A 69,234-nucleotide genomic window follows, 5' to 3' on the forward strand; every position below is an offset into this window, starting at 1 on the left:
AGTGTCCTGTCCCCTGGTAGGACCTTTAACATGTTGGTGGAATTTGGGGAGTACAGATTTCAAACATGCCTCATGAAAGTCCCCGACAACAACATGGACGCCCTCAGAGTGCTCTCGCTGCTGTTTGCTGATAATAAGTTGGAGGTGATTGAGTGTTGAGCTCACCTCAGCATCAGGAGTGATGTAAACAATGGTAAGTATGGCTACAGTGAGCTCGCAAGGTAGACAGAAGGACCTACACCTAATTGGAATGGCCTGTAAGTCCACTGAGCAGTTACTGTCTACAATCCTACTGTTATGGCACCAGGCCTGGAGCACAGACGACAGTATCATTGAATATCATTTCATTCCAGGGTTCTATGATTTTTGTGTTTGCATCAACTTTTCTTTTAGACTTTAGAGAGAAGTGATGGGACTAATTGGATCAGCCAATCAAATAGTTTTGTGCTTCCACAGCAGCTCTGTCTCTGTCTCTGATCTTTACTGCTTCAGTTCTCTGTTGTCTTTGTCATCAGTCCAATGACACAAGAATCAGAGGTTTAACAGTGTGTGGCTCCCTCTAGTGGATGTTGTGGAGTATTCTGTTGTCTTTGCTCCAAAGGTTTTTGTACAGAGTTTTGCTGTTTCCTGTCACTGTGGGCCTCACAGCACAGTAGTACACAGCAGAGTCAGACAGCTGAAGCTTCTGGATCTTCAGAGGAACTGATGTCTTGTTGAATTCAGCATCAAATCTGTTTTTTGGGAAGTCTTGATCGTTGTCCTCTGATGCTGTGTCACGTCTTAAAACATATTTTGGAAATTTGTTAACTTCTTGTTTGTACCAGAACAAATATGGAAATGCAGAAGTTGTTTCATATTTGCAGTGAAGTGTAACTGTGTCTCCTTCAGCAGCAATGACATCTCCTTGTTCCTGGATCACTTTGTCTTCTCCTTTACACTCTGAGGAAGAACAGAACATGCAGAGGAAGAGATGGATCAATAAACATGATTGAAGTTATTGAAAAGTTCCACAGTGTAAAATGATTAAATCTCCTCTTTCTGTCCTTGTTGTGAATCGTGTGCAGAGGAAACATGTTGATGTTTGTATCTCACCAAAGAAAAGAGCAGCAAGAATAATCCACAGCCAATGTTCCATCTGTACAACAAGGTTTAAATCAACAGGAGAAACTAGCTGATGTTCAACATTCAGTCTGAGAATTGTTCTCTTCACAGCAGCACTTATTATTGACACAATGGTTGAACACAGTGAGAAGGAGAGCACCGCCTACTGGATGATGTCGCCCTCTAGTGGAGCGTCTCTGTGGGTTTGCTGTCACTGTGGGCCTCACAGCAGAGTCGATTAGATTTACAGCTGGAACAGTGATGAGCTCCATCAAACGTATCTGAAGGAGAGCATCACTCAGCTGATGGGCTCGTGTGAGTTCCTGGTTATATTTATCACTTCATGTAACATTTTTGACCTTGAAGAGATAAACCTGCTAAAAAAAACAACAGATTTTATCCAATAAGCTTAATCTGATGAGTTTAAGTTTATGCATTTTGAATGACTTTATTTAATAACTGTTCTTGTTTCTTTGTGTTTAAACGTTCCTACAGTTGGTTTGTGGTTCATTTTGACATATTTGCTTTTCTTCCACTAATAAATGTTTTGTCCTGATAAGTTTCACGTGCGACTGTGAACATTTAACATTTTCAGACATAAGCTGTGGGAGGAGGCTGGTTGAGAGCTCGACCTTGAATGGAAACACATCTTTTAAGTCTTTAACTTTGAGTGTTTTTGTGTGTTTCACTTGATGTGCAGTAGTGGAGAGAAAGCTACAGTGAAGATGATGTTACTGAAATTGTTTTCAGCTGATTATTTTATGTACAGGTACTAATCAGTGTTTTCCCGCTAAAGATGGCACCGGGTGTCATGGCATGCTGTCTCTCGGTTCTGAAAAGTTTATGGGGGTGTCCAAATTCATGGGCTGCATCCTCCTGAGGCCACATTGGTAGACCGATTACGTCACAGCGACGCGGCAAAGGCTCCGAAAAATGCGTCCTCCTTTTCCCCGAATTTGAAGGATGGGTCAGGTGTGTCCTTCGTGGCCCACCATATCCCAGAATTCATAGCGCGGCCCAGCCAAACTCCAGTTTCCAACAATTGCGGCCGCTACTAAGTTTTTAATATTACTCTTATTAATCTTTCTGGGTCACAAAATAAACTTTTAACATATTTTCAGGCGAGAATGTAGCTGAGTAAACCTCAAATATCTGCTCAGTTTATCAAGATATCGCATATTTGCAAAAGTGCTTCGAGGTTTTCAGAGACGTCTGTTACCCACCCGCTCGAGAGCTAGCTGGGAGCTCGAGGGTCACTAGCAGTAGGGTAGGGTGGCTGTAGCTCAGGTGGCAGAGCAGGTCAGCCACTAATCAGAAGGTCGGTGGTTCGATCCCAGGCTGCCTCCTGGCTGCATGCCAAATATCCTTGGGCAAGATACTAACCCTATGTTTGCCTACTGGTGGTGGTCAGAGGGCCCGGTGGCGCCTGTGTCCGGCAGCCTCGCCTCTGTCAGTGCGCCCCAGGGCAGCTGTGGCTACAATGTAGCTGCCATCACCAGTGTGTGTGTGAATGGGTGAATGAGTGAATGCGCTTTGGGGTCCTATGGACTAGAAAAGCGCTATACAAATGCAGGCCATTTAGCAGAGTTGGGTAATCCGATTACTTTTTTCAAGTAACGAGCAAAGTAAGGGATTACTATTGCAAAAAAGGTAATTAGATTACCGTTACTTTCCCGTAGGAACGCTGCGTTACTGCGTTACTAAAACCGTGATTTTCTTGCGAGAATGTCTCATGACAGTGACGTAAGCGAGTGCGAAGTTCGTGACAACAGCTGTGTGCAGATCAACAATGGATCATATATCGAGTGCGGAGAGAGTATGAGCGTGCAGCGTTTAAAGCGTGGAAGTACTGACCTTACTTTGAGTTTGATTCCATAAAAAGTGACGAAAACATTAGTGTCCGTTGTGCGTGGGAAGAAAACTTCTTTTTACAGCGAAAAAAACCCCTAAACTTCCGAGCAAGCACCGAGTAGCTACGACGTAATGGGAAACTCACAGAGAAACTCGCGGATTCTTCCACTGACCGCTGCAGCACACCTGCACCAGGGTAAACCTCCGCCTGCCCCACTCCTTCTTTACAGGTGAAAATAGAGCAACAGGACCGCTGAGTCTTTGACTTTATTTATTTTCTGTTGTGTTTTACTTGCATCTATTTGAAAAACTGAGTGTAAACAAAAAAAAAATATTTTATTTTATGTGCTGGAATGTGCAGAAAATAGGTTTAAATGTTAAACTAATTTCTTCCAGTCAGACAATGTTGCATATAATTAAATTTTTGCTTGATGCATAAAGTTAAAAGGTTAAAACTAATAAAACAAGTTTTAAAAAGAGACTTTCCATTTCTTTTCCTTCACTGAAAACGGAGATTTTCAAAAACTCCGGCCAGGGTGGATATTTTTGAAAACTCAGTTTTTGCATTTATGTGGACGAGAAAAACGGAGAAAACGCAGCGTCAAAGGTGTGCGCCTTTTTTGACGTCACACTGTGCGCCACGTTATTGTTTCGGTGAAATGAATTTCTACAATACTGTTACTTGTCCTCTCTGCAGTGTTTAAATGCTCACATATACACACACAGTTACTGTCCCTCCACACATACGACTCGGTTCTGCTTCTATGCCCCAGCTTTGTTTACTTTTTCCCACCGAGGCTTCTAGACTTCTGGTTGGCCAACATTTCTGCACGGTGAGGAATATATCGCCACCTGCTGCTTTGGCATGCTCCTAGCAGCGTTTTCCTTCCTTTCTGCCTTTACGTGTGGACGGGATTATTTTTTAAAACGAAAACGGAAAATCTCAGTTTTCAAAAATACCCGTGTACGTGTGGACGTAGCCGCAGTGTGGACCCACGAAAACGCAGACCTTCTAAAATGATGACGTATTTTAGTCATGTGATGCAGTCACGTGACCAAATAAACAAAGATAGCGGAGTGCATCATACAGCGGTTGTTTTGATTGCTCTCAATTTTGACAGCCCTAAAAAAGATGAATATCAGTTTGTACGTGCTCCAGCTTTTCTTCAATTCTTTAATTCTCACTCGCTTTTGCGCAGGACTGGAACGTCAGCGTTTTCATCCGTTTCAGTGTGGACGCACGACTCTGTGGAAACGACTGAAAACGCTACTGTGGACGCGGAGCGTTTTCAGATGAAAACACCGTTTTCAAATCTATCCAGGTACGTGTGGATGGAGCCTTAGACAACCTAAAAATGTTATTGTTTGGCTTTTTTCGCTGTTTTATTTGTTCGTGAGCAAATCGGTTTGACTGAGATCAAAGTTATTAGATGAAATTGGATAAAATAAAACATTTTTAATCCATCGGGTGGGTTCCTCTGGGGTTTCCACACAGCTGAATAAACGTCAAACAGAAAACGGATTAAACAGAAGTGTGAGACGGTCGAGAATTTACATCAGCGTCCTGTTATATTTTAGATAGCAAGGAGCAGACGGCGAGTTTATTAAACTCCACCGAGACAGCGGTGACGCAGATCTGAAGGCGAGACCGTCCAATTTCACAGCCGCATGCTTCCAATCTACCCGACCTTCTGAGGACCAGGCCCACGTGGACCGAGAAGGCCGGGTCCTCAGGAGGATGCAGCACATGAATTTGGACACCCCTTATATATTGTGTTCATAGTGGTGTCCCTGCTAGCTTTAAAACCCCAATCCCTGTTAGTGTATGAGCGAAAGCTGCTTCTTAATATCCGTGAGTCACTGCTGATGCTGCTGACTGTGAACTTTAATAATGCACTTCTTCAACTATTAGACTCTGTTGCTCCTGTAAAGAAGTTCAAATGTCATAAAAGGAACCCTGTCCCTGGCTAGATGAGGAACTGATGAATTTGAGAAGAAATTGTAGAAAAGCCGAGCGTCACTGGTGATGTTCCAGATTAGAAGTGTTTCTACAGGCTTGGAAAGACTTTGTCTTTTTTTCAATCATCAACGTCTGCAGCAAAAATCTCGCTATGAGTCATCAGGATAACTCAAAACTTTTACTCAACACTGTGTCACAAAGTAATTCAACTCTCTGCTGTTCAAATTTGACAGCTCATGGCTTTCTTATGTTTTTCAGAGAGAGGGCTGAAACACTTAGAAATCAGATTACTCCCTCCTCGGGCAGTTGGTCAGACTACTCAGCTGATTTGTCCTTTGGCGTTGATCAAGTGTTCTCTGACTTCAAGGTTATTTCCCCGTCTGGATTCACTGCCTGTTTTAAATCAGCTGTGGGAGTCTTGAAAAAGCCTGGACTGGATGTTGACATGGTTGAAAACCATAGACTCATCTCACATCTGTCTTTTTTGTCGAAGGTCTTTGAAAAAGTTGTTTTTAAGCAGCTCACTGAGCATCTGTCAACAAAAAACCTGATAGGCTTGAACATTTCATCGGAGTCACAGGAATGTTTTCTCATGGCTGAGGTCCTGCCTGTCTGGGAGATCAGTCTGTTCGTTCTCTCTGAGACCTGTGCAGTGAGCCATGGGGGCCCTCAGGGCTCTGTACTCGGCCCGTCGCTATTTCTCTATATCTGCTGCCTCGTGTTCTTCTTCTACGTTCTTTTAATATAACCTTTCGTTGTTACGCTGACGACCTGCAGCTTTATGTTCCTCTAACCACTGGAAACTGTGCTGACTGTCTAAATTAGAAGCTTGTCTATCTGCAATTATGAGCTGGATATCTGATCATTTCCTGCTTATTAATACTGATAAGACAGATTTGATGGTCATTGGGCCAAAAAAATTTCAGTACCCAAAATTTCCCCGTGAAAATTGATGACTGTGTCATAAACTGCAGGAACAAGGTAATGAACTTGGGCGTGTGGTTTGACACGGTGCTCTCCTTTGAGTGTCATGTGAAAGAGACAACAAGGACCGCCTGTTATCACCTAAGGAAGCTAAAGTCAGACAGGTTTTATCACGTGACACCGCACAGGTTCTTATCCATGCATTTGTGTTGCATTGATTATTGTAACGCTCTTCTTTCTGGGTTACCAAGAAAAGTTTTAGAGGTTTACAGATGGTACAAAATGCAGCTGCTCACATTTTAACCAAAACTGGGAAATTTGAGCCCATTGCACCAGTACTGAAATCTCTTCACTGGGTCCTTGTCAGGATGGAGCTGATTTTAAGGTCCTGTTGCTCACCTACAAGGCTTTAAATGTTTTGGCGCCTTCATATCTCTCTGAGCTTTTGCACCTCTATGTTCCTTCCCGTGCTCTGATCTCAGGATACCGACCTTCTAAGAGTTCCTAAAGCCAGAAAAAAGATTATTGGGGAGCGAGCTTTTTCTTTTTGTGCCATATTTTTATGGAACAACGTCTGCTGTAAATGTCCAATCAGAACACAGAGGAGACACTGTATGTATGACATCACACAAAGAGGTGATTCTTACAAAAATAAGGAAAAGTTTAAACCATGCAGGAGAAAATGTGAGAATAACAAAGTAAATCTTTCAGCTGTAAAACATCATTAATGCACCAACAATGTTGGGAGTTTATTACTCGTTACTTTATTTGATTTCTGATGCTTTTTACACAAATTATCACTAAATAAGGAATAAAATGTCTTCATGTCTGAACGTTCCTGCAGTTGGTTTGTGGTTGATGTGGATTTGCTGCTCATGTGAATCCTCCCACAGTGTTTCATTAGCAGCTGTAACCACAGTGACTCTGATAAAACATCCTCTTGCTCCTCTCCAGAGTATAAACTGCGGAGCTTGAAGGTCAGAATGATGTTTGTACCAGTGAACATCAGGGGTGCCACTTATCTGATAGTCACATGTGAGTGTGACAGATTCTCCTTCTGTTTTAGTGACTTCAGGTTGTTGAGGAGTGATTGAGTCTCCAGCTGTTAGTCCTGGAAAAAGAAAGAAGAAAAGTAGTGAAATGCAGTCTGTATATCTGCTTAATGCAGCAGCTTCAACTAAACTTTAATCCCTGTTCTTAAACTCACCTATAATGTGAGATAGAAGCAAAAAGAGGTGCAGCAACATGTCTTTGGAGTTATTAAAGCCAGACAGACAGCACATGAACAATGTTCTCCCACTGCAGCACAATGACCAGCAAATAATGTCATTGGATGAGCTCAACTTCAGTGGGCGGGGCCAGTTTAGTAGCTCAACCAATAAAATAGTTTTGTGCTTCCACAGCAGCTCTGTCTCGGGCTGTATCCCAATTCAGGGTCTGCAGCCTTAAAGGCCGCATTTCAAGGCCGATTACGTCACAGCGGCGCGCCGAAGGCTGTCCCAATTCAAAGGCTGCTCGAAATGCGGCTCTGAAGTGCGTCCTTCATTTCCCTGAATTTTAAGGCTGTGGCGGTGTAGACTTCGTGGCCCAACATATCCCAGAATGCATAGCGCGGCGGTGGGTGTGGATAATTTTGCCGAAAAAAAACGGCGGATGAGGGGCGGCCGAAGAGTAAACTTTAAGTAAGTACTGAATATTATGTCACTTATTTATGTGCAAATGTTTAATAACGAAGAACATTAAACGTTACTGTTGGCCACACGTCGGCAAAGTTATGTGACATTAGTGACGTTTGTACTAACTTGGTTTTAAAGCCTTTACTTTAAAATACACGCCGTTCAATAGCTGAGCTTAATCTTACAGAGAATGATCAAAGCTCGTGTAGAAACAAACAAACAAATGAACAAAAGATTTTCTCCTTCATTTCTGTCAAACAAAGCTGTATGACACGTTTCCAGCTGTTAGTATCATGGTTGCTAGGCAACCTGGTCAGCGCAACGGAGGCTAGACCGCCCATTTCACAAGCCTCGCACTTCCGGCCTTAGCGGTCTTTGAGTACGCGGCCTTTGTGGACCGTTAAGGCTGCAGACCCTGAATCAGGATACAGCCTCTGTCTCTGATCTTTACTGCTTCATTTCTCTGTTGTCTTTGTCATCAGTCCAATGACACAAGAATCAGAGGTTTAACAGTGTGTGGCTCCCTCTAGTGGATGTTGTGGAGTATTCTGTTGTCTTTGCTCCAAAGGTTTTTGTACAGAGTTTTGCTGTTTCCTGTCACTGTGGGCTGCAGAGCACAGTAGTACACAGCAGAGTCAGACAGCTGAAGCTTCTGGATCTTCAGAGGAGCTGATCTGATGCTGGAATCCAGTGTGGAGGAAAATCTCTCCTTGAACTCGTCTGCTGTGTTTCCATCATCCCTGCTAACACGACTCAGGATGAATTTGGGGCTGTTGTTTCCATCCTGTTTGTACCAGAAGAGATAATTACTTGTTCCACTGCTCTCATACTGACAGCCAAGTGTTACTGTGCCTCCTTCAGCAGCAGTCTCTTCTCCTTTTGCTTGCAGCACGTTGTCTTTTTGTGCTCTGCATTCTGTAAAACACCAACAAACAGTATCAGTGTGCTGTTAAAGAATCACGTCAATGTTGATATCAAAGAAACAGAGTTGTGTTCATACCGAGGCACATAGCAGCCAGCAGCACTGAGATGAACAGAGGCGTCATATCTGCAGTGTAGAGTAACTGTGAGCTACAGCAAGTATAAAGAAGCTGTGATCTCTCTGTTTAGTCTTCATCAACACTAAGTTGGTGGATTAGAAGGAGGAGCCTGATCACAGTGACAGGACTCATTCACAGCCCTGTGTTATTCCCCCTGCTGACAGCTTTACACTCAGCACGTCTTTCTGCTGCTTTCAGTGGATATTTGCTCCTATTGCAGGAAGCAGGTTTAACAGAATTAATGTTCCAACTCAACAGCAGGTGATGATAAACAACTCAGCACCACTCTTTAGCCTTGTTAGTGTTTAACACAGGAAACATGGTGAAACAAAGAAATGGAAACATGAGCTTGACAATGCAGCGTGTAGACATGAAACACATGACAGGAACACAAGGAGAAGTAACTGGAAACAGATAAGTGGGGCGAAGGCACGGACATAACTCACACGTTAAAGACAACACAGAAGACAGGAAACAACTCATAAACACAGAGACCCACAAGAAACATAAACCAGACTCAGACTCAACTAAGACAAACTAATAGTAAAACTAGAACTTAACATTATCTCATAAGTAATCAAAAATACAAAATAACTGAAGTATAACCAAACTGACAACATCACGCAAACTAAACATTAACATAAGAAATCAAAAATATCACATAAACTAAAAACGCTGGGTCACAGACCCGCCCCCTGACACAACGGGCTGGGAGGTCAGTTTCTTGATCATTAATATGCAGATTGTGATGACCACTGATCAACAACCATTGATCAACAACCACTGATCAATGGCCATGAGTCCCATTCACAGAGAGTTGGGGAATGGCTGCAATCACAGCATTGTAAGATGGTGACAGACGTACCCTTAGGCCCCTCCTCCATTCAGAGATGGTCTTTCCCTCCTTGACTCCGCCCTCAAACCAGCGTCCCTCCCTGTCCAGGATGTTACATCCTCATCATTGAAAGAGTGTCCACTGGCCTGTAGGTGTGAACAGACTGCAGAGTCCTGGCCTGACGAGGTAGCTCTGCTGTGTTGTAGCCAGAGGTTGTTTGGTTTCCCCGATGTATAAATCCTGCCAATCCTCCTTAACAGCGTACACTATGTTACTCTGTTTGTGTCGGGGACCCGATCCTTGGGGTGGATCAGTTTTTGGCGCAGCGTGTTTTGGGGTTTAAAAGCCACAGAGACGCAGTGTTTAGAGAAAATGTGTCTCAGCTGCTCCGATACTCCTGAGACGTACGGGATCACTACAGGTTTTCTCTTGGGCAGCTGTTGTCCTTCTCTCCTGGATCGGCTGCAGCTTTCTTTTGGAGCCTTCCAGCTTTGACAAAAGTCCAGCTGGGGTAACCACATTTACTCAGGGCCTTCTTGATGTGCTGTTTATAAGATTGGGGAAACCTGCAGTCAGCTGAGACTGAAAAAGTCACCTGGATGAGTGACGAAATGTTTCCCACTGAAAACTCTTCCTCCAGATAAATTCAGAGGCAAAGCTGATGATCTGCTGGTCCCGGGTCATTTCTCCCAGTGTTTTGAGTTTTCTTGTGTTTTTTCATTATTATAATTTATGTCCTAACAAATCCACTTGGTTAGTCTGGAGTTTATACTATAGTGCCTGGGTTGTTGTTCAGGTTTTGATTATTAGATTCCCTCTGTGTGTCTGTGTGCTTGTATGAGTCCTTGTGTCTCGTTTCCCTCTTTGTGTTCCATCCTGTTTCCCCGTCATGGCGTCATGTCCCAATCCAGCGACCGCACGCTTCCTAGTCCGCGCAGTTTGCGTACTACGTACGGCGCCTACTAGGAAGTACGGAAAGTATTGAGAATGACAGAGAGAAACACAGGGAGGAAGTTTTTGAGTTCTAGAGATGAAGTATAACTAGTCTGCTTCTAACTCCGGTTTACTTGACTGCGGTCAAGACATAAAGGAGGTTCTTTTCAGGAAAAGCCTCAGAGCTCTCAAGTTGAACCGCTCACTCCGCCATCCTCCCAGAATCACCCCCAAATTTGAAGTGTGGTCCGGTGGACACTTCATGGTCCCATATATCCCACAATTCATAGCGCGGAGGCAGGTGTGGATAGTTTTGCCGAATAATACGGCTGAAGTGGGGCGGCCGAAGAGTAAACTTTTAAAAGTAAGTACTGAATATGATGTCACTTATTTATGTGCGAATGTTTAATAATGAAGAACATTAAAACATTACTGTTGACCACATGTCGGCAAAGTTGTGTGACATTACTGATGTTTGTAATAACTTGGTTTTAAAGCCTTTACTTTATACGCTGTTCGATAGTCGACCTTAATCTGACAGAGAATGTGATGATTTCATGGATAATTAAAGTCAGTCATATATCCACAAACACAACAAGCTGAAAGTCAGTGATGCTGCTCGGTTTGCAGTCCTGAATATCACGGCACAAGCAGGATTCACTGCACTGTTAATGTTAGCTGTGTTATATTGCTGCCTCTGTTCGGTGGTGTCGAGCCAAACGGACTTTAACGTGTGTTTGAACGAGCTGACGGTTCACTCGTTAAGCTGAAAGAAAGATGCTTTAATCACAGCAGTCACACATGTGTCCACTGGACCATCTGGAACTCTTCTTGTTTACACTCGTAATAACACAAACACTAAATCCTCCTTCTCTGTGCTGTTGTGTAGCAGTGTGTACACCTGAGACTGTCACCTGTCTGTCTGTCCTGCACTCTCTCTCTGTTTCTTTCTCTCTGATTGTGGAATAAAAGTATGAACATGTGTTTATAAGTTACACTTGTGTTTGAATCCTGCAGCTTATCACACATTTGATTTCCATGTGTGACGACTGCAAGTGTCCAGAGTGAGGACAGACTGAGGGACCCACTGCTGCACATCATCTGTGAGGCTTTGCAGCCCTGATGATCCACCAGGACAAACTCAGCAGTGTGTGAGGAAGAGGAGGAGGAAGAGCCAGCAGCAGCTGACAGATGGAGAGAATAGACAGACTGTTCCCTGTTTGTGAAGGACTGCTAGGAAAGTTTAACATAACTGTCTGTCCTGAATCAGTCTTATTAGGTAATGTTCAAATAATGTGATCATCCAGTGTTTTCAGTGTGGGAGAAAGTACTCAGGGCCTTCGAGTTACACACTATGAAAGGCAGCAACAAGTTTAATGTTCAGAAACCTAAAGTCTGTATCAGCAGCAGAATGGAGCTAAAAATAAATGTTGGTTTCAGTTCTATGAAGCTTTGAGTATTTTGGATCAGTAGCTGCTGTGTTTGTTGCATCATATTGCTGTAATTGTTTATATGCTTTATATATTCTGAGGTAAGTTGATCTATAGTGTTACATCATATTCTATAAGGATGTTATGTGTTTGTAGACTTTCTGCCCAGTTTGACCCATTTAGCAGAAGTCAGCCTGTTTAAGGCTCTGATATCTATTCTGTATGACTTAAAGCAGTTATGACATGGTCTGATTTTCTCACCCAATAAAGGAATATTTCATATATCAGTCGACTCTTCATTTTATCAGACACAGTTATCACAGCTCGTACATTTGCTTTTTACACATATATGTAAGCATTGAGCCAAATGTAATAATGCCAACATATTAAAAGAACAATATTTGTCTCTTATGTATAATACATATGTTTATACACTTTTGAGTGAAGATTTAAGGTGATAGGAAATATAAATAACTGCAACTTGAATCTTTCAAGTTCAGGTCACTGCTGTAATATACACACACACACACACACACACACACACACACACACATATATATATATTTATATATATATATATATATATATATATATATATATATATATATATATATATATATATATATATTTCCAGTCCCGTGGTCTCAGCCTCAGATACTCAGCTAATCAAAGTGATGTCATGACAAAAATGAATGACCAACAAAACATTTTTCTCCTTCATTTATGTCAAACAAAGCTGTATGAAACGTTTCTCGCGGTTAGTATCATGGTTGCTAGGCAACCTGAACAGCGCGACGCAGGCTAGACCGTCCCATTTCACAAGCCTCTCACTTCCGCACTTCTCGTACTTATAGTACGCACCGTACGTAGTACGCGTAGTGTGCGTACTTCAAGCGTGCGGTCTCTGAATTGGGACACAGCCCATGTTCGCCGTGTCGTGTTGTGTTTCTCCTGTGGCGTCATGTTAATAATTCACGTCAGCTGTTCCTCGTGTGTTCTCACGTCCTCGTTGTCCTTCTGTGTATTTGTGTCAGCGTCTCCGTCCTCCGTGTGTCCTGCAATCTGCCTGGTTTGTTTTGTAGTCCCGCATTAGTTAATGTTGTAATCCTTGTGTTCAGCAATAAAGCTGCTTTTGAGTTTACTTTTTGCCTGCCCGACGCGTCTGTGTTTGGGTCCAATCCTGCCTGCTTCACACACAGTTTAGTACATTTCCCTCCGTTGATAAGGCAGTCTGATATGGAGAGAACGTGTCCATAAGTGTGATTATCTTTTAAGCGAGGTTTGGACGCTCCAAATCTGGAACCAACCACCAGTCCGGGCCACGGCCTGAGTAACCCTCATCACTGGGATCACTCTCACACAAACTCAGACCACATAATGTACTAATATAATATATTCTCCTAGGCATTCCCATGATGCACTGAGTGTTTCTTCTTCGCTTTTTCGTCCTGTCTTCCTCCTCTCACATCAAACCCACTGTCACCAAAGTGCTTTCTCACAGTGGGTCATCTGATTGTTGAGTTTTCTCTGTATTATTGTCTTGACTTTACAATATAAAGTGCCTAAAAGCAACTGTTGTTGTGATTTGATGCTATAAATCAGATTAAGTTGACTGAACAGTTTGTGGTTGGCACAGATCACCACTCGGGTTCAGATTTGGCAGACTGTTTATAAGGCGACATTCAAAAGTTTATACTAAGTCTACATATAAGAAAAGCATTTCATGAGCTCAAATTACAAACATTTCTTCATCAATAACTTAATGAGAAAAACTCTGAGAAACTGGAAGTCGACACTGAATGTTGGAGACCTTCAGGGCCTCAAACAGATCAAACAAGTTTTATAGATTTCATGGTTGATCTTAAGTTTGATTAATAATAGTGGTAACAGATGAACTCCATCAAAACCATGTTTGTGTCAGGTTTGCTCAACTGTTAACATATTTTTCATTTATGTTATTACATAATAATGTTTTTTACTTTCTGTTTTGTTTCGGAATTGTTTCATGACTCTGTTCGTGTGTATTTCTGTATTTTGCTTATGAAGAACCCGTCCGATCTCAAATCTGCACGAGCAAGGAGCTGCAGAGGCGGAACAAAGCTCAGTGCGCTCTTCTGCCGGAACTTGACTGTGTGACACCAGGCGGAAGTATACAAAGAAGAGGCGGAAGCCCCGTTTTGTGAGCTGTGCAGTGTGTTGTTGTGTGTGAGCTGAGTGTGTGAGCTGCGGCAGTAACAATGCCTTCAGTTCAGCATCTGAGAGAGTTTATCAACGAGCGACTAACTGCTGCTGCTGAACAAATATTCTTGGAGTTTGAAAAAACGATCGTCCAGTACGAGGAAGAGATCGACCGTCAGCGCAGACTGCTGGATATCACCTGGAAACCCCAAATCAAGCTGCACACAGCAGGTGAGTCTGTGTCTTCATCTAAAACCTGCCTTTAAATCACGGAGTCCCTGTTTGACACAGTTATAACCTCCGCTGTGAGCAGCATGCAGCCGCTGTCCCAGCAGCTAACTGCTGTTTGACGGCGTGTCGGGTAGAGCAGCGGTCCCCAACCTTTTTTGCGCCACGGACCGGTTTATGCCCGACAATATTTTCACGGACCGGCCTTTAATGTGTCGCGGATAAATACAACAAAATAAAACTAGTACCGGTACCGAAAAAAGAAGATTTATTCATAACACACGTGAAAAGACCCAGGAAAACCGAGTAAACGATAAAAACGATAACAAAATAACGCTGAAAACCGATAAAAACCCTGAAAACCATACATTTCACACCTGAGCCTCAACTCTCGCGGCCCGGTACCAAACGACTCACGGACCGGTACCGGTCCGAGGCCCGGGGGTTGGGGACCGCTGGGGTAGAGGACACAGGAACCAGTCCAGTTAGCATTTACTGCAGAGCCTCGTTACTGATTAAAAGGAGCCATATTTATGTTTCTGTCCTCCAGACGTCCCACAGGAACATGTCTGTAAGGAGGAGGAGGAGGAGGAGGTTCTCCCTGAGCAGCAACTCTGGAACCAGGAGAGGAGCTCCAGTGTGGACCAGGAGGAACCAGAACCTCCACAGATTAAAGAGGAACAGGAGGAACTGTGCAGCAGTCAGGAGGGAGAGCAGCTGGGACTGAAGGAGGAGACGGATACCTTTATGGTGACTGCTGCTGAGGAAGGAGAGCACAGTGAACCAGGAGGAGATGAGGAGCAGCTCCTCTGTCACAGCTTTGCTGGAGCTGAGAGCGGAGATCAGGAAGGAGGCAGGAGTGCAGACTCGGGACCAACTAGAATTATATATCGAATTCACTGTAACAATCCTGCACACGCTCGCATGTTAGCGCGTCAGAAGAACTCTGACGCAGGTAAAAAGACTTTAAAGTGTGATGTTTGTGGAAGAGCCTTCAAGAAAAAATGCCAAGTCAAAGAGCATCACAAAATCCACACAGGAGAGAAACCGCATTCCTGTAAAATATGTCAGAGAAGTTTTACTCAAAAGAGCACCATGCTGCGCCACATGATTATCCACACTAAGGAGAAGTCGTACTCCTGCCTGACGTGTGGAAAGACCTTCAGTCAGAGCGGGAATCTGTACGTCCACATGAGGATCCACACAGGCGAGAAGCCGTATTCCTGTAAAACATGCGGGAAAACGTTCGCACGGAGCAATCACATGTTACGCCACATGAAGACTCACACGGGGGAGAAGTCGTAGTCCGGAACTTTCCAAGCTGGAAAACCATCAAGAATGCATTCAGGTTCAAACACAGTTTTTAGACTCCAGCAGCAGTTCGTTGGAGTCGCTCGGTGTGAGGTTGGTCACATGATCAGTTTGACTTGGGGGAGGCGTGCTCTTGTATTAATTTACTTTTCTTCTTCTAGAAAATATCACGTCGAGCCTTGGAACACTATGTTAGTATGAATGAGAGGTGGCGAGTTGTGATATGAAATGATGAAGAGATGGAAGTGAAGCTGTTCTTCTGAGAGGCGACTGTGTGCAGCTGAGCTGTGCTGAAGTTTCACTGATGTTCGACATGCAGCCGTTTAAACGTTAATCTGAGGAGCTTTGAAAGGAAATCTTGGGACGTCTTTAAGTTGCCTTGAAGACGTTTAATCCGAGAAGCTTCTTCAGTTCTAAGAGCAACTGGTGGAGAGTCACGGATTTAAGCCCTACAGGACAAGACTCATCTGTACACCTGCATCTAAAGGTCAAAGGTCACTCTCTGAGGATGCCAACGTTCACATTTTGGACAGAGAGGACAGATGGTTTGAAAGAGGAGTGAAAGAAGCCATTTACGTCCACTGTGAGCGACCATCTTTGAACAGAGGGCGGGGCTTACCACACCAACTGTCTGCCATCTATAATCCAGTTTTGAGTTCCCTCCCCAGACGCCTTAACACCCACTCACATCCTGGGCCATCTGACCTCAGGAAATCGCATGATAGGGTGGGGCCAGGTTTCACAATGAGCTCACCCGAAACCCTGGCTGATTGTGACCTACACCCGCTTTCATGCCATGGCCCATGTGATTAGGTGGAGGATCATCAGGGGATCATTGTCCCTCTTGGGGGGAAACTCCCACAGGGCTTCTCGGATGAAACGTCTTCAAGCAACCTAAAGAAGTCCCGGCGCTTTTCTTAGACTAGGATGACCTGGATGACCGAGAACCTTCACAGACATGTTTAAACACTCGTGGCTTTAATTCATGTTACTGGGTTTGGTTGGTGACCTGAAGGGTTCATGCAGGGCTGTTCTAACATTTCCTCAACTGCAGAAACTCGAGCTGAGCTAAAATTTTAGTTGACTGAAGTAAAAATGAAAACTTGTTTAGAGGAAATAGACCGCACAGTCAAAGCTAAATAACGTGTCACTGAATACATAACTGCAGTTTTATTGGAGCGATGAGAGGTGGCTGAGCTGCTCCCGCCTCCTCGCGCGGCGGCGCGCTCCACGTTGCCCAGGTGATCTCCAAGGAAACCAACTTTCATGAGAAAATGAAACAGGCTGAGGTGACCTTCTATATTTCAGTGATATTTGAATAAGGAGAGGGCGCACCCCCCTGACTGTGACTGAGCACGGTCAGCAGGGACTGAAGCGCCGCCTCGTGGCTCTCCACCATCGCCACGACGATCGGGGACCTGCAGGCCCCCCCACCTGCAGGCTCAGACAGATTATAGATGATAACCTCGCAGCTGTTTCATACTCGGGTTTTAAACACTCTGTTTTCTACAAAAGCTGTTTTGTAGGATTTCTTTGAGACTCTGGAAGAAAACATGTTTGATGACGTCTCTGCTTCAGTAGAATCAGAGGCAACGGTGTAAATACGACAAAGATGCAGCTCTGATCTTCCGCCTGCATCACACTCGAGGTTTTCTTCTTTACCTCCATCACTCTGTTTGCACCTGAACATTTAGTGGAAGATGTTTGGTTTGTGTCCTCAGTGATTTTTGGATTGAACTCAGATGTTGAAGTTTGTGTTTCCAGTATGCTTTGTTTTGTGTTCACATCTTTTTAAACGTTTCAGTCTTCAGAGCTGACACTAACAAACCGTACGAGCTGTTTGACGTGTCGATGTGAAAGGATCTTTATAAATAAAGTTTCCGTTGTGCTTCCACAGCAGCTCTGTCTCTGTCTCTGATCTTTACTGCTTCATTTCTCTGTTGTCTTTGTCATCAGTCCAATGACACAAGAATCAGAGGTTTAACAGTGTGTGGCTCCCTCTAGTGGATGTTGTGGAGTATTCTGTTGTCTTTGCTCCAAAGGTTTTTGTACAGAGTTTTGCTGTTTCCTGTCACTGTGGGCTGCAGAGCACAGTAGTACACAGCAGAGTCAGACAGCTGAAGCTTCTGGATCTTCAGAGAAACTGATGTCTGGTTGAGTTCAGCATCAAATCTGTGTTTTGGGAACTCTTGAGCGTTTTCAGTTCCAGAAGAATCTCGCCGTAAAACATATTTCAGATAGTCGTTCACGTCCTGTTTGTACCAGAACAAATATGGAAATGTAGAAGCTGTTTCATATTTGCAGTGAAGTGTAACTGTGTCTCCTTCAGCAGCAATGACATCTCCTTGTTCCTGGATCACTTTGTCTTCTCCTTTACACTCTGAGGAAGAACAGAACATGCAGAGGAAGAGATGGATCAATAAACATGATTGAAGTTATTGAAAAGTTCCACAGTGTAAAATGATTAAATCTCCTCTTTCTGTCCTTGTTGTGAGTCGTGTGCAGAGGAAACATGTTGATGTTTGTATCTCACCAAAGAAAAGAGCAGCAAGAATAATCCACAGCCAATGTTCCATCTGTACAACAAGGTTTAAATCAACAGGAGAAACTAGCTGATGTTCAACATTCAGTCTGAGAATTGTTCTCTTCACAGCAGCACTTATTATTGACACAATGGTCGAACACAGTGAGAAGGAGAGCACCGCCTACTGGATGATGTCGCCCTCTGTCTCCTCTTTGAGTCTCACTTCTCTCACTTCCTCTTCCTCCTGGTTCACAGACTGTTAGCAGCATTTGAATCACTGTGAGGAGGGAGGATGGAGCACTTACTGTACACCTCTGTCCTCTGCTGCTGTGGACGGTTGACCCGAGGTATTTAAACTCATCTACCTTCACTTCCTCTGCTCCTTGCAGATTCACCGTCTCTGTCCTCATACATGTTGTCCTCTTCCTGACTCCCTCATGCAGGACCACAGCTCCTCTCTCAGCAGCCAATCATCTGCTTTCTCTGATCCACCTTCTCTGAACTTCTCCGTCTCCTCCCTTAACCTACAGCAGCTCTTTCCCACATCTTCATGGTGGTTTAACCCTCTGTAGTTACTTCCACTCTTCATCCTCAGCTGCCCTCGCTTCCTCCTTCCCAATCCTCTGCACTTCCTGATTCGTTGACTGTCCTCCATCCATCAATCCTCCTCTCTTTTATTTTCTACATTCATGAGCTCCTTAAATGCTCCTTCACCTTCTCAGCAGCCTCTCTTCATTCATGAGTACATTTCCACCTGTGCCCTTAAAGCTGCAGCACATCCTTTCCTGTGTTTGCTGTACACCTGTCCTGCCGTTACTCCTGCCTGCTCCTCGTTCTTCCTCATTCTCCTCTTTCCACAGACACACCAAAGACCTTCCACTCTTTTCTGCTCCAATCTCCACTCTGTCCCTCGTCCCACTTACTTCACACTTCCTGTTTTTCTTGTCTTGTCTCCAACCTGTGAGGCGTGCACACTGATAACATTAATCATCTCACAGCCCCCCCACCCCCTTTGGCCAGCAGTAGCACAGTTTCCATGGAGACCGTTGTTGTTATCCTGGGTCAAACGTCTTCCTGATGCAACCCTCCCGGTGTATTCAGGCTTGTGCGCACGAGCTCATTCGTTGTGCCGATCGTCTGCAGAGTTCTTAATATTATCATTAAATAACCGTAGCTGCGGGCTTGTTTGAGTAATCTGTAAATGAAGCTGCTGTAACCTCAACAAATCACAGTTTAGGCCTCACGGTGCAGCGGGGGATCCTGCAGACTCGACCACCTGCGGCTAAAATGTGTTTTTCGTGCAGTATGAAGGGAGGCGTGCTTGTAGTGAAGCTGGAGTTGTACTGGGAGACTTGATGTGTTTGGACCTGCTGGAGCCAAACACGGAGCAGATGAAGAGCTGCTGCTGCAGCGTGTTCAGCACCAGCCGTTTGTGCTTCTCCTTCCTGACAAGCTTTTTGTGCAGCGACTGTGGCTTTGCTGTCACTGTGGGCCTCGCAGCACGGCAGCTGTTCCTCCCTCAGCTCAGTGAACAGCGCCCGGCTCTTCGTTCTTCACAGCTGTCCTCGGTCAGTCAGCTCAATCTGACTCCTTCTGCACCACCGCCCCCTCCACCCTCACACATTCACACACAAACCTTACAGTTTATTCTGGGCGTTATCAGCAGCAGTGTGTGCAGGTCAGGGGATGGTGCTGTGTTCAGGGTTTTACAGCAGAACGCTGCAGCAGCTCCTCCTCACGCTCTCCTCTCATGCTTCACATCCATCATCTTTGCACTACAGTCTTTGGCTTTGTCACCACCCGCTGGACTGAAGCAGCTGGAAAAACAGCCCTCGACTGTATTTTCAATTTTGAAAATGTGTTTCCTCCCTAATAAAAATGTAGACGAAGCAGATACAGCAGTGAGGGAAGCTGTCACCTGGTGCCTGTTTGGGTGTTTTTGTTCTAGTGACATAAATAAGTGGCTGTTGGGCACCTGTGCGTGGCCCTCTGCTGCCCTCTGCTGGACAGCACTGAACGCTGACACGTGCACTCTGCCACAGTCACGTGCTTCGTCACTTCCTCAATTCTCACACATTTGTTTTAGTGTGTTTACGGGAAAAAGCGAAGTCCAAAGAAAATATTAATGCAGGGATTTAAAAAACCAGGTTGAGGAGAAAACCTCTGCAATCCGCATTCATGTGCGCGTCATGTCACCCAGAATCACGCGGTAAAAGCTCGCAATGACTCATTTTCTCTGGAAATACAGAACGATCGTGGCTGTCTGACGGTTTGTGGGTTCAATGAAGACAAAGCAGCAACAAAGCGTCACCTGCAGATCTGTAACTGGCTCCACATTTACCTGCTACCTGAAGTTTGACGTCAAACAGTGATTGATGTTTGCTTTAATAAAACGTGTTTGTCTGTGAGTGAACTCTGAGAGGTTCCCCGCTGAGCTCCTCAGAATCAGCTGATTTATTTTGTACAGAAACTTGAAAACATTTCACGAAGCTAAATGTAATCGTCAGAGTCACAGGAGCTCCGATCACTTCATTTTCATCCCGCACGGGTCCAGGAGATCTTCCAGGCAAACATGTTTACTCTGGCAGAAACTGCCACCAAATTAATGTCACCGGGCAGAATATGCTTTCTCCAGTGAGCATCTCACTCGGAGCCAGCTCCGTGCACCTCCAGTGTTCACAACAGGAAGCTAAACTGTGCTTTACTACGTCCACCGGAAACGATGCGGCCACAGTTTCTCCAACACGTGATAGAAATGTGCAGGTGAGATGGTGCAACAGGTGAAAACAGGAAATGAGCTCATGGAAGTGTTTTAAATTCACTTTTTTAAACCTATAACTCAGATAAATGTGACGTTTTTGTCTCCAGCTGATCCTGCGTCAATTTCCGGTTCCTTCAGGGCGCGGCGCCATTAGCTGTAGGAACAAAGCAGCTCATTGGTCGGCGCGATCAGGTGGTCTCGGCTCAGCCAATCGCAGGCTTTGATGTTGCGCCGTGGACGGCCGGGTGGCGTTCAGCAGGAAGCGTTGCTGCTTCGGTTCACGGTGTTTTCATCGAGTCGTTAACGGCGCCGGAGACTGAAAATCCGCGCGCACGCGAACCCTGAAGAGGTGCGGAATCGTCACCACCGCGCGAGGCTGCCGGAGGAGAGGCCGACCGGACAGCCCACGGGACCAGCTAGCCGCTAGCCGGCGCTCGGTGTCCGTCAGAGAGGTGAGTGCTCCCGGGGCTCGGGCAGCCGAACACAGCGCCTGAGACCCGCGCTGAGCCGCGACCACAGGCCGGCTCCAAAGTTAGCGCGAGAATCAGCTGATTTAGCTTCTTCCGGCTTCTGTAGAAAGAAACACAATCAAAGACGCAATAACGGAGAAACGGAAGACACGGGGGAGGTTTCCGGTCGGTTCGGCAGCACATTAACAACTGACATGAAATACACGGAGGTAGGACAGGTGGGTCCATCCAGGCTTCAGTCTGACAGCTGTCAGGTTCAAATATATCAAAGCGTTTATAGAGCAGGAAGCATTTCTCTTCATCATCATCATCGAGGCTCCTCTAAGGAAGATGTTCCTGTGTCTGTGTTCATGAAGCTTTAGATCCAACATGAGAGTTTATCAGCTGGAGGCCGGACACCAGCAGGAAACAGCCCTCCGGCCTCTACAGCCTCAGATGTGCTCTCATTAATATCTCTGCTGAACGCTTTGACGGGTTATTACAGACACCTGCATCCAGCTGCATCTCCTACGAGTCCTCCCACAGATGAGCTTCATCTCCAGCATCCTCTCCACCCACTGCTGCAGAACCAGGACAGCCATCACCTGCTGCAGAGGAGGATGAGAGGAAACGAGAGACGGGAGGGGCCGGGTCGTTTCCAAACAAGAGCGAGGGTCTAAGGCTTACCTCCTGCTGCTGTGACTGTGCTGAGTCCAACACCCCAGCAGCACCAAGCTTACCTCGCTTAACTACAACTAAACTGAAAACTAGAGCGCGATGTGACAAAGCGTCCAGTTAACGTAGATGTGAAAATGAAGACCAGGTGAACTAAAATAAAAACTTAGAGGAAACATTGCTAGTTTCTCACAGCTCGGCGGACGAGGCCTTGATGGGTACAGCTCTGTGTTCGTAGTGGAACACCTGCACTGACCTTCCTGAATCGGTCCCACGCCCTCTGTAATAATTAAAAATACTTAATCTGACACAGGGTCTAATAAAAACTACGGTCCTCGTTATCTCCTTGCCCTCCCCCCTGTGCTGCCTCTGATCCTGTGGTCACCAGGTCACGCTGTTTACCTTCTGATGCAAAGCTCTTAGAGGCTGTTGTCAGGATGTGAATACAGTGAAATGTGTGTGAAGGAAACACGTTTTCTGTTTCCCGTGATATTCATGGTCTGGGGTTTCTCAGAGGTCAGAGGTCGTGAGAGGAAAATAAATGACGTAGAAATACCTTACTCTGCTCGCCCCTCAGCTGCTTCTTTTATGGGCGAGTGAACGGCAGCAGCCATGACCGCCGAGCCGGACGCGCTGGCCGTGGTCAACCAGCTGAGGGACCTGGCCGCCGACCCCATGAACCGCAGGGCCATCGTCCAGGACCAGGGCTGCCTGCCCGGACTCATCCTGTTCCTGGACCACCCCAACCCTCAGGTGGTCTACTCCGCCCTGCTGGTGAGCTCACAGTCCAGTGGAAACACATAGACTCTCTCCAATAGAGAGAGGGCGGAGCTTACATGAGGATTTCAGACACCCGGATCAGCTCTCGGCTTGATGTAACACCTGTTGTGTGCAAAGATCTGCTCCAGGTGTCTGAACCCAAACATCAGAACGAGTTAGAGGCTGCTGGTCGTCGGCGCTGAAACGCCTCGAACAGCAACAGAATCTGTTATTTTAAATTAGACGATATTTGAATGGAGTTTGGTGTGTGAAGCCGTCTCTCTGATTCAGTTTCTGACTCTTTCCGGGTGTCCTTCCAGGCGATCCGTTACCTGGCAGAATGTCGAGCCAACCGGGAGAAGCTGAGGGCGGAGCTGGGGATGATGCTGAGCCTCCAGAACGTCATGCAGAAGTGAGTCTGATGGAGCTGATCCAGGTTTCTGCAAGCACAGTAACAAAGTCAGACTGTGACTTCCTGTTTGCTGTGAGCTCTAAGAAACAAGTTTAAAGGAGAATAAAGGAAGAAGGAATGTCGTGAGTCGCTGCTGATCGTGGCGCTTTATCTCGTCGATATCAGTGACGTGTACGTAGAGACCAACCTGTTCACCCGCTCGTACTTGCAGCGCTGTGAGCAGAGCGCTGACACTCCTGCTGCTGGGAAAACGAGGTTCCACAGCTCTGCTCTTTCCATCCAGGTCGACCACGCCCGGAGAGACGAAGCTGCTGGCGTCTGAGATCTACGAGCTCCTGCAGGCGTCCGGCAGCGCCGACTCCGAACCGGCCGAGGAGCCCGTCAGCAGCCGCCGTAAAGCCCAGTTCTTCCTGGGCTCAAGCAACAAGAGAGCCAAGACCGTCGTCCTCCACATCGACGGCCTGGACGACTCGGTCAGCACGCCTTTCACTCAGTAATGATTCCCTTGGCGTGGGCGGTGGGAGGAGTCATGAGCGTTTGTTTTGTGACCCTGCAGAGTCGGAGGAGTATGTGTGAGGAGGCGCTGCTGACGATCAAAGGCGTGATCAGCTTCACCTTCCAGATGGCCGTGAAGAGGTGCATCGTCCGCATCCGCTCGGACCTGAAGGCCGAGGTCAGACCAGACCACGCCCCCTCGTGGTTCTCGCTGTATAATCACGTGATCACAGCTTCCTCCTGAACTCTGCTTTTGTTCCTTTGTTGAAGTTTTTATGTCATTTTCTGTGAATCAGCTGCTGAAATGTGAGTTTCCGGAGCTCGTCTGTGAATGACTGACGGTGTTTTTGTGTTCAGGCTCTGGCGTCTGCGATCGCCGCCACCGAGGTGATGAAGGCGCTGCAGGTGGTGAAAGGAGAAGACGGAGACGAGGTCAGTTTGGCTCTCAGCTCGTTCGCACGTCACGCTTGCTCTCGTGCTCGCAGCTTCGTCGTTCGCTCTGTGTGACGTTGCACCTAAAAGCACCAGAAGAGAAGGTGGAGCAGTGCTGTCAGCTGTGAGCTTTGAAGAGCTGAGACACTGTGTGACCAGCAGGGGGCAGCAGAGACAAACGCACACCTGGTAGTTAGAAATGTGCTCGCTCAGCCGTGCTCCACCTGAGCCGGGTTTACTACGCCCAGCTGATAACACCATCAAAGTGGGATCAGTGGGAGTGGGTGCAGCTCATGTTTGTGAGCGTGGCAAGATGACAGGCACGAGTTCACTGACAGGAAGACGCATAAAAACCAAGGGGCGGGGTCATGCTTAAAGAACAGGTGTGCAGCCTATCGCAGCGCGTCTAACGTGTGCGTTCCCGTCCGTGTGTGCAGGTCCTGATCCCGTTCCCGGAGGACGGCTCTGTGGAGGTGGAGCAGAACGTGGACCTGCCGGACTACCTGCCGGAGGAGGAGAGCCCATCTCAGGAGCCCGACAAGGCGGTGAGCCGAGTGGGATCGGGGCAGGACGGAAGCAGCTGGCTCGGAGCCGCCGCCAACTTCCTGTCCCGCTCCTTCTACTGGTGACCGGGCGGAAGGGTCGGCGCTGCCCCGCGGCCCGCCTCCCACCGTCGGACCTTCGTCCTCGTCTCAGAACAAAAACTCACAGCTGCCAAATCAGGATGTTCAGCTGGAGAGACGACGCAAAGTGTGAAATGTTGCCGTGGAAACCGTTTCCTCCTGGGGTCCCACGCTCAGTCTGACCTGCACGTGGCGACGTCCTCTCTGTGAACCAGTCCTTGTGTTACAAACCAAAATGTCTTAACAGACAGGAAGTGAACAAACGCCGAGTCAGAACAAACGAGACTCCTCCTCCTTTATACTGTTTATTATTTATTCGCCCTCGTGCCGTTTGACGTGTTGGAGCGGCGGCGGCGAGCCGTGCCTTTCAGTTTCTCTGATCACAAACTTCCTGCTGCTTCCTTTCGGGCTGCAGACATCAACCAACACGAGCGAGAGAAGATGAGCTGGCTAAACGCCGCGCCGCGCCGATCGGAGCATTTCCTGTAATGTCTGAGTGCGGGCTCCTAACGTGAGCCGCGTGTCGGGGTCAGAGGTGAACGGTCAGACTGTTTCGCTCATATGTGGCAGATGTGTTAACGTGAGGAAGGACATAACCTCGTCTGCTCCCACAGCTCAGTCAGCTGAGACCCCTCAGGTGTTTGTGCCGCATGCTGGGGACACGGAGCAGATCATGGCTGCTTCATCGGCGTGAGGAGCACGCGGCCGCTTTAACCCTCTGCTGCAGAGGCGTTTACTGACCTGCAGCGTCAGAAGCACAGGTTGGAGCCAAATGAAACTGCTGCTCCATCAGTCAGCCCTCGGGGTTTCCACGGGAACCGTCACGTACCTTGGCTAACTTCAGCTATAAAACTCCTGACTCGTGTCCCTGTGGGCAGACAGCTCACAGCTTCACTGAGAGCTCAGAGGATTTCATGTTCCTGCTTTCCACTGTTGTGCAAGTTCCACTGACCAATCACGTTTGACCTGTGGTCCTCATGGAGTGGAAGAACGTGTGGAGAGCAGCAGTCGTCTGAAAAGAATTCAGCTTTTAAATGTGTTCAGCTGATGAACAGGAGGTGACCTGATGATTCCAGACTGCTGGTGTGTTGCTGTTGATTTCTGTTTTAGAGTGTGTGTGTGTGTGTGTGTGTGTGTGTGTGTGTGTGTGTGTGTGTGTGTGTGTGTGTGTGTCCGTGTCCCGTCCCGTCCCCACACACACACCCAACCACCTCCAAATCAGGACAGGAACGTTTGCAGTTATTCAAACAGGCGGTCCGACACGGTGCCTGGGTCCTTGCTCCGGCTGTAATGAGATGCACGAGCCTTTCTGCACTCACGTCCACCGTAACGCCGCCCGCTGCTGTCACGCCGCCCGCTGCCGTCACGCCGCCCGCTGCCATGACGTTTGGTAGAGAGCGTCAGTTTAAAAGCTGCAGGCCGATCAGAGAAACTGAAAGGTCACAGGTTTGATTGCCGACCACTGTCGTGTTTATGGAGACATGTTACCTGCTTTTGTTTCACTTCGGAGACCAAAGGGTTGGAATCACCACCTTGTCTTTTTTTTTATTAAACGTGGTTTAATCTGAGGCTGCTGAGTGTAAACGGCGTGTGTGTGTTACTCTGTGGACGACGCGGGGAACAGAAGCACGATCCAGTGACGCGTGAGAAGACGGCACGACGTGCCGGCTGGGAGAGCTCAGAGTCCGCAGTGTTCCGGTTTTCCCGCAGTTGAAACGCTCGCTCCGAGCATCAGGTCCAAGGAGCTTTAACGAGCTCGTTAAAGAATAAAGAATAAAAGCATTCGATTGGAGTGAAATTTGCAGAACTTTTGACAGTCTGACATCATTTCCTGTTTTCCCTGAGCGCCCGCTCACGCTGCGGTTTCCCCTCAGCGGCCAATCAGAAGCTTCATTGTTGATATTTCAGAGTGAAACAAACTGATTTGATTGGCAGTGGAAGTGACCTTTGACCTCCATATACAGATTTCTGCTGTCGTCTCATTCTGTGTTAATTGTGTACCTGCCAGGTGTGCTCACGACTCCACCCACAGAACGCACGGTCCAATCACATTCAGAGTAGCCTGTTGAATCCAAACGCAGTGTCGGCTGAATTTAAGACAGCAGGGTAAACGCATCGATGATGTCATTGGCGTTTCCATGGAAACGCTGTATAAAACGCCCCATCGTAGAGCCTCCACAGAGCGTCGAGCTCCAACCCTCGGGTTCCTGAGGATGTCCCGCTCTGATGGTAACCACGGGACCGCTGAAGCCGCCTCCTCCCGAGGAGGGCGACGCCCCGCCTCCAGGTTCTTGACTGATGTGTTGTGTGACATCACGGTTCTGCCGCCTCGCTAAACGCTCGTGTTAAAGCCGAGCTCTGAGCGCTACGGCGTTTTACAGCGTTATTACAGGTCATGTGACCGAAGCATCTTTAAAACAACACCCAACGCACATGGGTGAGCTGTTCTCCACCCGTGGGAGCTGTTCTCCACCTGTGCGCGCTGTTCTCCACCCGTGCGCGCTGTTCTCCACCCGTGCGCGCTGTTCTCCACCCGTGGGCGCTGTTCTCCATCCGTGGGCGCTGTTCTCCACCCGTGGGCGCTGTTCTCCACCCGTGCGCGCTGTTCTCCACCCGTGCGCGCTGTTCTCCACCCGTGCGCGCTGTTCTCCACCCGTGCGCGCTCTGCTCTTGTTTCCTCTGCTCAGGTCAAAGTGTGAAGTTTCACATGTATCAGAAATAAAAGCTTTTCTTCGATATTGTGTTGACGTCATGTTTTTGTGTTTTCTTCGCTGACACCAGCTGACGCTCGTGCATTTTCTTCACCGTGTGTTCATCATGATGTGTGTTGCCGTAGAAACGGTGTGTGTGGTGACTGCTGAATAAAAACTGGTGAACCTCGCGCTCGCTGTTTGATGTTTCAGATTCGTTGTGTTGTCACTCAGCACTGCTCACACAAAAACACACACAAGCCTCAAATGTAATAAACACAGTGGTAAATATCCAAACGGATAAATTATGATCGCACTGAAACGTTTTGTTGACTGATTGTGTAGTAATCTCGAGAGTGGCCGCTGCTTCGTTCAGCAGTCTGATGGCGGTTGGAAAGAGGTTTCCTGTGAGAGCAGGTCGTGGTCGGGCTCTCAACAGAGGACGCTGTGGCCCCACTGGTCCTCTCAGCGACCTCACCGCTCTCCTCGGGGCGCACGCGCACAGATGCTGCCCGTCAGCACCGTCAGTGTTGCGTCTGTAGAACGTGCTGAGGACTCAGGTGTGCCTCCTTAAAAAGCAGATGCTGTTGTGCGTCTGTACTTCATGATGTGATTTGTACCAAACATTGAACGTTTAAGGGCTCAACACCCAGCCCTGAGGCGGCCCGGCGCTCAGGAGGAGGAGTCAACTCTGTTGTCATTACACATGTATAAGTACAGTTTAACGTAATACAGCTGGCATCCAATCAGAAGTGCAGTAGGAGCAGATTATATATACATAAGGGTCGTATAGAAGGTGGGAACAGATGTGTACAAATAAGTATACAGATGTTTATATTGTTATACAGGATATACAGATGTGTTACATATATACAGATGTCGCAGTGAGGTGAACATCTACAGAGTGCTGTGAGTCTGCATCAGTGGCAGCGTGGCTCTCTGGACTATAACAGTGTGGGCAGTGTAACAGAGACTCTGTCAGTGTCCTAAAACTGTAGCAGTAACCAATGTGAGCGTGTGGTGAATGTTGAGAATGAATGACATCATGGTCACTGGGAGGGATAGGGGGGTGTGGATGGAAAGGTTCAGTGGGGGACTGAGTTCAGTAGGGTGACAGCTGTGGGGAAGAAGATCTTCCTAAACCTGCTGGTTTTAGTCTGAAGGGTCCTGTAGCGCCTCCCGGAGGGGCGGAGCTGGAAGAGTTTATTGGCAGGATGAGAGGCGTCCCTGAGAATGATGCGTGCTCTGCGTAGACATCTCTTCTTGTGGACATCCTCAATGGCAGGAAGTGGAGTCCCTGTGTCCCGCACAAACTGAGGTGTGCTTGTCAGGAAGTCAAGGATCCAGTTTTGAAGGGGTGGCTTCATCCTGAGTGGGCCCCGTCTGTTTACCAGCTGCTGGGAGATGTGGTGTTAAATGCTGAGCTGACAAACGTCCTCTAGCTGTTTAGGTGCGGTGGATAAAGCATCCTCGGTGGATAAAGCATCCTCGGTGGATAAAGCATCCTCGGTGGATAAAGCATCCTCGTGGAGCCGATTGAAGAGCTGAGGTGATGTGATCCTCGATCAGTCTCTACCTTATAAAGGATTTAAGTGCTACAGGTCGAAGGTCATTGCCTGAGCTGACTGAGGGTTTCTGTGGCACCGGGAGGACGGCCGACCGGCTTGAATATACCTGTGAAGATGTGAGTGGGCCGATCTTCTCCACTCCACCGTTTCAGGATTCACAGATTTCACAATGTGATTTTCTGTGGTCACGATTCAGAAACACCAAAGTCTGCCTGAGTTAGTCACTGTTCCTGTTTCCACACCTGCTGTGGGCCAGTCACCTGGAAAACATGCCCATGCAGGGCTTTCCCACAGAAAACATGAATAAGGACCCAGAGGAGCAAAGCTGCTGTGGGGCAGTGTGGGCACACCCACCTGGGTCCTCTGTGGGATCGGTGTGGCCTTGTCCTGCCATCTGTGGGCCTGCACGGGCATGTTTGCTGGCACATGGTTTATAATCAGGCAATAACAGGGAAGCATGTCTGCTGTGCAGACGATGAAACACAGAACAGGTCTTATTACAATATCAGATGTGAGGCAGAGGAAGGACTGATCCAAAACCTCCATGAAAGGAGAAAAGGAAGGAAGGGAATGTTTTCAGGCCAGATTTCTGAATCAGAATAACCTGTTTGGTGCGAACATTTTGGTTTTTCCTTTCATTCTGATTAGTGATGACTTGTCTCACCGAAGCAAAGATCCCTGCTTAGGGTGTGGGAGGAGGCATGAACGCCGGGGGGAATGTCAGGAAAAATCAGCTCAGTGAATGAGGGAGCAGAGCCCACTGTGGGCCCAGTACTGGTGTGAGGCGTGGGGTTGGTTTGCTGTGCTCCAAATGTAAGAAGGATCCAAAAGTGAGAAGAGGTAAATGAGACGAGTCGACACGTCTCTGCCTGCAGGTCGTCGCCGCCGCCTGCAGTGGGCTCAGAGAGGGGCGGCGGCTTCTCTGAGTGTTCTGGCTCAATGCGGCTTTGACTCCTCCGCTGAGAGGAGGCTTTTGTTAAGCTCTGTGCAGAAAAAGAAAAGCTGCTGTTGTTGGTGCTGCTGAAAGGTTACTGCAGTTCACGCAGAGGAGGCCGTTCCTCCACAGCGAGGTGTGAGGCCCGGCCGTGCTGCGTCCAAAAACACAGAGTTACACAATCGTAAACACCACACATGCTGTGGACGGCTCGGAGCTCAGAGGCACAGACGCAGCAGCAGCAGGCGAGAGGATCGGCGAGGGTCGCCGTCCTGGTGTCTTTGGCTGGTTGAACTCGACTCTTTCTGAACCGCGTCCATCAGCAATCTGAATGCATTTTAAGGCTTGTCAGCCAGCACTGAATGTTCTGCAGCACACAACACGCTCCTCTTACTGTCCTAAAATAATCTCACTGCTCACCCTGACACGAGCCTGCAGAGAGACTTTTGTGGGATATTTCCACTCAGCTGAAGTGTTCACCGTGTCACGGCATTCACACTTCCGGGAAGTGGGAATGCTCATTTGGAAATCTCTGTTTTTAACAGCAGCGTGCAAACCTCTGCGTGCTGCTGCTGCTGCACTGACTGCGTTTGCTTTCCCTTCAGTGAGCGTGTCGTCCTCTGAGAACAGCAGAGAACAGTATCTCCTGCAGTCTCACCTGCACATTCAAATAAACATGCAGCTGTTATCCAGCGGTCCCATCGTAAACAATGAACTCAGCTCCTGATGGGTTTATGGGCAGCATTCACTGTGAGGGAGAGACTAACACGCTGACTGCGGGACCAGCTGCTGCAGTTATTGTGAAAGTTTATCAGCTGTATTTACAAATATTTCTCTGAGTGCAGTGAACTCACCGTCCTGTTTAATTCGAGCTTCAGAAGAAACTCCAATCAGCAGCAGCCTGAACACTGAAACAGGCCATCCGAGGCTCCTCAGACCAGGAAGCGCTTTCCCACCTTGTGTTGTCCAGTTTTGCGAGTCTGTGTGAGCTGTAGCCTCAGGTTCCTGTTCTCACTGACAGCAGTGACACTGACGTGGTCTCCTGCTGCTGTAGCCCGTCTGCTTCAAGGCTCAGAGATGCTCTTCTGCAGATCGTGGTCATAACCCATAACCCCTTATTTCAGTTCCCGTTCCCTTCCTAGAGGTTGGAGAGTCCCAGCTGCACAACGGGCAGAACAAAAAGACGGCTGTAGGATCAGTGAGCAGAACACAAATATGCCATACGCACAGGTAGCATTAATTATCCCACAGCTAAGCTCTACCTGCACTTTCACACTGCAGACATCCTGTTCCTCTGACCAAAGGAAAGTTTTGGGGATTTATAAATGACAGGCCTCTAAACATCTGACGTGAGGAGTTAGATTAAACTGTTTCTGCGTGGCTGCTGCTGCCGCTGCAGGTCTTTACCTGACTGGGACTGAGTCTGGCAAATGTGTCCTCTTTTGGGCCTTTGTGTCTGTCCAGGTTATTGATGGTGGTCACTGTTGATGGAGGTTTACTGGTGGAGCTTTACTGGTGGAGTTTTTACTGGTGGAGCTTTACTGGTGGAGCTTTACTGGTGGAGGTTTGCTGCTGGTGCTTTACTGGTGGAGCTTTACTGGTGGAGTTTTTACTGGTGGAGCTTAACTGGTGGAGCTTTACTGGTGGAGCTTTACTGGTGGAGGTTTGCTGCTGGTGCTTTACTGGTGGAGCTTTACTGGTGGAGGTTTGCTGGTGGAGGTTTACTGGTGGAGGTTTGCTGCTGGTGCTTTACTGGTGGAGCTTTACTGGTGGAGCTTTACTGGTGGAGTTTTTACTGGTGGAGCTTAACTGGTGGAGCTTTACTGGTGGAGGTTTGCTGCTGGTGCTTTACTGGTGGAGCTTTACTGGTGGAGTTTTTACTGGTGGAGCTTTACTGGTGGAGCTTTACTGGTGGAGCTTTACTGGTGGAGGTTTGCTGCTGGTGCTTTACTGGTGGAGCTTTACTGGTGGAGTTTTTACTGGTGGAGCTTAACTGGTGGAGCTTTACTGGTGGAGCTTTACTGGTGGAGGTTTGCTGCTGGTGCTTTACTGGTGGAGCTTTACTGGTGGAGGTTTGCTGGTGGAGGTTTACTGGTGGAGGTTTGCTGCTGGTGCTTTACTGGTGGAGCTTTACTGGTGGAGCTTTACTGGTGGAGTTTTTACTGGTGGAGCTTAACTGGTGGAGCTTTACTGGTGGAGCTTTACTGGTGGAGGTTTGCTGCTGGTGCTTTACTGGTGGAGCTTTACTGGTGGAGGTTTGCTGGTGGAGGTTTACTGGTGGAGGTTTGCTGCTGGAGCTTTACTGGTGGAGCTTTACTGGTGGAGGTTTGCTGCTGGTGCTAGAAAAGCTTCAGTGTGTCCTTGGACTGTGTCCTCCCTGATGAAAGCCTGTGTGCTGAAACATGCTGGACGTTTAGGTTAAATGAAACCATGAAGATAAAGTTTTCCTTTATAAATCAAAAGGTGTTTTGGTAAATGAACTGGTTTTTATCACTTTATGCCTCATTCACACGAGCACTTCTTCATCTGTGCTTGAGTGTTTTCGGACATTCGAGGATTCACATATCCCAGGAATTGAGCTACCAACCTTCTGATTGGCAGATACCTGCTCTGCCGCCTGTGCTACAGCCACACTGACCCCCTTTCTTTGCTTGAACCTCAGGTCAGAGTTAATGGCCTAATAAACAAAAAGCTGCTGTGAAAATGGAGCCAACTGCTGATGAAGAGCACTGTCTGGCTCCTTTTTTAAAATGAGGAGTGGCGCGAGACTTTTGCACAGTACTGCAGGGTGGGGCTAAAGTATTGACAGGTCAGAGGGAGGATGTGAGAGTAACGGACGCGGGTGTTTAATCATCCAGTTTCCTCCTCTGAGCGTTCGAGCTCCGATCGAGCGTACAGTCACACAGACTTCTTTATTCACAGGACTGTGTTGACTTTAAGCCTTCAGCCTGAAAGTCTGTGACGCCGAGCAAACGCTGACTCATCAAAGACTCGTTCCAGCCGAGAACCTGAGCAGCAGCTTCCTGTGACAGTGTCACGGTTCTGGGTCGTTTCTTATGTTTTGCTTTGTTTTCTGATACTCGTGTGCTCTGCTGGTTCTGTTTCTGGTTTTTGTGTTTAAGGATTTGTTCTTCGGTTGTGTCTCATGTTTAGCATAGTTTGAGTTCCATGTGTTATATTCTATCTGCCTCTCAGTGTCGAGTCTGCGTCCTTGTGTGATGGTTTCTTGTTTCCTGTTTTATTGTGAAAGTCCGTGTCTTATGTGAGTGTGTTCAGTTTGCCTTCCTTGTCTCGTCTTGTCAATTACTTGCAGCTGTGTTCCCCACCTGAGTGTAATGTCCCTGTGTTCTCTGAGTGTATTTAAGCCGTGTCTTCTGTTGTTGTAGTTGTTGGGCTGTCTGTGTGTCTACTGTGTGGTTTCCCTGCTGTCGCCAGCATGTACCTTTGTGTGTATGTTTGCTGTTCAATAGTTTAGTTTGTCTCAGTACAGATTAGTTTTGTTCCGTTTTGCCATTTCCACCTTTGTTCTACAATAAACCACATTCGTATCTCAATGAGTGCCTGCAATTGGATCCTCATTCATTTCCTGACACAGTGTCATGATTCATCGTCCTCACGTAGTTAACAATGACTGTGCTGAGAGCCACACGAAGACATCAGTGACGTCTTTTCAGTGTAATCAAATTTTGTGGAAGTCTACGTGAAGCTCGGAGCCGTTAATGAGAACCAGACGGCTGCTTTCCCAACAAGAGCCGGCCTCCTGCGGGAATGCTCGGATTACATCAGATTTGATGTTCAAGCTCACCGAGTTTTTTTCTCACACTGTTGGTCAAGCAGAGAGCTGAAGTCCTGCATCTATTCAATTCAATTCAATTCAATTTTATTTATATAGCGCCAAATCACAACAAAAGTCGCCTCAAGGCGCTTCATAGATACAGAGAAAAACCCAACAATCATATGACCCCCTATGAGCAAGCACTTTGGCGACAGTGGGAAGGAAAAACTCCCTTTTAACAGGAAGAAACCTCCGGCAGAACCAGGCTCAGGGAGGGGCGGGGCCATCTGCTGCGACCAGTTGGGGTGAGAGAAGGAAGACAGGATAAAAGACATGATGTGGAAGAGAGACAGAGATTAATAACAGATATGATTCAATGCAGAGAGGTCTATTAATACATAGTGAGTGAGAAAGGTGACTGGAAAGGAAAAACTCAATGCATCATGGGAATCCCCCGGCAGCCTACGTCCATTGCAGCATAACTAAGGGAGGATTCAGGGTCACCTGGTCCAGCCCTAACTATATGCTTTAGCAAAAAGGAAAGTTTTAAGCCTAATCTTGAAAGTAGAGATAGTTTCTGTCTCCCGAATCCAAACTGGAAGCTGGTTCCACAGAAGAGGGGCCTGAAAACTGAAGGCTCTGCCTCCCATTCTACTTTTAAATACTCTAGGAACAACAAGTAGGCCTGCAGAGCGAGAGCGAAGTGCTCTAATACGGTGATATGGTACTACAAGGTCATTAAGATCAGATGGGGCCTGATTATTTAAGACCTTGTATGTGAGGAGCAGGATTTTGAATTCAATTCTGGACTTAACAGGAAGCCAATGAAGGGAAGCCAAAACAGGAGAAATATGCTCTCTCTTTCTAGTCCCTGTCAGTACTCTTGCTGCAGCATTTTGGATTAGCTGAAGGCTTTTCAGTGAGTTTTTTGGACATCCTGATAATAATGAATTACAGTCGTCCAGCCTGGAAGTAATAAATGCATGAACTAGTTTTTCAGCATCACTCTGAGACAGGATATTTCTAATTTTAGAGATGTTGCGCAAATGGAAGAAAGCAGTCTTACATATTTGTTTAATATGTGCGTTGAAGGACATGTCCTGGTCAAAAATGACTCCAAGGTTCCTCACAGCGTTACTGGAGGCCAAGGTAATGCCATCCAGAGTATGAATCTGGTTAGATACCATATTTCTAAGATTTTCAGGGCCGAGTACAATAACCTCAGTTTGATCTGAATTAAGAAGCAGAAAGTTAGCGGCCATCCAGGTCTTTATGTCTTTAAGACATTCCTGCAGTTTAACTCATTGGTGTGTGTTATCTGGCTTCATGGACAGATAGAGCTGGGTGTCATCTGCATAGCAGTGAAAATGTATGCTATGTCTTCTAATGATGCTGCCTAAGGGAAGCATGTATAATGTAAACAGAATTGGTCCTAGCACTGAACCCTGTGGAACTCCATAATTAACCTCAGTGTGTGAAGAGGACTCTCCATTTACATGCACAAATTGGAGTCTATTAGATAGATATGATACAAACCACTGCAGCACAGTACCTGTAATACCTACAGCATGTTCTAATCGCTCTAATAGGATATTATGGTCGACAGTATCGAACGCTGCACTGAGGTCTAGCAGGACAAGCACAGAGATGAGTCCACTGTCAGAGGCCATAAGAAGATCATTTGTAACCTTCACTAAAGCTGTTTCTGTGCTGTGATGAGCTCTGAAACCTGACTGAAACTCTTCAAATAAACCATTCCTCTGCAGATGATCTGTTAGCTGTTTGACAACTACTCTTTCAAGGATTTTTGATATGAAAGGAAGGTTGGAGATTGGCCTATAATTAGCTAAGACTGCTGGGTCTAGAGATGCTTTTTGAGTAAAGGTTTAACTACAGCCAGCTTGAAGGCCTGTGGTACATAGCTGATTATTAGAGATAGGTTGATCATATTTAAGATTGAAGCATTAATTAATGGCAGGACTTCTTTGAGCAGTTTTGTAGGAATGGGGTCTAAAAGACACGTTGATGGTTTGGAGGAAGTAATTATTGAAGTTAACTCAGAAAGATCAATTGGAGAAAAAGAGTCTAACTTAACATCAATGGTACTAAGAGTAGCTGTAGATAATATTACATCTGTGGGATGATTACTGGTAATTTTTTCTCTAATGATAAAAATGTTATTTGTGAAGAAGTTCATGAAGTCATTACTAGTTAACGTTAAAGGGATGGTTGGCTCAACAGAGCTCTGACTGTTTGTCAGCCTGGCTACAGAGCTGAAGAGAAACCTGGGGTTGTTCTTATTTTCTTCAATCAGTGATGAATAGTAAGATGTTCTGGCTTTGCGGAGGCCTTTCTTATAAAGCAGCAAACTATTTCTCCAGGCTAAATGATGATCCTCTAAATTTGTGACACGCCATTTCCTCTCCAGATTACGAGTCATCTGCTTTAGGGTACGTGTTTGAAAATTATACCACGGAGTCAGGTACTTCTGATTAGAGACCTTAGTTTTCACAGCAGCTACAGTATCCAGAGTCGTACGTAGTGAGGAGGTGAAATTATTAACAAGATAATCGACCTCTGTTGGGGTAGCGTTCAGATAGCTGCTCTGCTCTGTGTTGGTACAGGGCATTGAAGATGATAACAGTGGGTGGATTATATTCTTAAACTTAGTTACAGCGCTTTCAGAAAGACATCTACTTTGATAAAATCTACTCTCCACCGCTGTGTAATCAATTATTGTAAATGTAAATGTTATCAGGAAATGATCAGACAGGAGAGGGTTTTCAGGAAACACTGTTAAATGTTCAGTTTCTATGCCATATGTTAAAACAAGATCTAGAGTGTGATTAAAGTGGTGGGTGGGTTCTTTTACATTTTGAGAGAAGCCGATTGAGTCTAATGACAGACTAAATGCCATGTTGAGGCTGTCATTTTTAGCATCTACATGGATGTTAAAATCACCCACAATAATTATTTTATTTGAGCTCAGAACTAAATTAGATATAAAGTCTGAGAAATCAGACAGAAACTCTGTGTAAGGCCCAGGTGGACGATAGATGATAACAAGTAAGACTGGTTTCTGAGTTTCACAGCTGGGGTGGACAATGTTAAGCATCAGGCTTTCAAATGAATTAAAAGTCTGTCTTGGTCTTTCATTAATTAATAGGCTGGTGTGAAAAATTGCTGCCACACCTCCCCCTCGGCCTGTGCTTCGAGGTTTCTGGTAGTTAGAATGACTCGGGGGTGTTGATTCATTTAAACTAACATAATCATCCTGCTGCAACCAGGTTTCTGTAAGGCAGAGTAAATCAATTTGTTGATCAATTATTAAGTCATGTACTAACAGAGACTTGGAGGAGAGAGACCTAATATTTAATAATCCACATTTCACTGTTTTACTCTTTGGTTCAGATGTGGATACTGTACTGTTCTTTCTTTGTAATTGTTTATGTTTAAGTTGTTTGTTGCTGGTTTTTAGTTTGTTTTTTGTCTTTTTGGGAGCTGACACAGTCTCTATGGAGATGGGTTTTTGGGGGGTAGCAGGAGGAGAGAAGCTGCAGAGAGGCGTGTAAGACTGCAACTCTGCTTCCTGGTCCCAACTCTGGATAGTCATATTTTGGGGGGTTTAATAAATTTGTCCATATTTCTAGAAATGAGAGCTGCTCCATCCAAAGTGGGATGGATGCCGTCTCTCCTAACAAGACCAGGTTTCCTCCAGAAGGTTTGCCAATTATCTATGAAGCCCACATCGTTTCTGGGACACCACTCAGACAGCCAGCAATTTAAGGAGAACATGCGGCTAAACATGTCACTCCTGGTCTGATTGGGGAGGGGACCAGAGAAAACTACAGAGTCCGACATTGTTTTAGCAAAGTTGCACATCGATTCAATATTGATTTTAGTGACCTCCGATTGGCGTAACCGGGTGTCATTACTGCCGACGTGAATTATGATTTTACTGAATTTACGTTTACCCTTAGCCAGCAGTTTTAAATTTCCTTCAATGTCGCCTGCTCTGGCCCCTGGAAGACAATTGACTATGGTTGCCGGTGTCTCTAGCTTCACATGTCTGAGAACAGAATCAGCAATTACCAGAGTTTGACCCCCGGCGGGTGTGTCACCGAGTGGGGAAAAACGGTTAGACACATGAACGGGTTGGTGGTGTACCTGGGGCTTCTGTTTAGGACTATGCTTCCTCCTCACCGTGACCCAGCCGCCCTCTTTCCCCAGCTGCTTGGGGTCTGCCGGGGAACAGCTAGCGGGGCCTACACTATCTTCGGCTGCACCAGCTACAGGGGCCTGGCTAGGTACGGGTGAATGAAGGGTGCGATGCCAAGTCTCCAATTCAGTAATCCTGGCCTCCAGAGCTGCAAATATGCTACATTTGTTACAGATATCATTACTGCTAAAGGAGGCTGAGGAGTAACTAAACATCTGACACAATGAGCAAGAAAGTGCAGGAGGGACAGGTGAAGTAGCCATGGTGCTAACGAGTCGGCTACGAGCTAAGCTAAGCTAGCGAAACAGTACAGAGACAGTGAGTGAATACTTTGGCTATAAATTAGGTAGTGAGTACACAGAAAGTGTGCTTTGGATGAAGCACGTGAAGATTATACTATGAAAGAAGAATGTATTTAAAAGTTGTTAATTAAATTGCTAAGCAAATAAGCTACTCAGAAACACCACTGTGTTTGAGCAGGAACAGGAAGTGATACTCTACCGCAGAGCGAGCGAACACCAAGTGACAGCGCCACCAAAAGTGAGTCCTGACAGAGATCCAGCCCCACGACGTTTAACGCATCTCAATAAACCATCAAACGCCTGATGAGGCTCCAACTGGAGACCTCAGCCCGCCTCTGAGCGTAACGGTTTCAGAAAGAAAGAATAGAAGATGCTTCATATTCAGTCTATCACAGGAGCACAAAGCATCCCCAACACACACAGAAATCAGCTCCAGATTTTGGGCAGGAGACAAACTTGAAATAGTTCCTGAAGCTTTCAGATGTTTCAGATCTCTCGGGGAAGTCCTTAACATTCACTTTAACGCCTGATTCTAACCAAACAAGAGCTCAAGTCAACAGGAGTGAAATGAAGTGTGTCCTGACATCACTTAATGTTCCAGATTAAGTATGCGATGAACCCAGAGGGAGGATGTTTCACAGAAAAACATCTGGGAGGTCGCTCTCCAACAAATCCTAACATCAAGGAATGTTGTGTCGTGGTTATGTCCATCTTTTATATACAGTCTTCAGAAAAATGCAGCACAAAGCACTGGCTACACATTAAACTCCTTCTGACCTCCATACAAACGTTTCTGTTTCAAAAATAACAGAACAAATTGAAAACTGTTGCTAAGAGTATTTGGGCTTTTATTTTGAAGGCTGAACAGCTGTAACTTCCTGCACATTGATGGCACAGGAGGAAACGTCCTCTTTCCTTATGCTCTCCTTTCTCACATCCCAACCCTGATCCGGGTTCTTAACTTCCTGTTGGAAGGGAGTTTTTCCTTCCTGCTGTCGCCTCGTGTCGGTCCACAGGGGTCATCCCTCTAACACTGCAGGCTGTTGGCTGCACATACACGTGCACTGAACTCAATCCCCTGCTCGCACACTTTCACTCAGCAGAATCAGGTCAGACAATCACAGCGTGAACCTGATCCTCCACAAACATGAAAAATTACTTACTTTCCACAGCGAAGCCCAGAGGCCCGGCGAGCCGAGGGCTGAGTCCGTGCGCCCACGCTGGCACTGTGTGTTTCTGCAGGTCATCGCTGACGTGCTGTAACTTAACAGACATATTCTGGATCTGTTGTGAAGCAGCTGTGAACCAGTCTTTTAAATTACGTCTTAAAACTTATTTTTTTACTTTGGCTTTTGATTCTGTCTAGTTGGCTTTTTTAGCTTGTTGCGTTGTTACCTATTGTTTGTTGTCTTCTTTTATTGTTTGTTTTAACTGTCTCATGTTTTTATTGACTGTGAAGTACTATGGTCAACACTGTTGTTTTAATATGTGCTATATAAATAAATTTTGATTTGATTTGATTTGAAACATGTGCTGCTTCTGGCCACGGCTCATTTACAGACCTGACCCTGGTTAGACGACAAAAGATCAAAGAAAATAAAACGATAATAACAGAAACGTTTAAGAACAGCTGTTTCAGTGATCGGTCAATGTTTTTATTTCAGGTGGCAAAGTTCCTGATCTGTAAAGAGGAGCGGCCAATCTCCAAACACATCAGCCGCTGATACCAGAGACACGTTAAAGCATGTTTCTGTCAGAGTCTCAGAAATGTTTGAGAAATGTCTCTTTACACAAGCCAGCATTGGTCACCCATCACGCTGGGATTCCTTCACTTTCATATTGAGATGATTTCTTTCCCACACTCGTCGCTGACAGACTTGGAGGGAAACAGTCGAGATGAGAACGTCTAAAGTGGATGTTCAGAGACATTCAGCCTCAGAGCTCTGCTCCTGATTCAGTTTCCTTCTGGAGTGATCGTCGGGCATCAGTTCAGGAGGAACAAAAGCCTGCCTTCAGTTTGGCTTCACAGACTTAAAAGCTGAAACCTGTTCGGTCATCCAGGCTGTCCAATACTGAGACGCTCCAAACTAAAAAACAGGGAACAGTGTCCAGATTTAGAGTCAACAGGTGAAATCTGTGAACGAATCCCAGCGGCAAAGTTCACTGCAGAGACATGTTTCAACAAAGTTCTTCCTGTTAAAAGGAAATTCTTCTCTAAGTGTTCGTTGTGCATCGTCTGATTGGTGGTTTCTCTCTAATGTCAGAATTTCTCAGTCTGTAGAGCTCAAAACTTGATTTTGGGGAATAAATGTAATTTTTGTCTCCAGCTGAGGAGATTTTGGACTTCTGCAACTTCCCTTTAATTGAATTATGGAGCTGTGCTCACAGGTCATCTGACCGGTTTCTCCTGCATATACAGGGAGGGGACAGAGCACACTCTGCTGCCTTTGCACGCTGGACTCATCTAAAACACATTTACCTGTGCAAACACAGGTGTAAGAGCCATGATTTGTAAAGCTACGTCATCTGAGATCAGAGATATTACAGAGGCTCTTTCACCAAACTGCAGTCTCTCTTTTGTGCCCTGAAAAACACGTCCTCCTGTTGATACTCGATGCAGCAGTTTCATGAAGTCGTGGCCTTTGTTCTTCTCCGCTGGCGGGTGGAGCACAGCTCAGCGTGTCTGGCATGCAGAAGGTACACAGCAGGGACTCGCTGCTTCCTCTGTGAGTGGACTTTGACTCTGTGAATGTGCACTGAGCAGGTTTACACTTACACATTATCTCACGCTGCAGAACCAGAGCAGCGCCTCAGCTCCTGTTCTGTCTCCTTCCTGTTCCTAGATAATAGTTTTCATGTCAGCACAACACACACACACACACACACACACTCGGCTGTTTGCAGTGCTTGTTTCCTAGGCTTTCAGGAGAAGCGGAGTTTTCTCAGGTACACGGCAGTGCTTCATACAGAGACAGAAAAGCCATGAATGTACCTCCAGATATCTGGTTTCAATTGGCTCGGCCTGCTTCCTGTTACAGTCTGCCCTGCCCCAGCACACAGAGTCACAGAACACTTAAAATGATTGTTTTTGGTTTTTATGTCACAAGTATTCTTATTGCACTTCAGCTAATTTTACAGGAACTTCTTTGACTGTTACCGATCATCAGTAATACTGTGGCGCTTTCACCGGCTGAGAAGCATCACTTCACGAAAGCCAGTTTTCAGACACACACAAGACAGTGCACTGCAGTGTTATCCTGTGACAGCCATGGAACTCGTTTTACTTCCCAGACTTATTTATTAGGTCAGGTATATTTTGGTCTCATGAAAGGAAACACCCCCGATCACCTGATCTGCCTTCATCCCTTCATTAGACACTGTGATGTGATTAGAGAGAAAGCTGCCTGAGTTCTTTTCACGGTCCCTAACAGTGTTGGTGGTCTCCGTTTTCACAGGCGTGGACTGCAACTGTCCCAGCTGACAGCGAGCCTCCACTCCAACCCCACATCCACGAAGAACACGCACTCAGTGAAGGAGATTTGAGTCTTCGTGGCCTCGTTTTTATCTTTGTTATTATAACTTTGTATTCTGTGTGTCACATGTGGCATCCATATGATCAATAAAAACAAACTGAAGTTGGTGTGTTTTATTTTGAAAGCTTCCGGTGATGTGCGTGTATATATGTGTGTGTGCGCGCGCTCCCGCAGAGTAGAGCTCCGGTGTGAGTCCCGGACAGAGGCAGGATCATGTCCCCGCTGCTGCTGCTGGTGCTCGGCCTGCTCCTCCCGCTGCTTCCGCTGCTCCTGCTGGTCCTGCGCGGCAGGACGAGGTGAGTCCTCCCGCATCTCTGTCCGGCCCGGCGCGGCTCGGCTCGGTTCTGATCTTTCGTGTCTGTGTTGATGAGAAAAGTTGTTGCGCGCGGAGCTCCTGATTGGCTCTGAAACGTGTCGATGATTATCGGTATTGTAACATTTTTCATGAATGTTGTTTTCGTGTTTATTCTGTAGTTTTGACCCGGGTCACGTTCACTGCTAGTCCGGCTGTAATGTTTCCCAGCAGCGAAGCAAAGGGTGGGGTAGCCTGGGGTCACTGCGGGACGGAAGTGCTCGTTATCCCGTTACAGACTCGGCACATGATAGAAGTGTGTTCAGATCGATGCTGCCACAGGAAGTGGAAGAAGATCAACACGCACACGAAAGGAAACAAAGAGATGGAGGATGAGGTCACTGAGTGAGAGACGACCAGAGGTCAAAGTGGGGAGAAGCTCCGACTCACGCACAGACCCGGTGCATCACAGAGACGTTACAGAAGCTGCGCTGAAGTCTTAGTTTGAGTCTTCGAGGCAGCTTCAGATAGATCGTGACCTGCCCCTACCCCAGTATCGCAGGCTGGTCAGCCGCGAATCTCCTCAAAACCTCCTCCTCAGGACAACTGCAGCTGAAGGAGAGGCTTCTGCTCCCCTCGGGAGACTCTGGGTCTGATGAACAGCCCAGAACTCGTGCAGAAGGACTGTCAGCACTGAGCTTTTGGGTATCGAGCTTCATCTCGATGATCCTCGGGTGACAGACTCATCGATAAGATGAGTGAAGCAGATCAGAGAGACGATCGATGCAAAAGAAAAATACAGGCAGCAAATCAGTGAAAGTTAATGAACCACAGAAGAGCAAAACAATCAGCTGAGGTGGAGAAACCCGAGGGCTGCAAAACTCCTGCAGTGAGGGTGTGCAGAGTGCCGCGTGAGGACGTGTCAGAATTACCAGAGGGGCAAACCGTCATCACCCTGCAGAGGGGAAATCGGTCCAGGGTGGTCATCCCAGTTACTAATGGCAGGAACCATGACATCACCCTCATCCTTCGCGCCGCGCCGGGCGACTGCGGCGAGTTACAGCTGTTTGCCCTGTAGACGGCGATCACTGGTTAAAACCGGCGTAAGTCGACTCCTGCCGCTGGAGGGAAGGAGCGTACGGCGAGTACGGGAGCCGTGATTTATGGGAGCCACCTGTTTCAGCTGACCCCAGATCAGCAGGTGAGACGGCTGCTTTTTCCAAAGATGAGAATGAAATGGGATGCACCCCGTCTCTGACGCAGCGTGACCGTCATCCCATCCCTCCTGTTCAACACGTGCTCAGCGTCCTGAGCAGGAGTGCATGGTTCTCAGCGCTGGTGCAAGGCGGACCATCATGGAGGACCGCAGCACACCACTCGCAGCCTTTATCACACATTTTGTGAACGGCTGCCTTCCCTTCGGCTTGTCCTCGGCTCCAGCGCAGTATAGACGAATGCTTTTGCAGGTGGGACAGGTGAGATATCTGAGCCATGTTTGGATGAATTTGGTCGGCACCGAATCATTTGAGGAGCATCTGATTGATGCGCCTGGTGTGAAGCTGACTCCAGAACAGTGTGGGGTGTTTGAAGACGCCCTCGGCTCACGAGTGACGTCGTTCACTCGGCGTTTGAAGCGAGCGGCTAACCCTGATAATCATGAAGCATCGACAGGCCAGCGCCGTCCTCCAGAAACTCTGAAGGCAGATTTCTCTGGTTTCTTTCTTCTCGCAGCAGATTTGTGGTTGCACATCCAGAGTTTCCGAGCATTTCGAACGACTGTAAGGATTTAAACGCTCAGGCTTCAAACTCTCTGCTGTTCCAGGACAGTGCCTCCTCAGACTGCACGCTCCGTTCAGCTCTGTCCTGGTTCTGGATCCTTATGCTGGATTCCCACAGCTGAGTGGGAGCGCTGATGTCCATCTGGTGGGATGTTCCAAATATTTCTGTCTTGCATTCTTGAACTCTTTGTCCCCGCGGTCGTTCTCAGAGCGCCGATCGCCTCCACGTCTTGGTCTCTGACACGCTCGGCGTCTCACAGCGGACACTCGGTGTCTCTGAAATATCAGTAACCCGGCTTATGAGCCGTGCGGTTTCACCTGGATGAGACGGACAGTGTGGTCACGTGGCACAGCGTGGGATAGAAAGGCACGCAGGGAGTGACTGAGTGAGTGGAGGTGGGAGGCTGATGTTTGAGCGTGTGCAGACACGGCTTCATTAGGTTTGGCCCGCACGTTAGTGCACACGTTAGTACTTTACACCCAACCAGCTACCGGGAGAGACTCACACCCGGTTCTCTGGTCTGATTCAGATATCTGTTGTGTTTTAACCTTGTTGTGAAGCATTTTAGTTTACCTTTGGTTTTAAATGTGTGATATGAATAAAGTTGTTTTGTATTCAGATGACGTAATGAGAGCAGATTAACTGATCGTGTCTGCGATGTCTGGCTGTCTGGCCCCAATGAAAGGCTTCCTGTCTGTGTTTGAAGAGAACTGGGCCGCCTCCAGGGTGTCCCGTGACCTTTTGCTCCCAGGAGGAAGTTCCTCTCAGTGTGAGGCACAAAGACTGGAAGTGCAGGGGAACACCGAGCGCAGCTCAGGAGGAAACTCACAGCGAGAACCTCAGATTGGTTAAAGGGAGGAACGTTTCCAGCCGCTGCACATGAATGCAGCGCAGTAATGACCCTGCTGCTCGGTCCTTTGTACAAGTTGTTTTCTCGAGGCAGTGAGGCGCTCTTCAGCTCGGACCCGGCAGGGCCGCGTTTCTCTTTGTTTCCCCCGGAGTCACGATTCCTCTCACGGCCCGTGGGAGTCGTGCAGAGTCTTAGTTCCACTTCTTGGTTACGTTTAAAGACATCTCTTTACATCTCGTTACTTTCTGCCTTTGTGTGCGTCCTTTTTACCCGAAGTCACCGTGGTCAGGTGAAGGTGATTAAGACAGAGATGTAAATGTAGTAATGAGTGAAGGAAGGCCTCGGGTTTGTGGACGTAGGGAAGGAGGACATGCAGTGACAGAGGAGGACGCTGGGACAGAAGATGCGACTCCTGGAGGGAGCAGCTCGGAGAGAAAGGCCTCACTTTGCATCGCTTTCAGAAATGCTGTGATTGTGTTGCACTTCTCTGGGGTCACGTTGTGTGTGCTTGTTTGTGTACACGAGTCCATCAGTAGTGTGAACACAGAGCATCACTGTGACCGACGACTGCTTTGAGGTGATCAGGCTGCAAACGCTGGCAGAGAGCTGAAGCCACTCTGTGTCCTCATCCCTCGGTAATTCAGGGTTTCGTTCCCTGTTTGCTAATTACGCATAACATCGGAGTCTTGTTGAGGCATGAACCGTGTAAATGTGATGCTCGTTGTGAGTGAGCCTCTGATAGTTTGTTTCTTGCTGTGTTATCAAACTGAACCTTTCTGTCCAAACTTGCAGCTGGGTGGAGTGTTTCTGGCTTTCTGTACTCGCAGCTCGTTTAGGGTTTGTAACTCGGATCAAAGTGGAGACTCGGCGCTTAAACCCACTGTTGATGTTGGGTCAGGAAGTCGAGCTCAGATTGTGACTGGGCCGGACGCGTTTTCGTGTTTCCTGAGAAATGCCTTCACGACATTCGGGCTTCCATTAACGGAGGAAGACAGAAGCAGGAGACATCTGTACCACGGCAGAGCTCTGGGTAAACGCCGGACTGCTCTGGATTACGGCCATTAGTCCAGGGAATCGGGCACAGTGCACACACGGGCTGATGCAGCATGTTAGGCTCCTTGCATTAAAACAAACTGCACTGACTGATTCACTGTTTAAAAGCAAGTTTACATGTGAGCTGACCGAACAGCAGTGAGCCCACAAAAAACAGGTCCCGAAGCTCACAGCAGGCAGACGTCTGTTTAATAATCAGCAGCAGACTCTGAAGGTGTGTGTTTATAGGAGGGAGTGTTTTTCTGCCTGAGGTTACTCTTTATTACAGTTTCACAGTCTCAGTGAACAGGAACACCTGAGCCTCCGTCCACAGGAGGATTCAAAGTTCAGATCAGGCACGCTGTGTGACGCCAGATAAACTGTTTGATGTCAAAGTCACAGAGGTGAAATAATGTGGTTTCTCTTGTGTCGCTTGCAGACGAGAAGACGAGCCCCCTTTAATAAAAGCCTGGATTCCTTTCATTGGAAAAGCTCTGGAGTTTGGGAAAGATGCCCACAAATTTCTGAAAGAACATAAGAGGAAGTTTGGAGATGTGTTTACGGTCCAGATAGCAGGTTGGTATTTCCAGCGTCCCTACCAGCCCCATTAAAGAGAGACGGCCTGTCTGCACGTTAGCAGCACAAACTCGTTAAAACAGTCCAGGGCTGCACTTCAGTCATTCATAAAAATCAAAATCCTGTAAATTATACAAGTGTGACGCACAGATTATTACGGAGCAGGTGACAGGGTGAGCCTGTGTCCATCTTTGCTTTTGACTAGGGCTGCTACGATTACGACTGATTTAATAGTCGACGCGTCGTTTGAAGCTTTGTAAGATCACAAAAGACGCAGGAATAAGTAGTAGGATTTAAGAGTGTAATAACAGACTGAAACAGAAGATGGCAGCACTGCATGTACAAGGATGCCAGCTGCTGTTAAACACCAAAGAAGAAGAAGAAGAAGAAGCTGTCCCCCACAATTCATAGCGCAGCCCAGCTCAGTTTACAACAATGGCGGCAGCTAGTTAGTTTTAATATTACTCTTATTATTCTTTCTGGGTCACAAAATAAACGTTTAACATATTTTCAGGCGAGAATGTAGCTGTGTAAACCTCAAATATCTGCTCAGTTTATCAAGACACCACATATTTTCAAAAGCGCTCCGACGTTTCCGGAGACGTCTGTTACCCACTAGCTCGATAGCTAGCCGGGGGCAAGGCTCACTAGAGCCGCTGAGAACACCGGACTCCCGGCAAATCGTTTTCAAACCCACCGCCGTCTTTCGCTACTCAGGTTAAACATGATATATGAGTCACTTAGATAACTTAAATGTTATTGTTTGGCTTTTTTTTTAGTATTTTATTTGTTCCTGAGTAAATCGGTTTGGCTGAGATTAAAATTATAGTTTTTACACAGCTGAATAAACGTCAAGCAGACAGCTGATTATCAGAAGTGTGAGATGCTCGAGAATTTACTCCGGTGTCCTGTTATATTTTAGATAGCAAGGAGTTTATTAAACTTCACTGAGACAATCTGCAAATTTCATTAAAATTTAATAAACTATCATCTTGTCTTTATTTTTAGTTAGCACCGTAAACACTTAAAGCTGTAAGCTAATGATAGTTATATAAGAGCAGATGCTGCTGGTGCAATAAGCTGTACATTGGATGATGATCTGATTAGTCGACTAATCGCAAAAATAATCGGTGACTAGTCGACTATCAAAATAATCGTTTGTGGCAGCCCTACTCTTGACACACTCCTTCTATACCCAATCACCTGAGTGACCACGAGCCAGTGAAGCTGTGCGCTGTTCCCGGGTCATTATACATATTAATGTCATGTTCAAGGTTTCTAAATAGTCAAACTTTATATTATTTACTTGTGATACTAATGTGTTTTTTCTGGGAATGATTCTGAGGAACTTATCAATAATGTAGATAATGAATAAGACAGAATTAAGGTGAATGATGGGACGCAGACACAAGTAGAAAATGAAAAAGTTGAAATAGTAAAGCAGAATAAACTCTTAGGATTGATAATATCAGACACGTAGTCATGACCAAATTAAAGATTATAACTGTCTCTGCAGACGTTTTAGTCTCGAGCTGTGAGGAAATAATGATAAAAACACACAAAATTATCTTTTCAGGACACAGTTGGGTATTTTCATCATACAAATGTCTTATTTTTACAGTCAAAATAATTAAAACTTCAGGGCTTTGTTAGTTGGTGTTAGAGTTAGATAATGTTTAGCGCTCAAAGTAATCTATTACCAGTTGATATTTAAGATCCTTTGGACCACAGAGATGGGGGATTTTAAAGTGCTCGTGGTGAGAACGTCTGGGAACGGTTTTTGTGAGTCTGTGTTTGGGTTAAATCGGTGTATAAAGACGTTTTAATGCAGTGATGGGCCGAGGCAGCATGATAACAGAACATATTACGTACACTCAGGAAGAAGCTGCATGCCTGAGCTGAGCTACGTTACTTCTTCCCACTGCTCTTTGAGCACCTGTTGTACTAGAAGATAGAGCGTATATACAGGAAGGAGAATACTGTCTTGTGTATATATGCACGCACATGCTCAAAGTGATCAGTCGGCTCCAGCTGTTTCTCTTCAGGACCACTGATCTTTCCAGCTGATCTTAGACATGCTGACCTTTTATCTTAAAAAGCTCCAGTCTGAGATTAAACACCTGATACGGTTTGCATCTTTTATAAATACAGGTAAATACATGACCTTCATCATGGATCCTTTACTGTATCCCAACATCATCAAACAAGGCCGGCAGCTGGACTTTCACGAGTTCTCCGACAGGGTGGCATCAGTTGCCTTTGGCTATCCACCTGTTACTAGCAAGTTCCCCGGCCTGAAGGAGCAGATCACACGCGGCTTCATTCTCCTCCAAGGGGATAACCTCACGCCCCTGACAGAGAGCATGATGGGTAACCTGATGCTGGTATTTCGTCAGGACTACCTGGACCAGGAGAGCAGCTGGAAGACCGCCTACATGCACAAGTTCTGCAACTCGATCATGTTCGAGGCGACCTTTCTCACCATGTACGGCAAGCCGCCATCCGCCAGCCGCCACAGCGGGATGAGCGTCCTGGAGACGGACTTCATCAAGTTTGACAAGATGTTTCCGCTCCTCATCGCTGAGATACCCATCTGGCTGCTGGGACGGACTAAGGCGATCCGCGAGAGGCTCATCAACTACTTCCTGCCGCACCAGATGTCTTGCTGGTCACATTCTTCAGAGTTCGTCAGGACACGATTCGAGATGTTTGAGCAGTACGACACGCTGAGGGATTTCGACAAAGCAGGTAGATAATTAGCTGCTGTGCAAACATGTTTCTGCTGTCCTACAGCCCAGACCTCGAGTGGCTCATGTGCAGCTGCGGTCAGAGGTCAACATCCACCCATCGTGGGCGTGAACTTGTCTTGGTCATTTCAAGTTTTGAATCACTTCTTTGAACTCTTCTAATAAATGTCCCTCAGCAAATCCCACCTTGACCAAATGCTTTTGGTTTCCATCATCAAGCTTCTACCAAGTTTTGGCTCTATATGATGATATTTATTTAATGGTAGAGTTCATTTAAATTGAACTGACTCTGCTTTTAAGCATAGTCCCAAATACTTAACGGGGGTTTGGTGGAGGCTGTTGCAGAAGCGTAATGTCAGCCTGCTTTATGTGTTTGCAGCTCCTGATGGATTTAGGCCTTTCTTCCATCCCCTGTGCAGTGTACCAGTACCACTGGCAGCTCCACAGCCCACAATATTGACAGTAATTGTTTTTCTGACCTGAGTTTAAATGCTACGTGGAAGCTTTTTGTGGATGACATTCTGCATCCTGCTGACTTTCAGCTCATCACTTTGCCATCCTGTGGGCGTCTCTGGGGAACACGGTTCCTGCTATTTTCTGGGTCATGTATTACCTGGTGAGTCACCCTGAGGCGCTGCAGTTCGTCCGTCGGGAGCTCGAGGACGTCCTGAGACTCAGCGGAGTGGAATTCAGCAGAGATAAGGATGTGACGCTGACCCCAGCGCACCTGGAGAAACTTCTCTACATGGGTACGTGCACACAGAGATTCTGCATTCGTACACTTAGAGATGTGAACCTGAAGATCATTGACCCGACTTTCTCCACAGAGAGCGCCATTGAGGAGAGCCTCCGCCTGTGCTCGGCCTCCATGAACATCCGGGTGGCTCAGGAGGACTTCAGTCTCCGTCTGGATGCCGAGCGCTCGGCGGCCGTCAGAAAGGGAGACATCATTGCCCTGTACCCTCAGGCTATGCACCTGGACCCCGAGATCTACGAGGACCCAGAGGTAAGCTGGACCACTTTTCAACTTAAAAGGACTCAGTGCACCTTAATACATGCGTTTGTTGTTTTGAACTGATTACATGCCTGCCTTCAGTGCCTTAAGGTGAGACTTTAAAAAATCCAAATGACAGCGTGGCATTTCTGTCTTTGCGTTTGTATTCAGAGGGACTGTTACCCCTGAAGCCTTGAATCCCTGCAGAATGACAGTTCTGGTTTTTGTGTAACTTTAAGGTGTTTTCATCCAGTCATGTGATCAACTCCAAATTAAGAGGAAAGTCTGGAAACCTTTGAAATCCACACAGACTGATTATCTGCTGTTGGGGGAAATGATGGGTTATTAAAGCAGCACAGGGAACAATACTGCCATCTGTTGGCATTTTAGTCGAACTCCATCCTCCATCCATTTTTCTTCTGCTTTCCAGCTTATCAGCACCTCAGCCTGTCCCAGGAGTGACGGGGTGAAAGGTCATCATTCTGTGGCAGGGCTCCATCTGAGCCCAGGTTTATTAAGTCGGTGGTTTCTTCCTCTCAGGGCTTATAGCCGAAGCTGTAACAGTCATTTGAAGTGAAGGGATGCCACGTTTGACTGTTGTTCGTCACGCTGTCGTTCTTCTCTCTGTGCCGTCAGACGTTCCGGTTCGACCGCTACGTGCAGAACGGCCAGAAGAAGACCAGCTTCTACAAGCGTGGCCAGAAGCTCAAGCATTACCTCATGCCTTTCGGCTCAGGTGCCACCAAGTGTCCCGGACGTTTCTTCGCAATCAATGAGATCAAACAGTTCCTGTCCGTGATCCTGCTTTACTTGGACCTGGAGTTGGAGGAGGGCCAGAGCAAAGCCACCTTGGACCTCAGCAGAGCCGGCCTGGGAGTCATGCTACCAGCTGAAGATGTCCGCTTCCGCTACAGGCTGCGGCCTGTCTAACGGGGACCCCACCAGCAGGTGAGGTTCCTCTGCACGGGCATATCCAACCTGGTGTTCGTAGAATTCTCGATCACGTTCTGCTCAGATTTTTCTAATTTCTGCTTCATTTTCAGTCGTCCTGGTTCCCTGTGAGCGTCGACCTCACGGCGTGCACTTCTGCGCACAGCCTGGACAGTGAGAGACCAGAAAGAACCAGACGTGCTGCACATGAACGGCTGTGGAGACGTTGGACAGGTTGAAGCTTCCAGCCTGTCTGATTTTTTGCCTTAAAGCTTCGTCAGTTTTAAAAGAAGACCGAAAGTAATTACTACGTATTTTTGCACCTTCGTTATTGTCCTTGTTTTCTGTGCCTCGGTTCTGTTTGCCAGTATGTACCTTTATGTAGCACTGGGGTGTAAATCCTGTATGAGCCAGGAGCTTCAGGTAAACAGTGTTGCATTTGCATGCTTTCATATTAACACTGCAGCTCTCAAAGTTAAAGGAACAGTCCACACTGTGTAGTAAGTCCGGCCGCGGTTAGCTTAGCTTTCCGTAAACACAAGCGTCCACAGCGTACTTTAGAGTCGGCTGTTAGCACCGTTAGATTGAGAATTTCTACAATGGCGGACTTTGACAAAATACTGTTAATTTTACTCTCTGCAGTGTTTACATGCTTACACACACACAGTTGCTGTCCCTCCACAAACAGCACTCGGTTCTGCTTCTGTGCCCCGTCTTTGTTTACTCTTTCCCACCCAGGCTTCTAGGCTTCTGATTGGCCAACATTTCTACACGGTTAGGAATATATCGCCACCTGTTGCTTTGGCATGTTCCTAGCAACGTTTTCCTTCATTTTTGCGTCTACCTGTGGACGGGATTTTTTTTATTTTTTAAACGAGAACGGAAAATCTCAGTTTTCAAAAATACCCGTGTACGTGTGGACGTAGCCTAAAGCTGTCAGCAGACTGAGAAGTAAACTTGTCAGATCAGGGGTGTCCGACTCCAGGCCTCGAGGGCCGGCGTCCTGCAGGCTAAATGACGACCTCCTTACATGTCTTGAAGGTCTCCAGAGGCCTGGTGATGAACTAATCATGTGATTCAGGTGTGCTGACCCAGGGTGAGATCTGCAGGACACCGGCCCTCGAGGCCTGGAGTTGGACCCTCCTGTGTTAGCTGTCCTCAGGTTAATACCGGTTTGTCCCACAGGGTGCAGCGAGTCAGTGCCACCTGCATGTAACAAGGTCAGCCATTAACGGCACGCTCTTAGTCAGAGCGGTGGCGTGGCCCTCTGAGGCGCGTGTAAAAACACCCGATGATAACCCTGCACCAGACTTCCTGGACAGTGAGGCTGTTCCTGTAGCGCCACCTAGTGTCAACACGCTGAGCACGTCAGACTGCAGGTGGAAAATGATGTTTCAGATCTGTGGTGTGACGTGCACAGTGAACCAGCTGACAGATTTAATGTGAAACTGAACCACCTGTGGATGAACTGTGCGAGGACCTGCAGGGCGCCGTTAAAGGAGCAGTTCACCTCAAAATCAGGTGTATTGTAGGTCTGACTGCTCTTCCCTCAGGGGGATGTGAGGAGATGTGAGGAGATGCACCGACACCGAGCTTTTAACAAGTGTTTCATTCAGGAACTATTTTCTTTGCACTAATTACTCTAAAATGCGTTGATTTGATTTGGGGGTGAGCCGTCCCTTTACTGCAGCCTGTGGACGAGATACTTTGTGCCAGTGTACAGAGGGCCTGATACTCCACAGTAATACCTGTACATGTGTATTTTGATGTATTTCAGGTGATTTTGGTCTTTTATTATTAAAATAAAATGTAACGTGCTGTGTCGCGTGGTGTTATGTAACCTGAGCCGCACAGACGCCGAGCACGACCAGCTTCTCTCTAAAATCACGTCTTTCTTTGGCCATGAAGATCTAAACAGAGCAGACAGATTTAATCAGGGTGATGATTACAGCTCCACTCAGGAAATGTATTCAGCAGTTACGCCTAGTGCCAGGAGACGCACACCATCGAACACTAATGACGCAGTGGTTCCCAAACTGTTTTTGCTGGGCCCCCCTTTGTTTTACAAGAAAAATGTGATGAACTGCAGAATAGCAGATAGAGACGAAATACTGTTAATCTGACTGTCTGCAGGTTTTACACCCAGTTCCTGTCCCTCTGTTTACAAAGGCAGAGGCGTCACGGTGTGATTATTTTACTGTAGTTGTTTTTTTCCTGTGTAATAATATTCAACACTGATCTCAATACACTTTTCAAAAAATGCAAAATGGGTTTAAAAACATAAACAGCTGTGGGATCCTGTTTGTCCGTGACAGGGGGAACAAATCGTGGCAGGATCAGCCTGATGTTATTTGTATCCAGCTGTAACTTTACTGTATAAAGAGCAAACATCTCCAAAATGTCAGGAGTAGTTAGTCATTACAACAAGTGTTTGTGAACTAAAAATCAAGAAGGTGGGATCCTGTTTGTCCTGATTTGAACAGCCCAGCGCTGCTCCCGACGCAGGGGAAACCAACCCTGCAGGGAGACCTACCTCGGCACTTGTGCAGGTGAAGCCAAAGGGAGGATTTGCTTCACCATATTTTCTTTGGCTTAGAATGAAGTTGGTTTGGAAACATATTCAGCGATGCTCCATCTCCTGCTTTGCGTTTCTGTGGGCGCCCCGTGCTAGCAGTGTCCAAGCGTTTTGTTTTTTCCCCTCTTTTCATATCGCGCACCCCCCCCCGCAATGCCTCTGCAGCCCCCCCTAGGGGGCGGGCCCCACACTTTGGGAAGCTCTGGGTTAGGCTAACAGAGAGCAATAATTGTGGTTCTTCTTATGTAAAACTGATTATCTGTGAACGAACAGACTCCAGAACAGCTTTTATAAGGGTAACCCTAACCCTAATCAATGCTCACAGCTGACCTGATTGGCTACCTCCCTGGACTTTTTTGGGGGCAATAACAATAATAATAAACATGCACTCATTCTTTTATTTATTTATCAACTCATCCTTTTTTGCGCTTACCTTTCTGGCACTTCAAGTTACAGTGCTGTGTTTAGTTGTGCGTAGCGCCGACATGGGACAGTTTGATGTTGTTGCATTGTTGTGCTTGGTGTGACTGTGCAATGACAATAAAGACTTGTATTATGTTAATAGGCTTTTGGGTTTGGTTAAAGCAGCTAACCCAAAGAAAGCTGGCTCTCTGCAGCTCTGAGACCAAAGCTGACAGCAGGTCAGAGCGGCGTCTGCAGCCTCGGCCTTGATGGGAACGTTTTGTTAAACTGTCCTGCTTGTCCTGGAATGATGTTAAACCTGATCCCCTCGTGCCACCTCAGACAGACCACATATTTGAGCAAGAGTAAACAGTGAAGGATCCGCGTGCGCGATCCCTGCTTCTGTTCCAGGAAGCAGCGGTACATGTGATTAACATTTATGTTGCTGTAATCGCAGTGATTTAGTTTGGTCACACTCTCATCTTGTTGGAGATGAAGTGAAGCTTAGGTTGAGATGACTTTAGGACTAGCTGTGGGTCATCGCGGGCTGCAGCAGTGCTGAACGCGTCCGGATCTGTTCGCACGACGAACACGGTCACTGAATGTTGTCAGGCAGCTTTTTAAATGCACAACAGAATCTAAATCACCCCGAATCACACACAGATGAACAGTGCTGTCTGTTTCAAAGTTCCTCTCAGCTGTTCCTGTGTCTCGCCACAGCAGACGGAGCCACAGACACCCCCGTCTGTCCAGCCTCGTGACCTCTGACCCACGGTTCACAGGCGCTTCGCCGCAGAGCCACTAGCCACAGCTGAGAGCTGGATTTCAAGATCCAGGTCAAAGAAGCAGCTTCATCTATGACAGAAACGCTGAAGTCGGCCATTTCTTGGCTCCACTGGGTTAAAATAGATGCTCTGCTCTGTATGAGCCGGTTGCCATGGTGAACGCTCAGAATGGGTCCTAGCAGGAGGCCGAGGACGAAGCTGCAGCTCAGGATTTATTCACTGACTCTGCTTTCAAGCCAGCACGTGTGTTTATTGAGCATTTCCATCAGTTTGCATCGCGCTGGTAGAGGAGGCTGCAGATCAGTTAAGCATAAGTGCCACCGTGCTGACTCGAGGCTGCAGGCGCTCTGTGAACGACGACTCTGGGGGTCGCTCTCCTACGTGACTCTCAGTTCACTGTTTGGATTAAAGTTACAATAAAGTATCATTAAACCTGAACTCCCCAACATGAATCTGCCGTTAAAGGTCAACATGGAGTGCTCGACCCGTATGAGGCCAGAGGCCTGTGACCGTTCTGTGCTTCCTGAATTCTGTACATTCAGGTGGGTTTGCTGTGGCTGGTCTCCGGTCAGCCTCTGTGCACGTGTCAATGAAGGAAAACAAGGAAAGCACAGCAAAGAGTCTGAATGATGTCAAAGCTTTCCTCCGTTGGTCTTCTGATCTTCTGTTTAGAGGAGTTTGTACTCCCAGATCAGGCTGTCAGTCGGAGTTTCTCGCTCCGTAACTTCATGGAATGAAGATGAACCTGATAAACACTCCTCCTCCTCTGCTCTGCATCTTCTCAGCTTTCTGTGTGCACCAAACTGCACTTTTTCTTCTGCCTGTCTGAAGGTAATCCTCAAATACAACAAAGACTGCTCTTCATGACTCGGCACACAACATGTTCATGTTCTGTAATTTCACAACATTTACAGTTCTCGTGAGTTATGAGGAGGCGAGGAGAGGTTGGGTGCTCTGTAATCCAGCCTGCACACCTGACGATACTGTCCTCTGCACTAAACACATACTCGTTAGTGAGTACAGGAGGATTATCTTCCCCTTTCATCAACCTGCTGTTCCTACACTGTAAGCATGCTTTTAGATACTAACACCTGACATAAGATAAGATAAACCTTTATCAGGGAAATTTGCTTGAACATGAAACAAAGTGGACAGTACAAAGATAAGAGCAGCAAAAATTAAGAAAAACAATAGAATTGAATAGAATTGTATGTCAGTTGTGCAATAGTAGCAATACTGTACATAAGTGAGACGAGAGGCGACCATTGTGTGTTGGATGTGTGTGTGTTGTTATCTGCAAATCAGATTCAGGAGAGTTAAAATAAACTGTTGGATCTGTTTGTGGACCTGCTGGTTTCCCAGCCGAGCATTCACATTTTTCAGCAAGTGTCATGAAATTCTTGTCATGACATGTTGGGAAGAAGGAATGTCCAGATGTAGAAGCAGGAAGCGGTGCGGAGCGAGGCCGCACACATTCACTCATTATTAAAGTAGAAATCACGTCTTGTTCTGTGTGTCAGATCTCTCAGCACAGCTGCTCCAGGCTCGTGCGTTACACGCTGATCATTTATTATTATTTATTATTATCGACTGAATGCTTCATTTTCAGCTTCTCTGATTTTGGTCAAAAGTCCTCTACAGTGATCAGATTTCTGTTCTTCTAACAGCAGCTCTGTACTGCACACGCACAAATGTGCAAATATGAGTAAAGCTCCAAGTTGTGATAGGCAGGTTGATCTCAGTGTGTTATAGGAGGCATGAGTGCTGAGTGTATTCGCAAAGACGAGCACACTGCGGGCTCCTGAAGGGCCCGATCACCTGTGATGACCTCTGTCCTCTCCTGGCGATGCAGGTAGCTGCGCTCACTGGGTCTGGAAGAGGAGGGGGGCGGTCTTGTGATGCATGTTGACATCATATTTGGACTGGAATGAAGTTAAACCTGATAGCTTCTTTCTGCTGCCTGCTCTTAAACACAGCAGCTGGTTTCTGTCCGCATATTTCCTGCTGCTGTCGTGTCATGCAGACGTGCGACGGACTGGCGCGAGTTTGGGTTCGGATCAGAACTCGCCTTTAATCTGCTGAGAAGAGAAACTCTTGGCTGTCTCACAGAATTAAAATGCCTCAACTGCACAGAAAAAAGTTGTGCTGCTTGATCTGTCTGGATCTGCTGAAGGATCCGGTGACTCTTCCCTGCGGGCACAGCTACTGCATGATCTGCATTAACAACCATTGGGATGGAGAGGATCAAAGGGGGGTTCACTCTTGTCCCCAGTGCAGGAAAACCTTCATACCGAGGCCAGTGCTGGGCAAAAACACCATGTTAGCAGAGTTGGTAGAGGAGCTGAAGAAAACTGAACTCCAAGCTGCTCCTCCTGTTCATCACAACTATGCTGGACCTGGAGATGTGCCCTGTGATTTCTGCACTGGGAGGAAGCAGAGAGCCACCAAGTCCTGTCTACAGTGTCTGGCCTCCTACTGCGACGATCATCTCCAGCCTCACTACGATTCCCAGGCCTTTCAGAGCCACAAACTGGTTGAAGCCTCAGCAAACCTCCAAGAAAAAATCTGCTCTCTCCACAACAAAGTGAAGGAAGTTTTCTGCCGCAGTGACAAGCAGTGTATCTGCTACCTCTGCTCTATCAGCGAACACAAAGGCCACGACGTCGTGTCACTGGCAGCAGAGCGGGCCGAGAGGCAGAATGAGCTCGATCCATGTTGGCAAAACATCCAGCAGAGAATCCAAGACTTGGAGCAAGATCTGACAGTGCTTCAGAAGCAGGTGGGGGTCATCAACATTTCTGCCGATGAAGCAGCAAGGAATAGCCAGATGGTGTTCAGCCAGCTGGCCCAACTCATCGCGAGACGAAGCTCCGAAGTGCAGCAGCAGATCAGAATCCAGCAGGAAACAGAAACGCGTCGGGTCAAAGAGCTCAAGGAGAAGCTGCAGAACGAGATCGCCGAGTTAAAGAAGAAAGACTGGGAGCTGAAGCAGCTTTCATACACCGAGGACCACCACCACTTTCTACTCACTTTCTACTCGCTGTCAGCACTCGGCAAATCTACACACACCGGCGTCAACGTCCCTCCTCCGAGCTTTGAGGAGGTGACGGCGGCGGTATCGCAGCTCAAAGACAAACTCCAAGACCTTCTGAGTCAGGGCTGGACCCAAGGAGAGGCGCCACTGAGACCAGCAGAGCTCGAGGGTTCAGGGAAGCAACCGCATATAGTGCCAGCACCAACATCCTTCATAACAAAAGAAGAAGAAGTCAAATCGGCAGCCTTCCAACAACAACTACGTGTGGTGCCACCACCACCAGCACCGCCATCTTTTGTGACAAAAGAAGAAGTCGTCAAATCAGCAGCCTTCCAACAACCACGTGTGGTTCCACCAGCAGAGCCCAAGAGTTTCTTGAAACAACCCCGTTTTCCACCAGCACCACATCTAACAGCTCCTCTAACAGCTTTTCTGGCAACAGCAGCACGCATAAATTCATTGAAACACCGTGTGGTGCCACCAGCAGAGCCCACGGCTTTGGCCCCACTACACCCAGCTTTGGTGACGCCGCCGCTACCTTTTGCACCGCCGACAGAGCCCAAGACCAGAAACGAATTCTTACAGTATATGTGTCCAATCACGCTGGATCCAAATACAGTGAGCAAATGGCTGTCACTGTCTGAGGGGAACAGGAAGGTCACGTACATGAAGAAGGAGCAGTTGTATCCTGATCACCCAGAGAGGTTCAGCGACAGCCTTCAGGTCCTCGGCAAAGAAGCTCTGAGTGGACGGTGTTACTGGGAGGTGAAGTGGAGCAAGTTTGTTGCTATAGCGGTTGCCTACAAGAGCATCAGCAGAACAGGAAGTGAGAGTGGATTCGGATTCAACGACAAGTCGTGGGCGTTGTGGTGTCACAATAACGAGTTCAGACATGACAGCACCACCATCTTCCTACAGGTTCCTCAGTCCAGCAAGATCGGGGTGTACGTGGATCAGAGCGCAGGACTCTCCTTCAAAAGGTAGAGACCACCTTCACAGAGCCCCTCCACGTCGGATTCTGGGTTTGTTCGGGATCTGCCAAGTTGGTTCAGCTGCTGTAGGATTTCTTTCTGCTTGAACTTCATTTCTTCTGTCTCTGTCCGTCACTTCAGAAGTCAGCAAAGAAGCCATTTTTCCAAGTTTCAAGCCACTCCGAGGAGCTGTTTCTGTACGTACTGTCAAGCCATTTAGAAATCGTTTGGACAAAGTAAATTAAAAGGAAAAAAGAGCTCTAATAATTCTGAATGAAACTAAGGATACTTTATCGTATGTGACACCTAATGGTTATCTATTGTTAATCGAGTAGAAATAGGGCTGATCAAAATGCTTTTATGTTTTATTTTGATTTGTTAATTATTTTTCTTTCAGTGATTAAAACCAACTTCTTTTCTCTTTTTTCTAAACTGAGGACCTGATGACTTTGAACTTTTCTTGTCCATCTTCCATCGGTTTTAATTTTGCACTCCAGTATGAACACTCATCCCCCAGACCTACACCTTATTCACAGATTCACTTTGTCTAAGGTTTATTTCTGGGATTTCACACAACCCAGGATTCAAATCATGAATACATGATGGGCTTGGATTTACATCATTATAAATGAAATGTGCTCTATTTGGAAGCAGCAGCCTGTTTACTTGCACTGCTGTAACTGGAGCCTCATCGTCTTGTCTTTCTATATACTGGACTGTATGTAGCGGAGATGACAATAAAGTTTACTTTGACTTCAGCAGCGCGCAGGCGCACCGAGGGCTCTCGCGCTCATTTTTCCCTATAGAAAAAACATTGGTGCAAATTATAAGTCTGTATCATGATGTCTGGTGTTTTCGTGTTTGTTGGTTTGTTTTTATTTTGCTTTATTTTGCGAGTTGGTTATTAGACGCTGCTCCAGCCAGTGAAGCCCCCGCCGTCCCGCCCTCTCCTCTCTGTGCCACCAGCAGCAGGCGCACCTTGCAAACGGAGGGCGCCCTTACTCCCAGCAAATGGGCGATAGAAAACCGATCGGTGCCTGTGACATTCCCACTATGCGCTGGCTGATGTCGGGCAGCATGAGCATGGGCAGCATTTTTTTTTGCCGATGCCCGTGATGCCGCCCTGGGCTACCGCCGGTGTCGCCCGAATCAAGAACCGCTACTGGCTCCACAAATGTATTAGACCAGCATCCAGTCCGTGTTTATGACACAGCGTTCCTGTCATGCTCCATCTGCCACTGTGCACTTTGATGTTTTATTGTTATTGTTGTTACACATGAGCGTAAAATTCACAGTTTTACAAAAAAGCTGAAAAAAGTAAATCAGATTATTATTTGATTAACGTGACACATTAAAGTTATTTACTTGCATTCCTGGAAAAAAGGTTTTAGCGGTTAAGTGATGTGACTGAGCTGCTGGCTCAACTATAGGTGTAAAAACATGAAGTCACGTGTTTATGTGTTTCCTTGATTTAAGAGAATTACAACACGTTTTGACAGAATCTTACAGGATCTGAGTTTCTCCTTTTTATGGCAGGTAGTCTGATATTGTTTGAGCACTTCACTGGTTTATTAAAGCGTCTGTATCTTATTGTTTGGTGGCGCTACTTATTTCTTCATGTTTGTGGAGATTTATGCTTGTGTTTTAGCGCCCTCTAGGGGACACTGGGCACACATAAACCCTGGTAAAGCCTTCAGGTCACGTGTTGGTCTGTTTGTTACATTATTCCACTCGTGATATTTTTGTATCTCCATGCTGAAGATGTTGGATCAGAGCAGCGTCTCCTTAAACTGCAGACAGACTACAAATCCTTTGTGGGCGTATATTCATATGATCGCGTGTTTCTGAGAATTCACAGCAGTGTTTGCAGTAATTATTGGTTACAAAGTACCCCGTAGCCCTTATGATCTATAGATGAGTTATATGAGTTTTATTTGCACACAGCTGAAGCAGACTTATATAAACAAGGTAACATTTATTCACAGAGAGGTCGTAGGTCAGCTGCAGCACTGTACCCTAAACAGGCCTAATGTTAACAGAAGCTGTGATTGTAAAGAAGCTAAGCAGACCACTTCTTTGGTTTTGCAGCCCTCAGGACTACCACAACTCCATGACTGAGGACCTGCGTGCACAGAGTTTTAAAGGCAGACAACAGATCACGTGCCTTACATCGTTTACAGGAGGTGCAGTGTTATTTCACAGTGTGGTACAGAGTGGACTATGGACGCAGCAAGAAGGAGCTGCCCGCTGATGTCACTGCATCGCATGTGGGGCAGGAAGTGTGGTCCATCAGAGCTGAGAAGCCATTCTCACTCACCGCCTCCACCACTGCATCAGCACAGGGCCTGCCCTCCTCACCAGTCTTCGGTCTGTTCCTGTCCCCAGACCCGAGCGCAGGAGATGGCCGATGCCCCCGCAGTCATAGAAGAGCCTCAGGAGTGCCCGAGTGCTCCGGCTGCAAAATGTCAACACATCAAAACACATAAAAACTCTTAGAATGTGTTGCATATGTGAAGATGCTGCTCTTCTCTGTGTCAGCCTGAGCTGCTGAATGACGGCCCCACACCATCGCGCTCTGCCTCCATACAAACTTTCAGTAGAAGATATTGTGAGTGCACTGAGACACTGTGCTGGGCCCATCTCTACACACGACTGTCAGCTTGTTGCCACGCTCTGTGCTGCTCTTTGTGCCCTGAGTGAAGCTAACTCAAACCTGTTTGTGTCTACGTGGATTTATTTCACATTTCCACAACAGGACATGCTTTAATCATCATCATATCTCATTAACTTTGGCACAAAGAGGTGTGCGTTTGCATTTTCAAATCTAGACGTTATGTTTTGAACTTTTTACAAATGATTTCCGCCAATGAAGACTCTGAGCACGCCACAAACACATTTAATTCCTCATTTATTTTAGACCTCCATCAAACAATAAAATAGTCTAACGCCGTGTGTTAGTATTCATTCACGTCAGACTCTTTGGTGTTGAGTACATGAATGATCAGTAGTAGAATGGATATGATTCATTATGGATAAAAACCTGAATGAGGCCTTTTCTTTCCATTTTCTCTCCTTTATTATTTATAACACGCTGTTTCTGTATTTATGGCTCTGTTTGGTACATTTAAATAGGTTTTAGGAAGAAAGAAGGACGTTTATTCCAAGCGGAACAAAGTATTTGAACATCCTCCTCCTGCCGGAACTTCAGAGCGGGACATCCGGTGGAAGTAAACAATGAAAAGGCGGCAGTATGGTTGTTCCAGCGTGAACTTTTGGAGGCTTTGTGCTGTGTGTGAGCTGTGGCAGTAACAATGCCTTCGGTTCAGTATCTGAGAGAGTTTATCAACGAGCGACTAACTGCTGCTGCTGAACAAATATTCTTGGAGTTTGAAAAAACGATCGTCCAGTACGAGGAAGAGATCGACCGTCAGCGCAGACTGCTGGATATCACCTGGAAACCCCAAATCAAGCTGCACAGGACAGGTGAGTGTCCCTCTGAGGGAGGATCCTGATCACAGCTCTGCGGGACGTTAAGTCTGCGCACAGACGCGCGCGCACCGAACAAAAGGTCTCGTGCGTCCTGCGAGGTCTGGGCTCTCTGGAAGGTCGCCAACAGCTCAGCCACGTGATCAAATATCAGCTGATCGATTTGCAGCGTACACACGTGGTAAACTGTCGCGATCAACTCCGGACGTGGCCCCTGACGTCACACTGTGGGTCTGTTTGATGAGCCTGTCTCCTTTCCCTGACCTGGAGCGCGAGCCGCGGGCGGCCAATGAGTGCACAGGACAAACTACGTCACCACCATGTTGTCTCTGTTTGTGAAAATAAACCCGGGCTTCATTAAAGCGTGGGTGAGGACACGCCCCGTGGGCTCTCAGGCAGCAGGGATTTAAAATAGCTCTCTACCGACTTACCTGAGCACACCTGCTCAGTCCGCCTCACACCACCTCCAACTGTTTTATAGGCGTGGAGTCAGCTCCAACCAGGCGCAGATGAGTGTCTGGATCCTTAACTGTGGGCCTGTCAGGCCGTCACATGCTGGGGAAAGAAAAACCCAGAGTTATGAACGTCGTGTAACCGTACAGCACCAACACGCCATGAGCTCCTCTGACAGCAAACCGTGTTCACGTGCAGTCAGCTGTGCCTCGCAGAGTTCGGTGTAATCACTCAGCTCTGGATAAATCCCTGCCTCCACCTGAGGCTCAGTCCTCCGGACCCCACAGCAGATTATCAGCAGAGTTCTCCCTGATGGCACAAACGTCCTCCTCTCAGACAGAAACACGACCTGCGTGGGTGCTGCGTGATGTTCATCAGGTGTGCTGCTGTTTGAGCTGCACGGCTGTCGGCTGATTGCTGCTTATTATTACACGTTGTTGCTATTGTCACCATACATAACAGTTATTTAATCCTATTGTTTTTTATCTGCTTTTTTTTATTTAAGTATTTATTGAAGTTATGCATAAAATGAAATGCACATCGTTTAACGGCTTCCTTAGTTTTAAGACTCATATAAGTACAGAGGAGCATTGTAGTCTAGGTGTGTGCACTCACTTCAGGTACTTTTCCTTCACACAGGTGTGAGGACAGAAAAAAACAACACATGTACAGATAAATGTAGTTTGTAACTACGTACATGCATGGTGACATTAGTACGTGTTACTATACAGAGTAAAAACATTTAAACATTTATTCCTTCAATAGTGACTATCAGCAATATCCAGCGAAGCCATGTCTCATACTCTTAAGTCAATAAAGTAATCTTTTCTATCTTATAAATCTGTAACGTTACATGAGTCCAGCTGGGTAATGTTGGTGGATCCTGTGTTGGCCATCTTTTGGTCAGCAACACACCAAGTATTTATCTACACCCTGTGTGTCTGAGGGTGTGTGTCCTCTAGGGCTGCCACATTATTTTGATAGTCGACTAATCAGATCATCATCCAATGTACAGCTTATTGCACCAGCAGCATCTGCTCTTATATAACTATCATTAGCTTACAGCTTTAAGTGTTTAAGGTGCTAACTAAAAATAAAGACAAGATGATAGTTTATTAAATTTTAATGACATTTGCAGATTGTCTCAGTGAAGTTTAATAAACTCCTTGCTATCTAAAATCTAACAGGACACCGGAGTAAATTCTCGAGCATCTCACACTTCTGATGATCAGCTGTCTGCTTGACGTTTATTCAGCTGTGTAAAAACTATAACTTTAATCTCAGCCAAACCGATTTACTCAGGAACAAATAAAATACTGGATAAAAGCCAAACAATAACATTTTAAGTTATCTAAGTGACTCATATATCATGTTTAACCTGAGTAGCGAAAGATGGCGGTGGGTTTGAAAACGATTTGCCGGGAGTCCGGTGTTCTCACGGCTCTAGTGAGCCTTGCCCCCGGCTAGCTATCGAGCTAGTGGGTAACAGACGTCTCCGAAAACGTCGGAGCGCTTTTGAAAATATGTGGTGTCTTGATAAACTGAGCAGATATTTGAGGTTTACACAGCTACATTCTCGCCTGAAAATATGTAAAACGTTTATTTTGTGACCCAGAAAGAATAATAAGAGTAATATTAAAACTAACTAGCTGCCGCCATTGTTGGAAACTGAGCTGGGCTGCGCTATGAATTCTGGGACAGAGCTACTTCTTCTTCTTCTTCGGGGTTTAACGGCAGCTGGCATCCTTGTACATGCAGTGCTGCCATCTTCTGTTTCAGTCCGTTATTACACTCTTAAATCCTACTACTTATTCCTGCGTCTTTTGGGATCTTACAAAGCTTCAAACGACGCGTCGACTATTAAATCAGTCGTCGACGATTTTGATCGTAATCGTGACTAGTCGATTAATCGTGTCAGCCCTAGTGTCCTACAAACATGGATTTGAAATCAAAGAGTAAATATGTGCTACAGATGTTTTGTATCACTTCATGAACGTCTCTGCAGTAGTTCTTAATATTCTTACAGTCCCAACACACATGGTAGTGGTGTGCTGCCTCGTAGCCACAGTTGTTGTTGAGTGATTGTTGAAATCATGAAGACTTTTGTATATTTGTGAGATCACAGCTTTCGTAGTTTCTGACCTTTCAGCATTTAGAAAGAGTTGGATGAACGGCCTCGCTTCAGTGGTTTTTGGTCTTTAATGTTTCGAGTATAGAAGTTTCTTAGCTGTAGATGTCTGTAGTGGTCTCAATTTTCTAAATGAAATGTTTGCTTTAAAGTTTGGAAACTCATAACTTCGTCTTCCTTCACAACGCCACATATGGAGTCCTTTTTCTATCCAGTTTTTAAAACTAGCATCTATCTGATTTGGTGTTGATTCTGAATCATATGTACACATTTCGATATTTTGTATCCTTCTCCAGCTTATTTTCTTTTATCACCATTTTACCCTGTAGAGTTGTGTCTGCCAGCACTGCCTGTACATGCGTATTGGTTATTGTTGTTCCATATGATGGATCCCACCAGTGCAGCCCCGATCATTGTTCAAGTATAATATTTTTTTGAACGCGGTGGGCCCAGCCACTGTTCTCTTTTAATGTTTTGCCATATAAATCTAGAGATCGTTTTATCCTATTCAGTCAAATCTTTGTGATTAATCCTGAGTGGGAGGCTCTGAAACACTGAAACATACAGAAATCTTGGTAAAACATGAATTTTGATGGTTTCTATTCTAGAGCTTATGCTCGGAGGTATGATCCTGTCTCTTTAATATAAATGGTTGTAATTTTGTTTTCCATTTCAGTGGATCTGCTTGTTTGGGTCTTTCACATGGACTGTAATTATAGGACCTCAGTTTACATCCTGTCATTGGACCAATGTTTTTAAGACAGTTCTTTACCTCAGGCAGGGACTCCTCGGGTGTTTTGAAGTATAAAAGTACATCATTGACATTTATTGCAACACCTGTGATTTTTCTGTTGCAGCAAAGAGGAGACGAGGCACAGCCTTGTCTCACTCACCTCTCCAATGTTAGACGTTGAGTTAGGTGACCATTAATCTTAAACCTTGCAGCTGGATTCTCATATAATGCCTTTACATTGGTTTTAATGAGCTGGTGATAAGCAGATTTCTGCAATACTCTGTATCAGCACTGCCAACTAACAGAGTCAAAAGCCTCTTCAAGGATCACAGCCCGCTCTGTGTGTCGTTGTCTTGTATCATCCTGGGTTTATGTTTATGTTGAAAGCCAGCTTGATCTCCTTTTTTGTATATTGATGTTTCTGTGCCAATAATTTAGTAAATTTAGAGCTGATTTTGTAATGTCTTTGTCTACAAAGTAGCATCTTCTGTTCAGTCTCCCGAGTGTATATGAAGTTCATTTGATTTCTTGTTTTAGTGTATTCAGATTCTGGTTCAGTGCACGGCTGTTTTCCAGCTCTTTTTGGGAATCGTGCCGTTTTTCCTGCTAAACTTTCTTTTTCCTTGAGGCTGCTGCAGTCATTTTATCTGTGAGGACACCTCTCCATTATCATTTTCTTTCATGTACTTTTGAATTTAATTGCTCATTTCTTTCCTAAGATTAGCATCGTTAAGTAGGCTGGGCCTAAGTCTCCATGTTGTTTCTCTGTAGTCGACTACAATATTTATCAGGGCGCATTCGCTCAGGTCTACTGTTCCGACGTCCGACTCGATAGTTCTTGATCTGTCCCTGCGTTGGACAACGAAATGGTCTATTCTGATATATGATGAGTGATGTGTGGAATAGGGAACACCAATCAAACCCATGTCCTCCATCAGCTCTTTCACTTTTATACCGGTTGTTTTGTTGGAGCCTGTTTGTTCAGATCACCTCCACACACCTTTAGACTGGCTAATCATCAACTTCTGCTTGTAAAAAGAGAAAGTACTGCAGGGTGGGATATACACACCTTTTGCCTGTAACTGCCTTTTACTGTTATTTTGGTTCTTACTGAGGAGATTTCCTTCAGCAGACCTGGAGCTTGTCTCTGCTGCTGCCCTGGGGTGTGTTCTCTCCCGGGATGCTCCATGCTTGCTGGATCAGCTGCTCCACAGGATCCACTGGGGGGGGGGACTTTGACCGGGGATCCTCGGTCCTTCGGAGTCTTTTGTAGCCTCATCAGCTGAGTGGTAGATTGAAGCTGATTTTCTTCAGCTTCTCTTCGTTGTATTCTTTGTTTATTCAACACCGCTGTCAGATAATCACGATCGAAATAAATCCTCCAATTTGTTACCTTCATGTCTTTCTTAATCCGTGACTGAGAACCTTCACAGACGTGCTTTAAGCAGAATTTCGTTTCGTAGTGTGAAATGTGATATCGATCTGAGTCACAGGTGGAGGCAGGCTTGGAGGCGAGCGCTCTGTGTGCCCTTTCATCGTGCAGTGTCCGGTGGAGTGTCCAGGTTTTCTCTGAGTTTCTCCACAAAACCTCCCCTCTTCATTTTCTGTGACATTATACATCCTAATATTGTTTCTCCTGGCTGCTCCTGGTCCATAAGTTTTCCATCGTGTCGGGCTTGAGCTTTGAGCACATGTTTCATCACCTGCTCCAGTATTTGAGCTCTGCTTTCGCCTGCTTCAGTCCGGTTTTCCACCTCTCCGATTCTCCTGTTAGTCTAAGACATCCAAGGTAAAATTACCTTTTATATCTTCGAGCTGTGTGTTTTGCTCTCCTTTTGAAATTCTTGAATTTCTTGTAAGATTATCTCCGTATTTGCCCCAGCAGGTTGGTTGGATGTCTGCCTCATGTTGTCTTCAGCATTGCCAGCACATAGCAGGCCCACGAGTCCTCATCCATTTACTGCATCAGGTTCTTTCTTTTCCTCTCGTTTCCATTTTTCCTGCTTTCAGCGTTTTTAACATCAAACAGGTTTTAAATCTCAGTTTGCAGGACATGTTTCTGTTTTTGATCGGAGGAGGTGTGTCTATGCGGCCATCATGAGAGAGGGCGGAACAGGAAACCCTCATTGTTTGTTTTCATTCCTCCTACATGTCATGCAGCCGTCTGCCACCAGGTGGAGCATGACTGTTCAGAAACACTGTCAGAGTCAGAGAGACTTTATTAAGTCGTCATAGCAACAAATATATAATCAACAACAAGCGCTCGTATAAAACGAGAGTAGAAGCAGAAATGTTGATAGATAACAGGCTGAAGGTTCTGGCTGGTATATCTGGCACCGCCTCAGACTGGTTTTCTTCCTACTTATCAGACAGGACTTTTTCTGTTAGGACTGACAGGTTCTCCTCTAACACTGCTGCCCTAACCTGCGGGGTTCCACAGGGTTCAGTTTTGGGTCCATTATTATTTTCTTTTTATATGCTTCCTCTAGCTGGCATTATTCAGTCTTTTAGTGACCTGTCTTATCATTTCTATGCCGATGACATTCAGCTGTATATGTCCTTTAAGCCTCATCAGCTGGATAGGCTGTCCACCCTAGTCCAGGCTTTAACTCAAATCTCTGATTGGCTTTCTAACAATTACCTTGTTTTAAACATGAACAAGACAGAGACCATGATCATAGCTCCTCCTGATCTATATTCTAAAATCAGTCAGGTTCTTGCCCCTTTCTGTTCTTCTGCTGAGCCAAATATTCGAAATCTTGGAGTAATATTTGACTCTTCTTTGGGCCTTGACTCACACGTAAAATCTCTGTCTCGTTCCTGTTTCTTTCATTTAAGCAATATTTCTAAACTGCGACATATGGTCTCCTCAGCTGAACTGGAAAAAATTGTCCATGCATTTGTGTCATCGCGTTTAGATTATTGTAATTCCCTGTTTACCAGCTTGGATAAATCATCTCTTTCTCGCCTCCAAGCTATACAAAACGCAGCAGCCAGACTACTAACTCGCTCTAGCAAGCGAGCTCACATCACTCCTATTTTATGTTCTTTACATTGGCTCCCAATAGATTTTAGAATTCGTTTTAAAATTCTTGTTTTAACGTACAGAGCACTAAATGGCCCCAGATTATTTATCCAAGCTTCTCACAAAATACACTACTGCTCGTCGTCTCCGCTCACAGACTCAGTTTGTTGGTTGCTCCCAGAACACGTCTGAAGACGAAAGGGGGCGGAGCCTTTCAGTCTGTGGCACCAAGGCTGTGGAACAGTCTACCTCTACGTTTGGTTGACTCTGTGGAATCCTTTAAAAAGCAGTTAAAAACTTTACTGTTTAAACAAGCTTTCTGTTGACCAATGCTTTTTACATTTTTATATTTTTAATTTACATTTAAACTCTATATTGTGTATATTGTGCATTTTGCTATTTATCGTACTGTTTATTTTAATCTCTGTGTACAGCGCTTTGTGACTACCTGTCTATGAAAAGCGCTTAATAAATAAACTTTACTTACTTACTTACTATGAGGTGTGACTAATCCCGTTCCACATGTGTGGATCTGACACCAGTGGATGAATGACAGCAGCAGAAGGAACGGGCTCCTGTTCCCTCACACAGCCAGGCTGAAGGAACCTGTTGCTGAAACTGGGAGTCACTGATCACCTCCTCCAGGGTGGGAGCTTCAGAGCTGCACACACTGAAGGATCTGAGCCGGCTCAGACTCTTCCTGTAGGCGGCGTCCGTGCTGGCAGACCTCTCCAGCTTCTCATCCAGCTGGACTCCCAGATACTGACAGGATGTGACATCAGTGCCACCAAAGCAGACAGGCGAGGGTCGGGATCTGTTGTTGT

General features: G+C 46.5%; 5 protein-coding genes and 1 pseudogene across 10 annotated transcripts in view; 5 read left to right on the forward strand and 1 right to left on the reverse strand.

Annotated features, from left to right (window-relative positions):
* Positions 1–7,216: 7,216 nt before the first annotated feature.
* LOC146368681 (uncharacterized) lies at positions 7,217–18,323 on the reverse strand. Its single transcript, XM_084913577.1, has 4 exons — positions 18,001–18,323; positions 17,474–17,847; positions 8,513–8,618; positions 7,217–8,427 (listed from the first exon to the last, which is right to left on the reverse strand). Exons 1-4 carry the CDS (start codon positions 18,041–18,043, stop codon positions 8,039–8,041), a joined length of 912 nt encoding a protein of 303 aa, XP_084769703.1. The 5' UTR covers positions 18,044–18,323; the 3' UTR covers positions 7,217–8,038.
* On the forward strand, positions 13,909–17,366 carry LOC146368682 (uncharacterized). Of its 2 annotated transcripts, XM_084912298.1 has the most exons (3): positions 13,909–14,159; positions 14,707–15,504; positions 15,629–17,366. In XM_084912298.1, the coding sequence occupies exons 1-2, from the start codon at positions 13,988–13,990 to the stop codon at positions 15,459–15,461; spliced, it is 927 nt and encodes a 308-aa protein (XP_084768424.1). In that variant the 5' UTR covers positions 13,909–13,987; the 3' UTR covers positions 15,462–15,504; positions 15,629–17,366. The 2 variants fall into 2 exon arrangements, with proteins under 2 accessions (XP_084768424.1, XP_084768423.1); XM_084912297.1 differs by having other exon boundaries at positions 14,707–17,366.
* LOC146368683 (armadillo repeat-containing protein 1-like) lies at positions 18,259–27,478 on the forward strand. Of its 2 annotated transcripts, XM_084912303.1 has the most exons (8): positions 20,642–20,754; positions 20,860–21,204; positions 22,454–22,650; positions 22,956–23,047; positions 23,331–23,520; positions 23,604–23,720; positions 23,900–23,974; positions 24,412–27,478. In XM_084912303.1, exons 3-8 carry the CDS (start codon positions 22,489–22,491, stop codon positions 24,601–24,603), a joined length of 828 nt encoding a protein of 275 aa, XP_084768429.1. In that variant the 5' UTR covers positions 20,642–20,754; positions 20,860–21,204; positions 22,454–22,488; the 3' UTR covers positions 24,604–27,478. The 2 variants fall into 2 exon arrangements, with proteins under 2 accessions (XP_084768430.1, XP_084768429.1); XM_084912304.1 differs by lacking the exons at positions 20,642–20,754; positions 20,860–21,204 and adding an exon at positions 18,259–18,338.
* A 13,600-nt stretch (positions 27,479–41,078) lies between these two features.
* On the forward strand, positions 41,079–52,636 carry cyp7b1 (cytochrome P450, family 7, subfamily B, polypeptide 1). 2 transcript variants are annotated; one of them, XM_084912219.1, is made up of 7 exons: positions 41,092–41,914; positions 46,011–46,147; positions 48,299–48,895; positions 49,437–49,643; positions 49,722–49,900; positions 50,525–50,836; positions 50,932–52,636. In XM_084912219.1, exons 1-6 carry the CDS (start codon positions 41,832–41,834, stop codon positions 50,816–50,818), a joined length of 1,497 nt encoding a protein of 498 aa, XP_084768345.1. In that variant the 5' UTR covers positions 41,092–41,831; the 3' UTR covers positions 50,819–50,836; positions 50,932–52,636. The 2 variants fall into 2 exon arrangements, with proteins under 2 accessions (XP_084768344.1, XP_084768345.1); XM_084912218.1 differs by having other exon boundaries at positions 41,079–41,914; positions 49,437–49,900.
* A 109-nt stretch (positions 52,637–52,745) lies between these two features.
* LOC146368685 (E3 ubiquitin/ISG15 ligase TRIM25-like) lies at positions 52,746–60,601 on the forward strand (annotated as a pseudogene).
* Positions 60,602–61,943: 1,342 nt separating this feature from the next.
* The window catches only part of LOC146368686 (uncharacterized), a 9,765-nt gene continuing 2,474 nt past the window's right edge, over positions 61,944–69,234 (forward strand). Inside the window, exon 1 of one of the 3 annotated variants that reach the window (XM_084912272.1) lies at positions 61,944–62,068. Coding sequence is in view for 1 of the 3 variants with exons in the window: in XM_084912273.1 (XP_084768399.1) it covers positions 62,837–62,902 (66 nt within the window). In the remaining 2 variants the exon portion in view is untranslated. The other 2 variants (XM_084912271.1, XM_084912273.1) reach the window with 2 other exon arrangements.

Source organism: Perissodus microlepis, chromosome 18, assembly GCF_051167445.1.
Source record: "Perissodus microlepis isolate ML-2025 ecotype Zambia chromosome 18, ASM5116744v1, whole genome shotgun sequence".
NCBI classification, from domain to species: domain Eukaryota; kingdom Metazoa; phylum Chordata; class Actinopteri; order Cichliformes; family Cichlidae; genus Perissodus; species Perissodus microlepis.

Coding starts and splice junctions, on each gene's coding strand:
- LOC146368682 (XM_084912297.1), top strand. CDS start 13,988: ATGCCTTCAGTTCAGCATCTGAGAGAGTTTATCAACGAGCGACTAACT. Junction 14,160..14,706: donor AATCAAGCTGCACACAGCAG/GTGAGTCTGTGT, acceptor TCTGTCCTCCAG/ACGTCCCACAGGAACATGTC.
- LOC146368681 (XM_084913577.1), bottom strand. CDS start 18,043: ATGGAACATTGGCTGTGGATTATTCTTGCTGCTCTTTTCTTTG. Junction 8,619..17,473: donor ACAGAATACTCCACAACATC/CACTAGAGGGAG, acceptor GATGAAGACTAA/ACAGAGAGATCACAGCTTCT. Junction 8,428..8,512: donor GCTGGCTGCTATGTGCCTCG/GTATGAACACAA, acceptor GGTGTTTTACAG/AATGCAGAGCACAAAAAGAC.
- LOC146368683 (XM_084912304.1), top strand. CDS start 22,489: ATGACCGCCGAGCCGGACGCGCTGGCCGTGGTCAACCAGCTGAGGGAC. Junction 23,048..23,330: donor CTCCAGAACGTCATGCAGAA/GTGAGTCTGATG, acceptor CTTTCCATCCAG/GTCGACCACGCCCGGAGAGA. Junction 23,521..23,603: donor TCGACGGCCTGGACGACTCG/GTCAGCACGCCT, acceptor GTGACCCTGCAG/AGTCGGAGGAGTATGTGTGA.
- cyp7b1 (XM_084912218.1), top strand. CDS start 41,832: ATGTCCCCGCTGCTGCTGCTGGTGCTCGGCCTGCTCCTCCCGCTGCTT. Junction 46,148..48,298: donor GTTTACGGTCCAGATAGCAG/GTTGGTATTTCC, acceptor TTATAAATACAG/GTAAATACATGACCTTCATC. Junction 48,896..49,436: donor GAGGGATTTCGACAAAGCAG/GTAGATAATTAG, acceptor GCTGACTTTCAG/CTCATCACTTTGCCATCCTG.